The following is a 72089-nucleotide window of genomic DNA, read 5'->3' as shown; positions in this document are numbered from 1 at the left end:
ACCGGCCCAGGAGACCTCCAAGGGACCTCCATGCTCAGACCGTGTGGTGTACCCGCCGCGCCGCCACAGCATCTCCTACCTGGGGAGGTGCGCCGAGGCCCAGGGGGCGGGCAGTCGGGGGGCGGGCGGGGAACGGGCACCGCCCCAAGCTTCCTGGCGCCTTTAAGGAGGAGAAACCCGCGGAGGGAGGAGCCGGTCCGGGTGTGTGCAAGGAAGCGCCTCGCCAGCGGTCTTGGCGGCTTGAGGCCAACCCTGCGGAGAGGAACAGTCGCCGGCCACCCCGCCTGGCCCGCGCTGCAACCTCGCCGCCGTCGCCTTGCCTCGCCTCCTTGCCCTCCGCGCCTTCGGCGGCCCCGGCCACAGGGGCGTCGCCTAGGCGGCCCCCACCAGAGTGTCCCCACGCCTGCACTAACTGCTCTCGTTTCAGACCTTGGTGCCCGCAGCCTCCTCTGCGCTCAGGACCTCGACGGTTATCCTCAGATCAGCAGGAAGCCCAGAACTGATGCAGGCGCCCCAGCCCAGGACCAATTCCAGACCCCGTGACCTCCTGGCACCAGCGCGCAAAGGACCCTTCAGCCCGCGACAGGAGCCTCGTCCGGGTCCCAACGTCGCTGCTGGCGCCTGGCTTCGAGCTCCAGAACACGAGCAGAGCCGTCGGTGGGCGGGACACTCTTGAGCCTCTGTCCGCACTGAGCCAGCCCGGAAACTACGGGCGCCAAAGCTCCTGCGCGCCCCTGCCACGAAAGCTGTGCTCCCGGTGCCAGCTGCGAGGACACCCTGAGCTTTCTAAAGAGGGCCCCAGCGTCGGTTCCCGTTACCCTGCGTCCCGGGCCCCGCAGCTCCCAGCCCCTCGACAGCAGCGGGCAGCGGGGACGCCCCAGGGACGCGGGACGGCTGCGCCATGACGGCGGAGAGCGGGCCGCCGCCGCCGCCGCCGCCGCAGCCGGAGGCGCTGGCGGCCGTGAAGGAGGAGCGCGGTGAGGCGGGGGCCGGGGTCCCGGCAGAGGCCGCGGGTCGCGGCGCTGGCGGGCGGCGGCGGAAGCGTCCCCTGCAGCGTGGGAAGCCGCCCTACAGCTATATTGCGCTCATTGCCATGGCCATCGCGCACGCACCGGAGCGCCGCCTCACGCTGGGCGGCATCTACAAGTTCATCACCGAGCGTTTCCCCTTCTACCGCGACAACCCCAAAAAGTGGCAGAACAGCATCCGCCACAACCTCACACTCAACGACTGCTTCCTCAAGATCCCGCGCGAGGCCGGCCGCCCGGGCAAAGGCAACTACTGGGCACTCGACCCCAACGCCGAGGACATGTTCGAGAGCGGCAGCTTCCTGCGCCGCCGCAAGCGCTTCAAGCGCTCTGACCTCTCCACTTACCCGGCTTACATGCACGACGCGGCCGCCGCTGCTGCTGCTGCCGCCGCCGCCGCCGCTGCCGCCATCTTCCCGGGCGGGGTGCCCAATGCGCGCCCGCCTTACCCGGGCGCTGTCTATGCAGGCTATGCCCCGCCGTCGCTCGCCGCGCCGCCCCCGGTCTACTACCCGGCTGCGTCCCCAGGCCCATGCCGCGTCTTCGGCCTGGTGCCTGAGCGGCCGCTCAGCCCAGAACTGGGCCCCGCGCCGTCAGGGCCCTCCGGTTCCTGCGCCTTTGCCTCGGCCGGCGCCTCTGCCACTACCACCGCTTACCAGCCCTCCGGCTGCGCCGTCGCCCGACCTGCCAACACTTCCGCCTATGCGGCCGCCTATGCGGGCGCAGACGGCGCGTACTCGCAAGGGGCCGGTAGCGCCCTCTTCGCAGCGGCTGGCCGGTTGGCCGGGCCCGCTTCGCCCCCCGCGGGTGGCAGCAGTGGCGGCGTCGAGACTGCAGTGGACTTCTATGGGCGCACATCACCCGGCCAGTTCGGAGCACTGGGGCCCTGCTACAATCCTGGTGGGCAGCTCGGAGGGGGCAGTGGAGGCGCCTACCACGTTCGCCATGCGGCTGCCTATCCAGGCGGAGCGGATCGGTTTGTGTCCGCCATGTGAGCCGAGCATACAGGCGAAAATTCATAGATACCTCGACTGTCTTTACGAACTAAGTATTCACGAAACCTGAGGACAGGACTGGAGAGAGAATCGAGTTGAAAGCCACATGGGAGGGACCGAGCCGGAGGTTCAGGCGCATACTCCCTGTGCACCGTGTACACACCGGTTCGCTTTGAAAATGGGAGGAAGTGGGGAGAGGCATCCTCGGCCCACGGACTGAGACAATGGACCCTCACTGAGGCGAGGCTCCAAAGGTCGTGCCTTTCTGACATTCTGCCGGGGAGGGTCCTTGGCTCTAAAGGAGGCACAACGTAGTGTCTACACCAGAGTCTAAGGGAATTGTGGAGAATCACATGACTTCACTCTTCCCCGTACTTACCAAAACCCGGGTCTTTTTACACAGTTCCATCTCTTGTGCCTTTGACTACGTTATTACAAATAAAAGGCTCCGATAGTGTCTTCCTAGTTAAGGTGAGGACAAATTTGCAAAAGAGGTAACCATTTTTTTTAATGGGAAAGATCTCTGCTTCGCCTGACCAGGGGCTGCTTTTCCCTGCCTCTGAGAACTGCAGACCTGGCTCTGAGTCTGGACGGTGCCCCAGCGCCACAGTGTAACCCAGTTCCATCACGCACACCCCCAGTTTCCCCATCTATAATACAAGAGGGCTGCAGAATTCAACCGTCCCCCATATGATCTTTGAGGGCCCATCATGGTTGTTGCATATCTGGCAGCATGGGTGGGCCACCCAGGGCCTAACCCTATTCCAAGGAATGGAAACAGAGCTCATGGCAAGCATCTCTGGATTAGCTCCAGGCACCGGTTATATCATAATTTCTTGAATCTTTCGAGCATGATGTGCTGATCACTTGGCAGCTCTTACTGCTGGGTCCTAAGTGCGGTTTTCCATCGAGGCAGGTAGAAATACATTTGTGCATTGCCCACGCTTTCTTTTCATCAAGCAGCCTGGGACCCAATGGGTGAACTAAAATTCAAAGAGATGACAGGACTCGAGGGAGCCTGTTGATGACAGTTTTCATTTTGTTGGGCTGGCTCTTCCATCCCTGGTACCCTCTGCCGAAACTTGGCAGCCTCCTCATGCAAAAAGTAAAGAGAAAAATTAATTGGGGCCATCAGTTAAGTAAGCTTTAGAAAGAAACTGGTGTTTAACTTTGCTTTGTATCCTTTATTTGTTTCAAGCAACAAGCTGACCAAAATCAGAAAGAAAAAAAAAAAAATCCAACCATTTCCCCACCTTTCTCTTGAGAAATCTTGTAAGTTTCGATTCTGTAGCAAAAGTTTCTAGCATTAAATATTTCAGAGGCTCGGTGTGCAGCTTTCAGATAAACCTGAGTGTTCAGGTGAACTGTTTTAATAAAGATCTTTGAGCAAGTGAGTTCTGACAAGAGAAATGCAGCCTCTTTCTGCAGAGTTAATTTGCTAGGGAAGAGTGGGGGGGGTGAGAAAGAAGACTGAAAACCACTGGTAATTTTTATTTTTAATTCTGGGGATTGCACTATCCTGTTCACAAAGACATGTGAATGTGATTCAGTCCAGACGGGTATTTGTCTAAATAAGTGCTGCCCAATAGAAATATAATGTAAGCTCCCTGTGTAATTAAAATTTTTCTGGTAGCTGCATTAATTTTAAAAAACAGGTGAGATTAACTAATAATATGTTGTATTTAACCCAATTTAATGTCCAAACTATCATTTCAACATATAATCGATATAAAAATTGTTGAGATATTTTACTTTTTTCATACCAAGTCTTTAAAATCTAGAGTGTATTTTACACTTACAGGTCATCTGTTTGGACTAGCCACAGCCAAGTGCACAGTAGCAGTGTGTGGCTGATGGCTACTGTATTAGACAGTACAGGTCTAGATGTTGGTCCTTCCTGAATTTGATGGTGGTAAATGACCACCTGGAGGAGGGGGCAGCTGCAGCACTGACCCTATTGCCAGTGGGTCCAGATTTCAGACCCAGCCCTGTGACCTTGGAAAAATCTAGGTGTTAGGCCTCCCTTATCTCCGTATGGATCCTTGCAGGTTGAAATTCAAAGGTTCTCCGTGTGCAGCTAGACAGTGTGGCTCTCCCAGGCAGAAATCAAGATGCCTTGCCTCGTTGGCACTGGCCAGAAATTGAAAGCCCTCCACCCAGGGGTTTTGTCCTTGTCTTCCTAAAGCCCGGCAGGGGGATTGGGGCTGGAAAAGGGCAGTCTATGCGCCCAGTTAATGCAGCGGTTGAGCCTTTCTCCGTGTTTTAATTACCAAGTCCAATGCTTTGACAGCGCCATTAACGTTAATCCAGTCCTTTCCCTAGTGTCGTCATTTGTGAATGGGAATTTGTGACCCCTCCCTCAGAGTCCACCTAAAGTTAAACGAGTTAAGAGGGATAGAAACGCTTTGTAAACTGTAAAGCGCGGGGCACAGGAGGGAAGAAGGTTTTAACATTTAAGCGCCGCCTTATCCGGAAGTCTCCTGGAGCGTCGCGGTAAAGCCGGGGGAACAAGAAAGACAGGGAGGGAAAGCGCACGCGTCTTCGCCCCCAACTCTCCTTGTCAACTGGGACGACAGGTGAGATCGACCAGGGTCTGTGCCCTGAGAGAGAGGACGCTGCGAGGAGGGAACTGGGTATACAGCAGGAGCCAGGAGAGACAGCGAGACCCTCGAGGTGTTGAAGAGAGGCCCTTCTCGGCCTCCTGCCGGCCGGCGACACCCAAAGCTAGTGCGCCACCCGGCCGAGCCAGAAAGGACGCTGCGCAGGCGAGGGAGCGCCGCCCTTCATCCACCGCCGGGCCGGGCGGGCCCTCCAGTCCGCGGGGCTCTAGGACATTGAGAACATTCACTGCTGCGTCTTGGGACAATCCAACTCTCCGAGTCCCCAAACTGTGAAATAGAACCTCCCCGGCTCCCCGTCTAGGGGTTCAAAGACCGGAGGTGCGTTTCTCTTTTTTTTCTTCCTATCTTGAATCCAGAGAAATCGTTTGCCCCTCTCTGAGCCCTGCACGCCCACCCCCACCCCACCCCCGCCGCCCCAGGTCTGTGAGTAATTAGATGCGTTCCTCCCTAATTGCCCAAGGCTCGTTAGAATTCGCCCCAGAGCTGTAACATTTTCTTTCAAATTAACTTTGCTCGCAATTAAGCTTAGGAAACCAGCAACAAAAGCAGACTTGGCCCGAGGTCGTTTACTACGAAAACGGATTAGGGAAATTTCTTCCCCAGTTTAAGGGGAAAGATTCCTGCGGCCAGAGCTTTGGGGGAAGAGTTCCCACAGCTGAGGCCAAGTGGGAGTAGGAATCGGCTTGCGGCGGTTGGTGACGGCATTGGCCTTCCTCCTCATCGCGGTGATTCGTGCGCCAGAGGGTAACCTCGCTGAAAGGAATTCAGGAGGGTTTGGGCTGAATTACACACCCTTGACTTGAAGCTGCTGTACGTAGTTACAGTTCATCCAGCACGTTCATAAACATAATCTCATTTACTAAGAACTCTGTGAGAATTTTTTCAAAATTAATTTTTTTCTTATTAAAAAATTGGTACACGTTCATTGTAAAAACAAACAAAAAATACAACTTAGAAAGAAGAATCAAAGGAACCCATAGTTCGCCCAGAGAAAGCACAGCAAACACCTCAGTGAGTATCTTTTCTAGTTTTCGTTTTTGTTTTTCCTTTGCAAGAGGCCTGAGTCTCAACTCTGTCACTAAAATGCTGTGAGGTCTTGAACAAGCTTCTTCCTGCACTGCGTAGGCCTCAGTTTCACCATCTACAAAGCTGGGTGGCAGGTCCCTTTCACCCTCACAAACTCCCGTTTTTTTGGTCATTTAAATCCAGGATGCACTTCTCCAAGCGCCAGTAGAGAAGCTGAGAGCAGGAGGCTTGCCCTCCCTGCTGTTTTGCACAAAACATTAAGGCCCTGAGGCCTTGAAGCTCTAAGTGTGGGCCACAGACTAGCTGCATGGGCATCCCCTGAGAGCTTGCTAGAAATGCAGACTCTCAGGCTCTACCCAAATCTACTGAACCAGAACCTGCAATTCAACAAGACCTCAAGCGATTCATATACCCTGGGCAGAGAGGCAGAGCTTTAGAGAAGCGGGGTGGGGGTGGGGGATGTTATGTTGTTGAAATCAGAGACCCCAGAATAACTTCCAGAAGGCTCCTGTTTCTCAGCAAGAACCCCAACCAGAGATGGCTGCAGAGAGAAGAGATGGCTAGGGTGCAGCCCTTCACCTCCTTCCTTGGGTGTGCTTTACAGTCTTGGAATCCTAACCCTTGGAATGCATCTCACCTCATGTTCCCTGTCTGATAGGTGACCATGACAATGACATTCACTGAGAGTGTATCTGAAACCATCTTGAAAGCTGGACTGTCAGAGCCAGAGCAGGAACCCAAACTCCTGACTCCCTGCTGAGCCACTGTGGGGACCTTGGGTTCTGGTCTCTGTGCCCTCCATAAGCAGCAGTCATTTGCCCAAGTACGGATGAAACTTGGCAACTTCAACCCCAAGTCTGGGCTTGTTGGAGTTCAGGAGAAAAATAAAGCTCTCTTCTCAGCAGGAAGAGGCCCCCACCTGTGAGTCCATCTGGGCTGAAGGATCCTCCAGTAGAGCATTTAAGTACCCCTCGTATGATCCTGGGCATCCTAATGAATCCTCCCCCACCCCAAACGTCCACGCCTTCCTGGAGAATGTGGTCTCTGTGCTCACCCTGCTCCTGAGAAGTGCGGACTCCTGGGTGGGGGTTGGCATGACAGGACAACCGGGGGAAAAAAGGCCCTGATGATAAGGAGCATGTACCAGACTGGGCTCTCTTCCCAGGATCACACAGCCACTCAGTGGAAGAACCAGGACTCTCATCTCAGTGCTCACATGAGTTTTCAATAATAGGAATAAATAGGAATACCATGCGTGCGTATAGAGCTTCTATAGAGCTAAAGGGGCACAGGACTTACCCAACATCGCATAGTGTCCAAGCCTGGCTAGAACTTACGCCTCCCTAAGGGAGACTGCATTTGATTATCACCCTCATAAAAGGCAGTGTGGAAATGGAAGTAATCAGACGGGGGGGCGGGTGGTGAAGGTGGGGGTTGAGGGAGGGGGAAGGAGTGCAGCTGCGGGAGGGCCCTCCATTGTATGGATGGGTAAACTGAGCCTGGGATCAGCTAAACAAATAGCTTAGAACCACCCAAAGGGAAAGCAGTGTGACTAGTGCTTTTCAGCCCAAACTGAGCAGTGAATTAAAGGAAAAGCAGGGCCCACAGGTTGGGTGCAGTGAGGATAGGAGGTCTTTAACAAGTTTGGTGCCTGTCCCTACCCTCCTTCCAGCATCTTCTTTCCAGGCTGAGGCCAAAGCCAGCCTTTGCAGAGCTCCTGGGGTGGAAAGGATGACTGCTCCCTATGGAGCTCCCCATGCCCCTCTGCCAGCCTCACACCCCCTCTTCTGACAGCTGAGGCTCAAATTTCCAGCTCAGCCCAGAAGGGTTAACCTGGTGCAGAAGCATGTAGTCAGAGAGGCCCTGGGGATCAACTGTCAGCCCCTCCCAGGGTGAGGAAGGGATTGAGAGGCGGAATCAGGGTGGATCTCAGCCCTGGTGCAGAGCACCAGCTTATCTCACTATCTGAGAACCTGGAGCGGCTTCTCCCAGGAGTGTGGGCAGAGCAGAGCCCCAGCTATGATTTTTTCAGGCGTGGAGGCACTCAACAACCAGAGATAACGTGTGAGAAGCACAGCCTCATAGAGCCTAACTCTTGCCTCTGCTCTCAACCCCAAGCAGCTGGCCGAGCCCTCCCCATGGATGCTCCTGCCTCCTCCCTCCATTCTGCCCCCACTGCCAGCCTCACTTCCTGAAGCTGAGCTCCAGTCCTATGGGAGCAGGCTCCCTGCTGTCTGCAACAGAAAGCCCAAACTCCTCACCTGGCACTTGGGACCCTCCATTATCCTCATGCCAACCCTCTTCCCAGCCTCATCTCCCATAGTTGCCCTTCCTACACATCTAGGCTCCAGCCAACACCCCACTTGCTGTTCCCAGACACCCCTGTGTGTTCCTGTCACCATGAATTTGCTCTGACCATTACCTCTCTAGGAACCCCCTAACCCCATCTTGCACGTCTAAGGCCACCAACCCAGTAGGAGGCCCCATCATCTCTCTCCTGGATCACAGCATCAGCCTCCTAACGGGGCTCCCTGCTCCCTCCACTGCTCTCCTCAGTCATTCCCCACAGCAGCCAATGTGTGATTCAGCTCAAACATCAACAGATCATGTCACTCTCTCGCAGAGGTCCAGACCTCAGGACAGGGGAGTGAGATTAGGAGCATGGCATGTTCGTGAGCAGCCCCGTGAAGGGTTTCTTACACTATGAGAAAATTAGACTTAATATGAGCACTTTCAAAATGTCCCCCTCCCATGTAACACTTCCCTTTTATCCTAAATTTCATCAAAGCTTCATAATTAACCTTGTGTGAAGTGGGCTGTGCCCACATTTTTCCTGCACCCGTGCTCAAAAGAAAGAACAATGTCTTATCATGGGGACTGGGCACAGGGGTCTTGATGGTAGAGCTCAGATGGAGCATCTTGAGGACAGCCATATAGTGGACAACTCTGGACAGAAGTAAAGCAATACCCTCTCTGGCATATTCAAGAAGAAGTTGTGCCAGACTGCTAGCTGTCTACCCAGCCATTTCCCCCCCCTTCTTCTCTGCTCACAAGACCCTGATTTTGTTCAGGTTGCAGTTGGTCATGTGTTTTAGGGGAAGTCTTACCCCTTGGAGTATCCACCGGCTCAATCTGGACTTGTCTAAGGTAAACGTGGTGATGATTCCATCACTCTTGCCAGTGATTATTGAGAAACAGGCACAGGATACTTTCCAGGCCAATGAGATGTCCAGAAAAGCCTGCTCAGGGCTTCTGGGAAATAGTTCTTTGTTCTTAAAGAGACAGTGGGAGAGAAATAGCCATTTTCTTCCTCTTAATGTTGTTAGAGTGTGACTCCTGGAAGTGTGACAGACATGTTGGGCTCGGAGGGTACCAGCCTAAGAGAACAAGCCAACCTGCTGAGGATGGCAGAGCCAAAAGGTGGGAATAACCTGGGGGCCTGATGATATCAATGAGCTGCTGAAAGAACCAAACCTGGAACCATTCTTTATACCTGTGGGCGATAACAAATGTCCTCTAAGTTTAAGCCTCTTTTCTTTGGGCTCTGTGTTACTTGCAGCCAAATGCATCCTAACTAATAAAGGTGACCCTTATGGGGCAGGAAAAAATTGATTCTTGGTTTTCCCTTTGAGATTTCCTTTGCCATTCTTATTAAAAAAAAGAATACAGCTGAAAGGTTATCTAGTCCCACCCTTGTTTTATAGAAGGAAAAACCAAGGACCAGAGAAGGTAACGGTTGTACAGTGAGCTAACACCTTAGGCCCTTGTCCAGGGCTCTCACCACACCATTGCTCTTCCCCAGCTTCAAGTGGCTCAGCCGTGGCACAGCTGACTAAGGTAACCCTGACATTACCCAAGAGAGGCTGTGTTCAGGGTGTACCAAGCGCTTCCACATATGCTGTCCTTTGGATCTTCACAACTGCCCTGGGAAGTAGCAGGTTTCAGGTGTATTTTTTTTTTCAGATGAGAAAACTGAGGTCCAAGAAAAGAGGACAAGCTCAAGGTCACAGACCTTTGCCTGAGAGGGATTCAACCCAGGTGTAACAAAGTTCACAGCAAAATGAATCAAACGTGAGGATTTTTCCTTCCTGGATATGGGAATCAGGAGACTTGCGTGTTGGTTTTGACTGCAGCTCTGGGGAAATCCTGTCTCTTTGGGCCTCTAAGTAGGGTGGATCCTCCACACGCCCCTGACTTACCTCCACAGGGCGTGTGAGGCTTAAAGATAATGTCTGCAAAGTGTGTGGATCTGCTTGCGTCAGATCCTACCAAGTAGGATGGTTAGTGCCAAAGCTGAAGGGGACTGGCTGTTGCTTAAAACGAGCTCTACCATTGTGGGCCTCTTTTCACCCTCCTATCACCCCACCCTGACCCTCCCAGCTTCAGCCAGCATTGGTCCCACCAAGGCGAAAGCTGCAGGAGCAGGCCCGTAGTTTGCAGAACACCTGGGAGAGGCTGTGGGTAGCTGGGTAATTTCCAAATTAGTTGTAGGAGAAACCTAACAAAACAATCTGCAGGCTAAGCATCCCCAGAGCTCTCCATGAGACTGACAGCCTGGAATCCAGCAAGTACAATGCACCGACCACAGGCGGGAGGGCCCTTCCTCCTTGGCGGGAGGAGGGCTGACTTCCTTCCAGCAGGGGCCCGTCCAGGCCTGCAGCGGCCTGATAGGAGAGCGAAACCCCAGAACTGAAACAGGCTTTCCACCCAAATCCCAAACTATAATGAACATAAACGACTTTCCTGAAACGCTACTGCAAGGTTGGCTGGCCGGAGAGTTATGCGCCCTGGTAGACACCTCACTTCTCAGCAAGGGGCTTTCAGGTCTCATTTTGAAGATTCCCTCCTGAATCCATCCTCAGGAAACCTGGGCTGTGCCCCCACTACTCCCTGTAGGCTACACACAAATGCACAAAATGAACCTGGAGTCTGATATACTGTCAGTAATGGTCAAATCTGAACATTGTTTGGTACTTTCCTATTTTCTGAGAGGCTGCCTGCCTTCGTGAGAAAAGCACTGGTTCAAGTCCTGGGTCTGGTACCAGGGCAAGTCTCAGCCTAAACTTCCCCAGCAATAACATGGGTGCAACAGTGCCTTCCCTCTGTGATACCAGGCACAATGGCTAACATTCAGTGAGCTGGCAGGGCAGGCACTACCTAGTGCTTTTCAGTCTCCACAAAATCTCCTGGGAGATAGTGACCATGAAGTAAGTATAAGAAATGGTAGGAGCAGTTTGAAACCAGGCAGTTGGGCACCAGAGCTTCTAGGTGATAACACTTTGCATCATGAGGCTCCTGGTTCACAGAAGCACTAGGCTAGAAGTCAAAAGACTCAGGGCTGCTCTCTGATTGCACGGCCGGCCTTCAAGATGGTGCCGGAGAAAGACAAGAGGCCTAAGAAGTCAACCTGGAAGTTTAGTTTGGATCTTACTCATCCAGGAGAAGATGGAATTTTTGATTCTGGAAATTCTGAACAGTTTCTACGTTGAGAAAGTTAAAGTTTTTCCAGGAAAAACTGAAAATCTTGGGAATGTTGTTCACATTAAAGCCTTCAAGAATAAAATCATGGTTGTTTCTGAGGAACAATTCTCTAAAAGGTATTTGAAATATCTTACCAAGAAATACCTTAAAAAGAATAACCTTGGTGATCAGCTTCGGGGGTTGCATCTGATGAGGAGACTTACGAACTTCGTTACTTCCAGATTAGTCAAGATGAAGGTGGATCTGAGTCTGAGGGGCAGTGAAGCCATCCCTTATAGGCCTTTGCTTGCTGATAAAACAAATGAAGCATACAAGACAAAGAAACATCTAGAAATTGACCCTTAGATTATCAGTGAATGAAAAACACTGTACTCAGGTTAAGCGTTCATCTCTTTAGGTGTATGCTGTTTACATGGTTCTTTAATACTTTCTATAAGCAATATTTAAATAACTTATAGCTGGTAGAATTTTTTCCAGGATTTCTGAAATGTATTGCTTTTTAAAATGTCCTCAAGTTAAAGTGTATAGTGTAGTATAGGAAAAAATGAAGCACAATTTTGGGTATAACTTTAAATAATAAAATATTTAAAATTAAAAAAAAGAAGAAGATTCGGGGCCTCACCCCTCCACAGCCACCAACTTTGTGTGTGACCTTGAATGAGTCCCTTGCCTTTGGCAGTCCCATCTATACACTGGGTACATGTGTGTGCCTGGGGGTTTTCAAATGGACTCTGGTGTCCCTTTAGCATAACCTTTGGTGAATCTGAGTCCCCCTCCCCTGAACACAAACATGAGAATGGAATAGCATAATATGAAAGTTTCTGTAAACTGTAGTGTGATAGTTTATTTCCAAGCCCTTCCATGTCTTTATCTCATGAAGTTCTCAAAACAACCTCAAAGTGATTGGGGGTGAAGTGAAATGGGGGAAGTTTTACTGCAATAGTGTTTATAGCATGGGGAGCTATAGCATGGAGGTGGCCCAAAGAGGGGTCACCAGCAATTTCGATGGAGCCCACACTAGACTTGGGACACCAGGCTCTGACCCAGTGCTCTTGCAGTTACACTGTGTGAATTATTACAAATGAATGGATACCCACAGCACTTTAATGCTGTGCCTGGCATGGTGCCTTGCCTGCAGTAGTGGGTGCTCACAGCATGCAGACCTAGGAAAGTGGCTTGGTAGTATGAAGTATGAGAGCCAACCCCCACCTTGGTTACTCAGCCTGGGTCCAGGGGGGCTTAGGATTAGTACACACCCAGATCTGGGCCCAATCTTACAGGCTGCTCAGACCCAGAGTTCTCAGACATAGCCTGGGTCCCCAAGTCCCTGCCCTCCGTCCACAACCTATTAGGTTCACCTTCTAGACAGCTGACGGTTATCCCAGGCCTGATGTGCCTCACACCCCACCTGTCCCTCCCACCTGCCCCACAGGGTCTCACACTACAGCTTCCAGTGATCATCCCTCCCGGTATTCACAGCCTGTGTAAGCCCCTCCCACTGAGTCTAGTGACTTGCTGCTAATAAACAGGATATGGGAAAAGTTATAAGATGTCCCTTCCATGATTAGGTTACAAGACACTGTGACTTCCGTCTTGCTGGCACTCACTCTCTTATGTGCTCTAATGAAGCAGGCTGCCATGTTGTAAGATGCAGTACGGAGAGACCAAGATGGTAAGGAACCAAGGGACTCATGAGGAACTGAGATCTTAGTCCAACAGCCTATAAGAACTAAACCTGCCAGAAACTACGTGAATGAGCTAGGAAGCGAATCCTTCCCAATCACATTTTGAGATGACTGCAGGCTTGTGAGATACCCTGAAGCAGAGGACCAGAGAAACTGAGATCAGAAATGTTATGATTTTAAGCCCCTAAGCTTTGGGATAATTTGTTACGCAGCAGATAACTGGTACATGGGAAGCACTCTCACTTCCACTATAGTCTCCAGCCAGGCTGCCCCACCTCAACCAGAAGACACACACACACACACACATATATGAATGCCTCTTCCCCTTGGGGTGGAAGATTTGAATACTTCTGCTAGGTCAGCCTAGACTTGTTGAGGGGACTCTGAAGCCTGGGGATCCCCCCAGCCTCGTGCACTCCTTTTTTTTTTTTTTTTTTGGCTTCAACATGCGGCATGTGGGATTTTAGTTCCCCAACCAGGGATTAAACTCATGCCCCTTGCATTGGGAGCACGGAGTCTTAACCACTGGACTGCCAGGGAAGTCCGTTTTTTTTTCTTGTGCACTCCTGACATTCAGAGGAAGCAAAGAGACTGGGGAGCCCCCTTGAGATAACAAAGGGAAGGAGGGCCAGGAGAGCTGCCCCCAAGGAGCCTAGGCCTATCCTTAGGACCCCTGCTTGCCCAGCCAAGTTTCACAATATCCGAGTCCACCCTGCAGCCTTTGGAACAATGAATATGCGCAGTGTCAGTAAATGCAGATTCAACCTACTTTCTTTTGGCCTTTAAGTCTGACATTAAGATTAGAATTAATTGCTCCCAAAAGGAAATGAGTAACACATGTTACAACCTTAAGCGAGAGGCTTACCTTTGGAGACCTCAGCCAACCCCAGTCTGGGCTGGGCTTTTCTCAGAATTACATCCATGACTTCTGTTCCACGCTGCGTCTGGGTGCTGTTTGAGAGAAAGGCAGTGTTTCCTAACACTCCCTTCTTCTGGATTATTTAGATTCCAAGGGGAATCCAGAAACTACATGACGCCATGGCAAGATATTTCGGACTGTGCCATGGAAAACTTAGGCAAGATCGGCCATGTTTTTAAGCAGGGCTGTGAGTTAAAAACAAACCAACAGCACATGGGTCAGCCAGGAAATCCAGGATGGGTAGCAGCATGTGTGAAGACAGCTTAGCCAATACTATGCTCACTATGAGTCAGGAGTGTCATGAAGCTGCCAAAATAATGAACTTGGAGACTGTATTAAAAGAAGCAGAGCGCTCAGAGCAAGGAGGTGATGGCCCCGCCTGACTTTGCCCTGTTCAGGGTGTCTGGATTGGCCCTGAGCTTCACATTTTTTGAGGGACATTGATCAACTGGAATGTATCATGAGAAGACAATCAGGATGGGGAAGGGGCTGCAGCCTGTGTCCTGGGAGGACCACTTGGAAGAATTAGGCTTGTGTAGCCTGAAGAAAGTCAGACTGCAGCACAATGTCCTTTCTTCAAGTCCCTGAGTAGTCTCCAGGACAGAGATGCTGCAAGGGGGCACACTGATAGCATCAATGCCGTGTAGCAACAGACTTCAGTCAATAAAAGGAAGAAGCTTCAAAGAGTCAGAGGTAGACAAGGGTGATACTGGCTGGCTCAGGCAATAAAAAACTCCCCATTCTGGAGGGATGTCCAAACACAGTTGAAAAAACAGATGGAGAGGTTCACAGAACAGAAGGGAAAGCTGAGGAATCAGGTCTTAAAAAGGACAGAATTGGGGCTTCCCTGGTGGCGCCATGGTTGAGAATCTGCCTGCCGATGCAGGGGACACGGGTTCAAGCCCTGGTCTGGGAGGATCCCACATGCCGCGGAGCAACTGGGCCCGTGAGCCACAACTACTGAGCCTGCGTGTCTGGAGGCTGTGCTCCACAACAAGAGAGGCCGCGACAGTGAGAGGCCCGTGCACGGTGATGAAGAGTGGCCCCTGCTCGCCGCAACTAGAGAAAACCCTCGCACAGAAACGAAGACCCAACACAGCCCAAAATAAATAAATAAATAAATAAATTTATATATATATATAAAAAAAGGACAGAATTCAGGGCAGCAGCTAATAGATGAGCTTTTCTGAGTGTCACTGTCAGGATGAATCAGGTTGTCAGTAATTTGAACTCACACTCAAACTCCAGGGAGACTGCCTGACTGATCCCTCTGGTATCACACACCCCTCTTGGCTAGCAGGGGACAGGGTACATTGACCAACAGATAGTCCAATCATGACCATACCCATTGAAGGAGAGTGGGGATTTCCACAAAGCAAAATCAGGAAGATGTTATCAAAAGAAAGGGATGTTGTGCTAGCATAATAAAGGGATTTGTGTCTTGCTTTTGCCAGGATAAGTCGATAGGACTTGTCAAGGGGACTCTAAAATCTGTTCCTCCAATTATATGTTAATTATATCTCAATGAAGCTGGGGGGAAAATGAAATAAAATAAAAATCCGTTCCTCCAATCTTTTCCATTATAGTGAGAGTAATGATTTCCCTGACCCTATAAAAGGCCCACAAACTGTATCAAGATCAAGGTCCTGGGTAACATTGACACTTTGAGATGTGGGTACAGACATCTTGGTGGAAAAAACACTGGAACGTCTGTTTCCATCAGCAACGAGAACCAAACACCCTTAAAGAACTTTCCAATGGAAACAACTAAAATATCTGGATGAAATATCTTTTAAAATGCATTGCTGGGTCTTCCCTGGTAGTGCAGTGGTTAAGAATCTGCCTGTCAATGCAGGGGACTCCGGTTTGAGCCCTGGTCTGGGAAGATCCCACATGCTGCAGAGGAACTAAGCCCGTGCACCACAACTACTGAGCCCACGAGCCACAACTACTGAGCCTGCGCGCCTAGAGCCCATGCTCTGCAGCAAGAGAAGCCACCGCAATGAGAAGCCCGCACACCGCAACGAAAAGTAGCCCCGCTTGCTGCAACTAGAGAAAGCCCATGCGCAGCAACAAAGACCCAACGCAGCCAAAGAAAAAAAAAAATCTAGGGCCTATTTTAGGTTGAGAATGTACAAGGAGACTATACAAAAGTTGGAATTTCCAAAGGTATACATACTCAGGATAAGGGTGAATAAAATGCATTTTCTATTTCTTTTTTGTTTGTTTTTCGTTTCTTTTTGTTTGTTTCTTTTTTTTAACGCATTTTCTTTTTGCCTTATATCCCAGACTTGAAGCTGAAGAAACTGGCAACCTGAAAACACCAAAGGGCACAGACAAAAATGCCTCCCCAAAGCCTGCTCTCCTCAGCCAAACAAGCAGGAAAAGGGCAGCCCAGCAAGACAGAAAACTACTCCAGTCAAACACCACAGAAAAACCGTGACCCACCCACACCCACACCAACAATGGCCAAGTGGGGAGCATGGACCCAATTACATGCTGTTGTGGTAAAATGAATGACGGTCCACAAAGACACCCAAGTCCTAATCCCTGGAACCTGCAAATATTACCTTATGGCAAAAGGGTCTTTAATGTGATTAAGTTAAGAATCTTAAAATGGGGAGATTATCCTGGATTGTCCAGGTAGGTCCTAAATGTAATCACCAATGTCCTTATAAGAGAGGGGGAGAGGGAGATTTAACACAGAAATAGGAGATGTGACAACGAGAGCATGAGATCGGAATGACGTGGCCATGAGCCAAGGAATACTAGCAACCTCTAGAAGTTGGAAGAGACAAAGAACAGATTCTCTCCTGGAGCCTCAAGAAGGTGCTAGCCTTGCCAACACCTTGATTTTAGCCCAGCGAAACTGATTTTGGACTTCTGACCTCCAGAACTGTGAGAGAATAAATATGTGGTGTTTTAGGTCACCAAGTCTGTGGTAATTTGTTTTAGCAGCTATAGGAAGTTAACATAGCTATCTATCAGAAACTTACTTCTAATATAGCAATATAGGCAAGTTGAAAGTAAAAGGATCAAAAATATATATCATCAAATCATTAATCAAACAAAACAGGAGGGCTATATTAATATCAGGTAAAGTAGGCTTCAGAACAAAGAAAATTCCTAGGAACAGAGTAGGACTTTACCTAATGACAAAAGGGTAAACCCACCAACAACACTTAGCAATCCTAAATGTGTATGCACCAAACAACCGAGCTACAAAATATGTGAAGCAAAACTGATAGAACTGAAATGAGAAAGAAACAAATTCACGATTATAACTGGAGACTTCAACAACCCTCTCTCAATAATTGATAGAACAAGTAGACAGAAAATTGGCAAAGATATAGAACAACTCAGTGATACCATCATACAAGAGGATGTAGTCAACATTTGTAGAACACTCCACCCAATAACAGCAGAATACACCTGCTATTCAAATGCCTATGGAAGATGTGCCAGAACAGACCATCTCCTGGGCCATAAAAACAAACCTCAATAAATTTAAAAGAATTGATATCATACAGACTTAGCTCTCCAAAGTTCTCTGAGAGAGATAACAAGAAGATCTCCAAATACTTGGAAACTGCACAGCACATTTCTAAATAGTCCATGGGTAAAAGAGAAAGTCTCAGGGGAAAAAAAAAATTACCAATGGAAGTGAATGAAAATGAAAATACAACATGTCAAAACTTGTGGGAAATAGCAAAAGAACTGCTAAGAGGGAAATTTATATCACTAAAGGCATACATTAGAAAAAAGGAAAAATCTCAAATCTATGACCTAAGCTTCCACCTCAAGAAAACAGAAAAAAGATAATAGCGTCAATAATATTATAACTCTGTATGGTGACAGATGGTAACTAGTCTTATCATGGTCATCATTTTGTAATATATAGAAATATCGGGGCTTCCTTGGTGGTGCAGTGGTTGAGAGTCCATCTGCCGATGCAGGGGACACGGGTTCGTGCCCCGGTCCAAGAAGATCCCACATGCCACAGAGCAGCTGGGTCCATAAGCCATGGCTGCTGAGCCTGTGCGTCCGGAGCCTGTGCTCCGCAATGGGAGAGGCCACAACAGTGAGAGGCCCGCGTACTGCAAAAAAAAAAAAAGCAATCCAACAGAGGAAAGATACCCTTTTCAACAAATGGTGCTGGAGCAACTGGACATCCACAGTCAAAAAACAAAAAAAAAACCCTCAACCTAAATCTCATACTTTATGCAAAAATTAACTTTAAATGGATAATGGACTTAAACATAAAATGTAAAACTACAGAACTTTTAGAAAAAAACATGGGAGAAAATCTTTGGGATGTAGGACTAGGCAAGCAAAAAGTTCTTAGACTTGACATCAAAGCACAATGCATAAGAGAAAAAAAATTGCTAAATAGGACTTTGTTAAAGTTAAAAACATTTGTCTAGGAAAGATCCTGTTAAAAGGAAGAAAAGACAAGCCACAAACCAGAAGAAAATATTTTCAAATCACATATTTGACAAAAGATTCATATGTAGTACATATACAACTCTCAAACTCAACAGTAAGAAAACAATCCAACTAGAAAATGGACAAAAGAGATATTGCACCAAAGAGGATAGATACATAGGTGACAAATAAACACATGAAAAGATGTTCAACATCATTAGCCATTAGGGAAATGCAAATTAAAACCACAATGAAATATCACTGCATACCTATCACAACAGCTATAATAATAAAAAAAAAACAGCGACAACACCAAATGTTGGCAAGGAGTCAAAGAAACTGGATCATTCATAAAATGCTGACAGGAATGTAAAATAGTACTGCCACTCTAGAAAACAGTTTGGCGGTTTCTTATAAAGCTAAACATATAACAACAATGTGACTCAGCAATTGCACTCCTGGGCATTTATCCCAGAGAAATAAAGATTATGTTCACACTAAAACCTGTATATGAATATTTATAGCAGCTTATTCGTAATAGCGAAACTTCTGAAAAAAAAACAGATGTCTTTCAATGGGTAAATAGTTAAACTTTGGTACACCTGTATCATGGAATAATACTTAGTAATAAAAAGGAATAAACTACCAATACACACAACAACTTGGAATAACCTCCAGAGAATTATGCTGAGTGAAAAAAGCCAATTCCAATAGGTAACATGTTGTACGATTGCATTTATATAACATTATTGAAATGAAAAAAATATAGTAATGGAGAACAACAGCTCAGAGATTGCCAAGGGTTAAGGAGAGGGTGCAGTTGGGAGTGAAGTGGGTGTGAATATGAAAGGAAACAGGAGGGCTTCCCTGGTGGCACAGTGGTTGAGAGTCCGCCTGCCGATGCAGGGGACAAGGGTTTGTGCCCCGGTCTGGGAGGATCCCACATGCCGCAGAGCGGCTGGGCCCGTGAGCCATGGCCACTGGGCCTGCGCGTCCGGAGCCTGTGCTCTGCAATGGGAGAGGCCACAGCAGTGAGAGGCCCGCGTACCGCAAAAATAAATAAATAAATAAGGAAACAGGAGAGATCCTTGTGGTGATTGGCATGTTGTGTATCTTGAGTATATGAACGTTGCTATCCTAGTTGTGTTATTATACTATTGTTTTATAAGATGTTACTATTGGGGGAAATTGAGTAAAGGGTACATAGGATCTCTCTTATTTCTTTGTCTTTTTTTTTTTTTTTTTTTTGGCTGTGCCTCATGCCCTGTGGGATCTTAGTTCTCCAACCAGGGAATTCTGTATTTCTTAAAAGTGAATCTACAATTATTTTAAAGTATTAAGTTTTGACATAAAAATAAATCAGGTTAGGGAGTTCCCTGGTGGTCCAGTGGTTAGGACTCCACGCTTTCACTGCTGTGGCCCCAGGTTCAATCCCTGGTTGGGGAACTAAGATCCCATAAGCCACAGTGAGAGACAAAAAAAAAAAAATCAGGTTAATAAAATAAACCCTCTGTAGCTGTGATAATATCAGACAAAATCTTTTATGGCCCAAAACAAACAAACTAAACCTCACTAGAGATAATGTGGGTCACTTTATAATAATAACACTTTCAGTTCACCAAGAACATAATAACATTCTAAACTTGTCTGCACCTAACAACTTAGCTTTAAAATATACAGAGCAAGGAATCCAATTTGGAAAAGAAGAAGTAAAACTGTCACTGTTTGCAGATGACATGATACTATACATAGTAAATCCTAAAGATGTCACCAGAAAACTACTAGAGCTAATCAATGAATTTAGTAAAGTTGCAGTATACAAAATTAATACACAGAAATCTTTTGCATTCCTATATACTAGCAATGAAATATCAGAAAGGGAAATTAAGGAAACAACCCCATTTACCATTTCAACAAAAAGAGTAAAATACCTAGGAATAAACCCACCTACGGAGGCAAAAGAAAGTTTTCTGTATCCAGAAAACTATAAGATACTGACAAAAGAAATCAAAGATGACAGAAATCAAAGATGACACACAGAATTGGAGAGATATACCATGTTCTTGGATTGGAGGAATCAATACTGTGAAAATGACTATACTACCCAAAGCAATCCACAGATTGAATGCAATCCCTATCAAATTATCGATGGCATTTTTCACAGAATAAGAATAAAAAATTTTACAATTTGTATGGAAACACAAAAGACACCGAATAGGGGCTTCCCTGGTGGCGCAGTGGTTGAGAGTCCGCCTGCCGATGCAGGAGACAAGGGTTCATGCCCCGGTCTGGGAAGATCCCACATGCCGCAGAGCGGCTTGGCCCATGCGCCATGGCCACCAGGCCTGCGCGTCCGGAGCCTGTGCTCCACAACGGGAGAGGCCACAACAGTGAGAGGCCCACGCACCGTAAATAGCCAAAGCAATCTTGAGAAAGAAAAACGGAGTTGGAGGAATCAGGCTCCCTGACTTCAGACTATACTACAAAGCTACAGTAATCAAGACAGTATGGTACTGGACAAAAACAGAAATACAGATCAATGGAACAGCATAGAAAGCCCAGAGATAAACCCACGCACCTATGGTCAACTAATCTATGATAAAGGAGGCAAGGATATGCAATGGAGAAAAGACAGCCTCTTCAATAAATAGTGACGGGAAAACTGGACAGCTACATGTAAAAGAATGAAATTAGAACACTCCCTAACACCATACACAAAAATAAACTCAAAATGGATTAAAGACCTCAATATAAGGCCAGACACTATAAAACTCTTAGAGGAAAACATAGGCAGAACACTCTTTGACATAAATCGCAGCAAGATCTTTTTTGACCCACCTCCTAGAGTAATGAAAATAAAAACAAAAATAAACAAATGGGACCTAATGAAACTTAAAAGTTTTTGCACAGCAAAGGAAACCATAAACAAGATGAAAAGACAACCTTCAGAATGGGAGAAAATATTTGCAAATGAAGCAACTGACAAGGGATTAATCTCCAAAATATACAAACAGCTCATGCAGCTCAATGTCAAAAAAAAAAACAACCCAATCCAAAAATGGGCAGAAGACATAAATAGACACTTCTCCAAAGAAGACATACAGATGGCCAACAGGCACATGAAAAGATGCTCAACATCACTAATTATTAGAGAAATGCAAATCAAAACTACAATGAGGTATCACCTCATACCAGTCAGAATGGCCATCATCAAAAAATCTACAAACAATAAATGCTGGAGAGGGTGTGGAGAAAAGGGAACCCTCTTGCACTGTTGGTGGGAATGTAAATTGATACAGCCACTATGGAGAAGAGTATGGAGGTTCCTTAGAAAACTAAAAATAGTACTATCATATGACCCAGCAATTCCACTACTGGGCATTTACCCAGAGAAAACCATAATTTAAAAAGATATATGCACCCCAATGTTCATTGTAGCTCTATTTACAATAGCCAGGACATGGAAGCAACCTAGATATCCATCAACAGAGGAATGGATAAAGAAGATGTGGTACATATACACAATGGAATATTACTCAGCCATAAAAAGGAACGAATTTTTGTCATTTGCAGAGACGTAGATGGACCTAGAGACTGTCATACAGAGTGAAGTAAGTCAGAAAGAGAAAAACAAATATCATATATTAACGCATATATGTGGAATCTAGAAAAATGGTATAGATTATCTTATTTGCAAAGCAGAAATAGAGACACAGATGTTGAGAACAAACATATGGATACCAAGGGGGAAAGGGCAGGGGTGGGATGAATTGGGAGATTGTGATTGACATATATACACTAGTATGTATAAAATAGATAACTAATGACAACGTACTGTATAGCACAGGGAACTCTACTCGGTGCTCTGTGGTGACCTACATGGGAAGGAAATCCAAAAAAGAGGGGATATATGTATACATATGGCTGATTCACTTTGCTGTACAGCAGAAACTGACACAGCAGTGCAAAGCAACTATACTCCAATAAAAAATATATATATAGAACAAAAGTTGGCAGAATTAAAATACACCATCAGAACCCTCCTACACTGTTGGTGGGAATGTCAGTTGGTGCAGTCACTGTGGAAAACAGTATGGCGGTTCCTCAGAAAACTAAAAATAGAATTACCCTATGATCCAGCAATCCCACTCCTGGGTATATATCCAGACAAAACTATAATTTGAAAAGATACATGTACTCCAATGTTCATAGCAGCACTATTCACAATAGCCACGACATGAAAACAACCTAAATGTCCATCGACAGATGAATGGATGAAGAAGACGTAATATATATATACATACACACACACACACACACACACACACACACAACGGAACATTTCTCAGCCATAAAAAACAATGAAATGATGCTATTTGAATCAACACGGATGCAACCAGAGGTTATCATACTAAGCGAAGTAAGTCAGGAAGAGAAAGACAAATACCATATGATATCATGTATATGTGGAATCTAAAATATAACACAAATGAAACTATCTATGAAACAAACAGAATCAGGGACATAGAGAATAGACTGGTGATTGCCAAGGGGGAGGGGGTGGGAGAGGGTTGGATAGGGAGTTTGGAATTAGCAGATGCAAACTTGTTTATATAGAATGGAAAAACAACACTGTCCTATTGTATAGCACAGGGAACTATACTCAATATCCTGTGATAACCCATAATGGAAAAGAATATTAAAACAAATGTGTATATATATATATATATATATGTATAACTGAGTCGCTTTGCTGTACAGCAGTAATTAACACAGCATTGTAATTCAACTATACTTCAATAATAAATAAATAAATAATAAAATAAAATACACCATCACAGTAAACACATCTCTCTCAATAATAATAGATCAAACAAACAAAAATATCAATAAGCATAGGGAATATTTGAACAGCTCAATTAACAAGCCTAACGTCATTCAAGGAATAGGGAACCCAGCAATAGAAGAAAACATTTTTGTTGGCACACATGGAACATCTATAAGTATTGACCAGGTGCTAACCCATAAAACAAGCCTCAAAAGATTGATGTCAGACCGTAAACTCTGACCATGCACTTAAGTTAACAATAACAACAACAACAAAAATAACTAAAGATAAAAAAAAAGAAAACTAAAGAACCCTACATGTTTGGAAAATTTAAAACAATTCTAAACAGCTCAAAGAAGAAGTCTTAATAGAAATAGTAAGATATTTAAGATCAAACCATAAATAAAATATGGCATATCAAACCTGAGGGAGAGAGCTAAAGTGCTATTTAGAGGGAAAATTATAGCCTTAATATTTACCTTAAACAGAACATTTTCAAAATTAATTAGCTAAGCAATCTAACATAAGAAATTAGAAATCATAAAATAAGAAATCCAAAGAAAGGAGAAGATAATAAAGATAAGAGAAAGAATTAATAAAATATAAAAATACAATATAGAGATATCAACAAAGTAAAATCTGTATTTTTGAAAAGCTTAATAAAATAGACAAACTTCTGATGAGATTAATCAAAAGGGAAAGAGATTGAGAGAGAAGGCTCAAATAAATACAATTAATTATGGAAAAAGAGGACATAAACATAGATGCAGCACATCTTGCCATTGTGCACCAGAAGATATGTACAAGAATTTTCACAACAGTGTGTTCATCAATTGTAAATAACTGAAAAAAACCCCACAAATGTCTATCAACATCAGAGTGCATAAATAAATTGTGGTCTATTCATACAATGCAATACTACTTGTGAAATTTCACTGCAAGTGAAAATGAATGAACTACAGCTACAAACATCAACATGGGTGAATCTCAAAAACAAAATATTTAACATAAAAAAAGAAAAGTCACAGAGGAATATATGCCTTATTATTTCAGTCATAGAAAGTGCTAAATGGATGAAACTAAACAATACCTTTCTTGTTTAGGGATCTATACACATAGGAGTGATATTAGAAATATTTGCTGACTATTCAGCCAGGCACCAACTGATCAGGGTGGGTGCCCAGCCAACCAAAACAGACACCAGCTGTAAACAATGGGAAATACTGTACCGGAGCAAATGGCTGAATGTCAGTCCTCTATACCATCACGTTGTAACTAAAGAAATACATGGGGATGATTAGCACAAAATTATGTTAGTGATTATCCTGGGCAGGGAGGAATTAGGAAGCAAAAGGGGAGAGGAACCTAAGGGGTCTATGGCAATACTCTGATCTCTTAGGCTGGGTGGTGGCTTCAAGGATGCTCATTTGATGATGATGATGATGTGTAGTGCATCAATTCCTTCTTTTATATGGATGATATATTTCACCAAAAACAGTTTTTAAAGATGACTGGACTTGGATTCAGAAGTCTTAGATCCACATCTATATAAATTTCTTACTAACTGAAGCTCAGAGAGATTGTGATCTAACCACCTTCGGTAACAGCCTCAAAACTAGCCTCCTGACTTCTAGTCGAGTGCTCCTTCCTCTACACCCAGTTCCATGGCAGAGCTTCCTTTAAGTTCCATTCTCTTGAGCATTAATGGTTTGTTAAATGTTACATGTAAAAGTTGTTGAACCCAGGGCTGTCAGGATATGCAACTCCAGGGTCACCATGCACACAGTAAGATACTGTCAGCACACATCTTAGATGTCTGCTTTCACCCCCAGAACGTCCCCTTCACAGCACCCTGACATCCAGACCAACTAACCATGCCTCTGACATAGCCAAGAAGGAGCAGAGTAGGGAGACTCTCGTCTACAATGGGTTCTCGAGTCCGCATGTCCACCCCATTCCTTCCACCCTTTGCCATTAGACAAATGGCAGAACCAAGAAAGGAGGAAGGACCTACTCAAGATTACCCAACAGGTCAGGGGCAGTACAGGACTCTGAGCTGCCTGCATAGGCTGGTGGCTGTGGGGCCCATCCACCCACTTTCCATGGAAGCAACCCAGGTAATTAGTACTGATGCTAATGCCCCACTCTGGAGTTCCTGACACCTCGTCTTGGATCTAGGCCCTTTCAAAAGGAGCATTTCAAATAGGAGCCAGCAACACTTACAGAGGGTGGGTCTTAATCCATAGAGGATCACTAGCTTCACCCAAGTGATGGGACATCCATCAGCACCTCCCATTCTTCCACCAATTATCTATCTACTAATTATCTGGGATTAAGAATTGACACGGAGCGACATGGTCATTAACCACATATTTGCATGGCTCATTCATGTTAGTGGGGCTGCTCAGTCTCACCGAGTCTAATTGGACACGCCCACAACGCTGCACAACACATTTACATCTGCTCGGCTGTCAGCAGCCAATAAAGGACGGCAGGATGTGCTTACTTGCAAAGGGACTTGGCTCTTGGCAAAATATTTTTGCAGGCAAGCTGGATGTCTTGGCTTTCTGGCAGCGAGGCTTAACTCAGAGCACGCAGACTGAGGCTCTGAGGCTTAACTCAGAGCACGCATTCAATATTCGATAGCTCAAGCACTGTAGCAAGCACAGCACTGACTCCAGGAAATTTTACAAAGGTGAAGGAGACACTGTTCCTACTACCTCGGAGGTTTACCACCAGTCAAGGAAACACATGTAAGCAGAGAGAGCTAAGGGCCCTGAGAGAGGGAAAAGCAGCATGCCATGGGAATGCAAGCCCAGGAGAGATGTTTGGCCTGAGAAATCAAGGGAGGCCTCGCAGAGATGGCACTTGCAGCACAGGGACAGATAGAGAGAGGAATTCCAGGCTGAAGGAACTACAAAAGCAAGGGCACAGAGATGTGCAAGGAAAACGGGGCGTGGCCTAGTGTAGACGGCACACATGCCATAGACGGGAAGGAGATGCCCTGGGTCATACCACAGAGAACACTGAATGTACTGCCAGGGTTTGGAAATGTTTCTGCTGGTTATGAGGAACATGGAAGGAATTTTGTTTCGGCGTGTAGGTGGGTGGGAGGGTGTTAGTAAACTTTTTATTGAAGGATAGCATACATATAGAAAAGTGCAAACATTTTCACTAACTGACCACACCTATGTAAATAGCACCCAGCTAAAGAAAGAAATCATTACTAAAAACTCCAGAAATCCCTTTTGGCCCCCTTTCAGGAACTACCCAATCACAAGAGAAAGAACTATCCTGATTTTAACACCATAAATTATTTTCCCCTATTTTCTTGCATTTGGCTTCTTTCACTCAAAGCAATGTTTTCAAGACTCATCCATCTTGCTATACATAAAAGTAGTTTGTTAGTTATCTTTACGTTAATATCCCATTGTATGAAGGTATCACAATTATTAATGGGCAATATTTAGTTTCCAGTTTGGGGCTATAAACCTTCTTGCACATGACTCTGGTGCTTTTATGGGTGCTTTTATCCATCTGTTGTGTACCTATCTAGAAGTGGAATTGTTGGGTCACAGGGTATGCATATATCTACTTGAATAGACAGTGCTAGTTTTCTAAAGTTGTTTTGTCCATTTACAGACCCACCTAACATAGAGTGTGGTGCTTAGAAAAGAGGGAGCTGGGACAAAGGGACCAGCCACGAGGCCATGCAATAAAGCCCAGGAAAGAGATAATGAAATCAGTGGCAACAGAACTGGAATAAAAAAGGCTGATAAAAAGAGGCACTGTAGGGTGGAACACATAGGCTGTGGACACAAGGGAGAAGTGGACTTGAGAGGGAGGTGGAGGAAGGTTCCTGTATGGGGTGGCTGGCTCGGTGAGGGTTGTCAGGTTTGAAGGCAGGAGAAAACATCTTAGTTTGGGACACATCGAGTTTGAGATGTAGGACAGACAATATGAAGATGTCCAATAAATTGCTGGTTACGTGGGTCTGTTCGCTAAGGGATGAGGTCAAGGCTGGAGACACAGCATTAGGATTTATCATCACAGAGGCAGGGGTTGAAGCCAGGTGTGGCTGAGGTTTCCCAGGGGCGTTGTGTGGAATCAAGGAGAGGAGGGTTGAAGACCAGCCGCCCACCTTGACGGGATGAGCGGAGGAAGAGGAACGAGAAACATCGCTTCGGTCTGAAACGCTCACAGGGGCTGTGAGGCGTGAGTCAGGCCCTTGGAGCCCAAGCAGCAGCCTGGGGTCCATCTCACCAGCCACGTTTTCTACTCAATGAACTTGCATCACTAACCTCAAAGCTGCATTGCAAGATCTGCATCAGACTGCGTACCTCTGGCAGCACCCTAGGGACAATGGGCACCAGAGACTCATAGCATCTTGGGGGCTGGGAGTCCTCTTCCCCACCTCCACACATCTCTGCCAGGATGGTATCCAGCACCCCAGGCAGGGCATTCAAACTCCCCATGGCGGTCCATTCCACTGTTGAGTGAGTGAGGCTACAAGAAAACCTTTCCTTACAAATGCAGTCTCACGATGTTAGAAGTCAAAGGAAGAGAAAAAATCGACCCTCCAATGGTGATGACCCTGGATAGAGTAAGATGCTAGGCCTCTGCATTCTGGAAACTCTGATTCTACTAACGTAGCCACGAGCATCTTCCTGTTGGGGTCATGGCACTTGACCCCTCACAGGAAGCGGCAGTGATTTCACTACCGTTCGCACCCTGGCTGGGGACGTGCTCATCTGCTGCAGGCATTCCTCTGGCTTCATCAAGCAGTGAGTCCTGCCCTGGAATGTGGCCAGGCTCTCAGGACTGAGGCAGTGCATGCCACGGCACAGATCCACCAGGCTGGACACGCGGAAAGAACGAGCAGCGGCTGGCTGAGAGCGAGCCCACTGCTAGTAAGGCGGGCACGATGCCATGAGATTCAACGTCTTTTTCTAAATATTTACCTGCACCCGCCCTTTGTGGATCTCTGGAGAAGAAGAAGGAAGACAGATATGATTAAGAAATGGCTCGCCCCCACTTGCCGCCTTGGGGAGATTTGTGAAAGAAACAGGCATACAAGAAGGAAAGGTAGTAGCTGAAACTTCTTTTTTTTTTGGCTTTGTTTTTAGCAATTTCCAAAACACCCACCTACGTAGCCTCTGCATGATCTGAAATATGGAGGTTTGATATCTGGGAAAGGCATCACAGAGGAAAACTGCCCTTGAGCCTCAACAGAAAGGGTCTCATCAGCCACTATTAACAACTGACACAGCATGAAACTCCAAAGTGTTAACCCTTGGATACGTGTTTGCCAACTGAAAAGACATACATCACGTTCTCTGGACTACAAGCCATCCATTCCATTAGACCTCAGACTGAGGATTCTTAGGAATTTTCCAAAATTTGCAGACTTCGGAAGTAGTTAGCGTCTATCCAAGATGACAGAACAAGATTAGCTTTCTGGCTCTACAGAATCCTTTTTCTTTCCCTTTGCTTTACCACTCATCTTGCCTATTATTGTACACTGACACCCTCTATTTTCTCAAGACGATTCCCATTATCTTCATCCTATTACTTTTGACCCCCTATGGTCATGACACTTGCCCAATCCATAGGCATGGAATCCCACCAAGCACAGCATATGACCAGTAAACAAGGTATGGGAATAGCCCATGCTCGTGGGATGCACAGCTTGATATCACATAATGCACCTGGAGGCGGCCAGCCTCACAGAATGCTGAAATGCCCTTCTAAAGGCACAACCAATGTACTAGGCACTCTGTAAGAATAGAGTGCCATTCTTCAGGATGCAGTGCATTTGTTAAATCAGAGACCCCCTATAGGTGCATGTGCCCCAGCAGGAAGGACAGATGGCCTGGGAACCAAGGGGTGGAAGCAGCAGTGGGCCCACTAACCGTCAGTCCCAATGTCCACTGTGTAACTTTGTGCTTCCCATCTCTGCACCTCTGGCCTCTGCAGGGTCACACCTGCTCAATCTCATATGAATCCACCAGTATGGGAATATATACTATGGCTTATCAGTTGGACTTCTTGACTGGAACTTACTTGTTTTATAGAAAATTGGTTGATCTTCTCAACTTCTTGATTGTTGTGGTGGTTTCACTGGTATATTTATATGTTAAAACTCATCAAATTGTACATTTTAAACAACTGTACCTCAGTAAAGCTGTAAAAAAATGGAAAATTTGAGAAGTTACGTGAAATGCCTGATCTCAAATGAAAAAAAAAATACTGAGATTTCAATAGAGAGTTTGGTAGAAATATAAAAAGTAGATAGAAAAATCAAGAAATCCTTCACAGAAGAAGTAACCATAGGCATGATTCAAAATTAATAAAGTATATTTTCATATACAACTCCAACTGCTCTCTTTAAAAGCTGGAGCAGCTTAAAGAGAAGGCCTCTCCTACTCTTCAAACCAGGATGGGTTTGAATGTGCAGGTTGGGGCAGGGCTTTAGGAGAGGGGAATTGCTCTGTGTAATAAAGGAGAAGCATTACAATGCTGGGGAAAGGGGAAGCGCCTGGGAGAGAGGAGAGAGGAACCAGGACCAGCAGGGTGGGACACTGCAGGGGTGAATTAGGGTGAGTTGAGAGCCCTCAGGGGCAGAGCAACACAAAAGGGACTTCGAGAGAAAAGGAATTAATCAGAGAGGATTTTTAAGTTGTTTACTATGGTGTATGCCATGGACCTCTCTCCCTCGGGTCACTCCCACACTATCTTTTAAAAAGGCTGCATTGCTCACTAATTCTTTTATATGAAAATGGATTTTTCGGGAAATGTTGAAGGGGACAGGGATGAGTTGTATGTCTGTGTTGATGCAAGGCAAAAACAGATTATGCGGAGAAGTTGGAGCTAAAGACTTCAGCGTAAATCCCTGGAAATGAACAAAAAATTATAGGAGAACTTCAGAGTTTCAAAAGCTGTGGAACTGGTGAGATTCAAGTTGAGATCTCCCAGGGGTAAAGAAGGACCCAGATAATATCTAGGTTTTAGGCGGAAGAAACAGGAAATAGCATAAGATATATATGTGATATGATGAAAAGATGGAGTAGAAAATAAAAAAGGCCCAGAGAAGGGTAGAGGGATTTAGAAAGCATTGAGGGACCTGCTAGGCTGAGAGGCTATAGTTCACCTACACTCTTTGTCCCCCCAGCCCCCCAACCACCACCCTAGAGAAACTGAAGATGAGCCCCCAGCAGTAACTGAGTTTTATTTTTTTCCTGCCCCTCTTCCCAGTTTTCTAAATTAAGTTATGTTGGCCCAGAGAGACAACTGAGATGGGAACTCTGAGGAAAGAAGAGAATATCATCTTTGTGGGCAGGGGGGGCTAGAGTATAGCGTCTAGGAACTTTATCCAATACCCACAGACCATCTGTTTGGTGTTGTAGCGAGATCTGGGAAAAAAGAAACCCAATCACGCAATTCAGGAGCCATGGATTGGATTATTAAGAGAGTTCAGAAAAACTGACGAAGAATGGAGTCCTCAACACTGGTTCATCAGTCATTCCCCAGCCCCACCCCCCATCCAGGTGTCTTGGCCAAGCCTTTCCTCTGTGTTAGGGCTGATCTGAATAGCAATGCTGAGCTTCTGAAAGCTTCTAATCAGATGCTGGAGCCCCAGTGCTGTCCTCAGGGAGCAGAACCTCACCTTCTGGAGCAAATCCTATCTGAGATTTTGTCCCCTTCCTCAGAAGAGGTCAGTCTACTAACTGAAGAAATTCAACTGTGGATCCCACACAGAAGACCTTTCTGCAAGGTTTTCAAGAAAATAATATTTTTATCCACTTTATAAATGAATAAAAGAGAAGTAAATTAGAACTCTGTTAATGCAAAGTAGAAAGATTTAGTCGTGAATTATGATCTGCCTAAAGAGAGGAGAATAAGGATTGAGGCCAAGCCCCTCATTCCTTTTTTGTTTTGCAGCATCAGTGCAGGGAAGAAGAGGAGCAAAGAGGGAGCATTTTGTGGGTAAGGTTCTGCCTATTCAGTCCAGAGCTCTCAAGGGTTAACCTTAATCTCTCCTTTCCGTAAGACCCAGGTCCACATCCACAGTCTCTAAGGATGTCAGCTGCTAGAGCTCATCACTCTTAGAAAACAAAGTTCTCAGCAGGGAGAGTCATAGGAAGGAGTCAGAACCAAGAACACTTCTCCAGTTCCCTGCTAGGTCCATCCCTGGGAATGGAAGAATGGTGGAGCGGGCCTGTGGGTCTTGACCACTAGGTGGCAGTGTGAGACGCGGTGGAATGGATATCTGGAGGCAGACCTTTTGGGTCCTGTTTCGGGACAAATTGTTTAATTTTCCTAAGGTTCAGATTCCTCCTTGAGATACATTTGACCTTCATCCCTCACACTGTGGTTATGAGGATCAGATGGGATAAAGTATAAAATGCTATTCCATCCCTGAGCCTGTCTATTGTTGTCACTGACTGTTTGACCTTGTACAATAATGCTTGGGGCTTTTGAAGTCTAGTCTCCCAAAAGCCTCCCCCAGAGGACAGTTTTGCTCAGCCTCCTATAAGATCCTTTGCTCCTACCTTCACCGCATGTGACCAAGTCTCCTTCTTTCCCAGCTTGGAGAGTTTGCCAGAAAGGAGCACGCGTGACATGGGACCTGTTGACTGGTTGGAAAAATGGGTATTGATGAAGCTCTTCTCCTTCTTTCCTTCCCCCTCTTCCTAGCATATGGCTTCTGTGACTGCAGGGCCCCTGTGCAACCGAGGCTGACATGAGAGGGTAATCCTATAGGGAAGGGAAGTTGAAAGAAGCACCCTCCTTGAAGAAAAAAAGAAGCATCTTGAAGTCAGTGATGTAGGGAACGTGACTCCTGCCAGGCCTGCTGGGCCCTCCTATCCTCATTCTGCTCCCAGCTGCAGCATACATCCTGTCTTTTGCAGCCATCTGGACAAGCTTCTTGATGATAACAGTTTGCGGCAAGATCCCTGCTGGGAGGATCATGATAGAGTGACTGTAGAAGCTGATCTTCTGATGTCTGGGGAGGTTGGGAAGCTGCTGCTTCCTCTGTGTCCTTTTGCCTTCCACAGCTCCTCCGCCTGAGCGCTCCCCTCCCTCAGAGTCCTGTCTCTGGGGGACTTGGCAAGCAGGTGCACTGAGGACGTAGCTTCTCTTCCTCAGCCCTGATCTGCAGGAGCTCCAGGAGATACAAGTCACAAAAAGAGTGCATTTCCAAATTATGGAGCAGAGAGAAAAGGAGGAGGGACACTTCCTAAGCAACTGAGGCAGACTACCAATGAAATCTTCTAGAACTTCTTTTTTACTTTATTAAAATACTGAGTTTATTGCACATGTATATTTTTATCTCCCCACCATTTTCATTTGTCTGACCACCACTACTACTATGTCCTATCATAACATTCTAGACATACTTAAAACCAAGCAAAGGGTGGAGTTCCACCTTTAAAAACTAAACATGCATTTTGGACAACACATTCTTGGCAATGGAACCTGGACAATATTTATCAGACATGGTAGGGAAAGTTCTCACTCTTCATTATAAAAAGGACAGCCAGGTATCAACTATTTTCTATCTATCTATCTATCTATCTATCTATCTATTTATTATCATCTATTTTTGGCTGCATTGGGTCTTTGTTGCTGTGTGCGGGCTTTCTCTAGTTGTCGTGAGCGTGGGCTACTCTTCATTGCGGAGCATGGGTTTCTCATTGTGGTGGCTTCTCTTGTTGCAGAGCATGGGCTCTAGGTGCGTGGGCTTCAGTAGTCGAGGCACGCAGGCTCAGTAGTTGTGGCTCGTGGGCTCTAGAGCACGAGCTCAATAGTTGTGGCGCATGGGCTTAGGTGCTCCGCGGCATGTAGGATCTTCACGGACCAGGGCTTGAACCCGTGTCCCCTGCATTGGCAGGCGGATTCTTAACCACTGTATCACTAGGGAAGTCCCTAAACTATTTTCTTAAAGAGACTTCCTCCACTGCCAGAGATCTTGAATAGCCTTCCGGAAACAATTCCTCACTTAACTGATGAACTTGGCTTCCACTCTGGGAAGGGAACCACCTTTTTCTATACTTGCATTTTTACTTTAATGTCTTCTACAGAGCTAGGTCCTTTCTGTGTTTTAGCAGTCTTTTCCTGTTTTTTGAAGGATTCTTGACCTTTTGATCTTGGTGTTGATGGTTTTGAGTCTTTTCCATTCTGGTTTCATTTTTGTGCACTTTTGGCTGGAGTATCTTGTACAGATTACTGGAGCTTTTTCTTCAGCTTCCTCATCATCAAAGTCATCATCATCGTCATCTGCATCATCATCATCATCTTCATCAGCAGCAAGTTTTACTTTTTTCCGTGGAAACTTGCTACCACTTCCAGGGGCAGAACACTTTCCAGGTATACTTAGGAGTGTCACATCCTCCTCCTCTTCATCTTCTCACTCTGCATCTTCCTCCACAGCTACTAAATGCTGTCCACTAATAATGCACAGGCCCTGAACCACACTTCAACCATCAGACCACAGTTGGTGTTATTTCAAAGCCCCCAAGGGAAACCATTGGCTGTACAGACATCTTTGAAGTTGCCAGTGTTACCTGAATTGGACTGCCTTCATAATTCATCGCCTCTGCTCCAACAATGTGCAATTCATCCTTTGCACCAGCCCCTAAACTGAGGGTTCTTAAAGATAACTGGTGCTCATTTTCATCATTATCCACCTTAAAGTGATAATCTTTGTCGGCCTTTAGTTCACAACCGAAAAGATAGTTCTGGGACCTCAGGGGACTCATGTCCATGTCCATCGAATCTTCCATGGGTTGGTGGCATGCACTTAGGTGGGAGAGAAAGCGGACAGAGGTAAACGACTACTGTTCCGGAGAATAGCCGCGAAGGATGGAATCATACCAGGGCTGGGGCTACTTTAGTCTCTTGCAGACACACAGGACACCGCAGGCTCCCAAGCCTTGTGGAGCATCATAGACAAACCAAAGCAGCTGCAGTCCTCGGCAGTTCCCAAACCCCAAAACTTGAAGGGACTCTTTGTAGAAGTGGAGCCAGCTCTTCCAGGGTGTTCCCTCTCTGCATAGTGAGTCCCTGGGGCTACTGTCCTGGTCTTGGGTGGCTGACCCCCACTAGCGTCTCCCTTTGCCTTATTCAGTGGATTCCCTAATGGGCCCAGTCCATATTCAGGCTAAAATATCCCCATTGCAGCCCCAGCCCCAGCCCCCTCTGATCTTGAACCCTGCCCCAATCCCAGCCCCTAACTCAGGCCCACCTTCAACCTCTCTCCCATTCTGTTACCCCAGATAGGGCCTGTGGAGTGTCCTTCTCTGAACCCCAGGATGAAGTGCAGTCTCTCATCCCAAAAGAAATTCAACCCCGAAACTGGCACTTATTCTAGAAGCAGCTGGAACTCTTTCCGGTCCAAAGAGCTCAGGAAACCTTTCATCCTCTAGCTCCCAACGTTCCTCAGTGCAACATGGCCTCTCTGTCCTAAGTACCAGGCTCCATCCTTGCTAGAGAATTTCCTATTATCAATGAGATCTGGCGGCAGCTGGAGCACCACCTTTGAAAGAGCTTCGTCCAACACTGGGCCCACCTGGCACAGATAGAGCCTCAGGGCAAACTAGCAGGGAATTCTTGGCCAAAGGGCAAACATGAACCTTCACAGCCCTCTGTAGTAGGGGCCAAAGCAGCAAGGAAGAATCTAGGCCACATGACGTTGAGGCAATCAGGAAATTTCCATGTGAAGGGACAGGCAAGGTGACCCACAAAGAGTCTGGTGCATAGCCTGAGGAAGAGCCCCCAAATAACCCAGGTATTTAGAAAGCCATCCTGGGAGGAGTCTAGGGTCTGACTCTGAGGAGACAGAAAGTGACCTGGTATGTCACTCAGGGGGCTCAACAGAAAACCTAGACCAGAGGCAACTGGAAAACACCCTAAAGATTCATTTGGACAAGAACTTGGGTAGATGTCTCCAGCAGGAGCCCTGTAGGTGTGTGTAGTTCATGGCTTGTTGCCACCTATACACTGCCCCCTCCTGGGGAGTCTTATGGCCACTTGAAAACTGGAAATTCAGCACCTTCAATGAATCAGGAACACTGCCTGAATACCTCTTGGAAGCTTTCCTTCCTTGATCTAGGCATTAGACAAGCACTACAAGCCCAGATTATATGGTTTGGGGTACAGCAAAGGTAGAGCTTACCTCTCAAGCTCCCTGAATCCATAAAACCGTTTAGCTGATAGAGACTCAATAATGGCCCCTTCCTCAGTCCACCTTCCTCTCTCAGCCACCCATGTTTCAGGGATGGCTAAGCCGAGGTTGCTTAGCTCTTTGAAAGAAACCCTTAGGCAGGTCAGGAGAGAAGCTGATGACAAAAGTTCAGTCTCCATCTTGGATAGTCCTCTCCCGGTTCCTCAGCTGTAAACAAGGAAGGCCAGACAGCCCTGAGATGTTGGTTATTGTTCACACAAGACCTTCAGTCGGAGGAGAAGAACAAACTTTTTAGCTCCTCCCACCCATCATCATGGACAAACTGTGGCAGAGTGGGAATGTATGGGGGACAAAAGAGGCAGTCCAGAGTCACTCCAAGTCAAACAATGGCAGGACATGACCCAAGGGATGAGAGTGGAGTCATGTCCCAACAGACTCTAGTCACAGAGGAGCAGTACCCCAGAGGCAGAGAACAGGGAGGAGAGGGTCTGGAGGTAAGCATCTTCTTTCCACTTTAGGAAAAGGATGTTGGAGATTAATTTAGGGATTCCTTCAAAGGCCAAAAAGTCCAGGGAAGAAGTTCAAGATGACTGCAGCTCCTGAGCCACAACTGGAAGATGTTCTGAGAGCCTGTGAGCTGGAAGATGCACAGAAACTAAATGGCTGTCTGAGCGGTCAAGGGGTCCAGTGACCAAGGAATCTCCCTCCCCCCTTGAGGAGTGCTGGTTGCCTAAGATCTGCAAAGGCCAAGCCTTAAAGAGCAGCTTGCTTATGGACTGAGGCTCATACTGGAGGTAGAGATGCAGAGCCAGCCTCAGGATTTTCCCACTGAAGTGCTCCTTGCCTCAGAGAGTCTGCCTACTCCATTTCCTTAAATCTATAAATCAATTTGAGGAGAGTTGACATCTTACTAACACCATGCCCTTCAATTCACAACATTGTAGATCTCTCCATGTACTTAGACCTTCTTCAATTTCCCTTGGCAATGTTCTTTAATCTTCCTTGTACAGCTATATCTTGATAAATTTATCTTGATTTATCTTGATAAATTTATCTTGATAAACATATCTTGATAAATTTTATCCCTATTTCATATTTTTACATGAATGCTATTTTTAAGTTTCCAATTGTTCATTGCTAATATATAGAGATAAAATTAATTTTTGTTTTTTGACCTTATATTCCATAACTTTGTTAAAATTATTAGTTCGAGTGGCTTTTTCTGTTGACTCTTTAGGATTTTCTACATAGACATGTCATCTGTAAACAAGGAAAATTATATGTCTCCCTTTCCAATCCATGTGTTTTTTCTTTCTTTTTCTTGCCTTACTGCATTAGCTAGTACCTCCAGTACAATATTGAATAGAAATGGTACATGTAGACATCCTTGTGTTGTTCTTGATCTTAGGTTGCAAAGTATTCAGTCTTTCACCACTAAATATGACGCTGGCTGGTTTTTTTGTAGATGGCCTTTATCAGATTGAGGAAGTTCCCTTCTATTCCTGGTTTTGAGTTTGTTTGGTTTTTTTTTTTACAGGAATGGATATTATATTTGGTCAAATGCTTTCTCAGCATCTATTGAAATGAACATAGCGTTTTTCTTTTTCAGTTTGTAAATATGATGAATTATGTTGATTTATTTAATGTGAAACCAACTCCACATTCCTGGGATAAATCATACTTGGTCATGATATATTATCCTTTAATATGTTGTTGGATTAAACTTCCTATAATTTTCTTTAGAATTTTTGCAAATAAGAGATATTGGTTTGTAGTTTTCTTTCTTGTAATATTTTTGTCTGGTTTTGGTATCATGGTAATGTTGCGATCATAAAATGAGCTGGAAAGTATTCCCTCCTTTTCAATATTTTAAGAGTTTATTTAGAATTATTTTTTCTTCCTTGTTTGATAGAATTCACCAGGGAAGGCATCTGCACCTGAAGTTTTCTGTGAGAGAAGGTTTTTAACTACAATTCCAATTTCTTTAATAAAGGCTCTTCAAGTTATTTACTTCTTCTTTAGTGACTTCTGATAATTTGTATATTCATATTTTTTATTCATTTCATCTAAGTTTTTAAAATTTATTGACACAAAGTTGTTCATAATATTCCTTTTAAATATTAGTATAATTAATAGAGGTGTCACCTCTCTTCCCTGATACTATTAATTGGTTTTTTCTTTTTTTCTAATCAGTCTGAGCCAGAAGTTTATCAAGTTAATCTGAAACAACCAGCTTTTGGTTTTATTGATTTATTTAAAATTTTCTGTTTCATTGATTCCTGCTTTGGGTTTAATTTGCTCTTTTTGCTGCAATTTATTGGGATTTTAGCAAGTAACAGAAACAAATGCATGGGTTCACTCCACGTTTATCCAGAAATCAGAGATGTGATTTGAGGGGAACTCAGTTCCCCCTCAGTTCCCTGGTCAACTCAGTTTTAATTCCACTTCATGGCTCTTCCATTTGAATTTATGGAATAGCCATTTGTAGATTCTCCTAGGCTGGAAACCCTAGAGTTATTAGTGTTTAAGAATGTTGGTTCTGGGGGCTTCCCTGGTGGTGCAGTGGTTGAGAGTCCGCCTGCCGATGCAGGGGACACAGGTTCGTGCCCCGGTCTGGGAAGATCCCACATGCCGCGGAGAGGCTGGGCCCGTGAGCCACAGCCACTGAGCCTGCGCGTCCGGAGCCTGTGCTCCACAACGGGAGAGGCCACAACAGTGAGAGGGCCACGTACCGCAAAAAAAAAAAAAAGAATGTTGGTTCTGGGACTTCCCTGGTGGCGCAGTGGATAAGACTCCGTGCTCCCAATGCAGGGGGCCCGGGTTCAATCTCCGTCAGGGAACTAGATCCCACATGCATGACGCAACTAACAGTTCGCATGCCACAACTAAGGAGGCTGCGAGCCACAACTAAGGAGCCTGAGAGCTGCAACTAAGGAGCCCGCGAGCTGCAACTAAGGAGCCCACGTGCAGCAACGAAGACCCAATGCAACCAATAAATAATTTTTTTTTAAGTTTCAAAATCAATATAAAAAAAATGTTGGTTCTGCAGTTTGACAGACTCAGGATTTACATCCTAAGTCTTCCCCTTTCTAACCATGAGACCTTGTAGAGTAATTTAATGTCCTTGATCCTCAGCTTCTCAACTGTATAATGGAAATAACAGTATCTTTCCTCATAATGAGATAATCCATGTTAATTAAAACTCTTAGCTCTGTACCTAACCTGAAGTGCTTAATAAATGTTAGCTATTATTTATTACTATTTTTTCATGACTTTCATCACAAAAATCCATCCTGCCTTAAAAACCCCTTTATCATTTAAGGATTTTGTCATGTTAACCCCTCCTGTTAAATAAACTCACTTTCCAGTGCTCAAGAGTGTGGTAGCTAAATGTACAAGCTAGCTTTTGTTTTATAGCAAATCATCCCAAAATTAGTGGCTTAAAATAAACATGTTTTTCCCCTCATGATTCTTTGTGCTGGCTGGCCATCTAGGCCAACTCAGATATAGCTGGATGATACAGGATGGCTTCACTTATACGTCTGGTGACTGGTTCAGTATCAGCTGAGACTCAGCCATGATCCCAAGCAGGCTAACTCAGGCTTGTTTGTGTGGTGGTAGGAGTCCCAAGAGGAAGAGAGGGCAAGCTCTGATGACCAAGCTCCTCCCACCTGAGGACCCAGCGGATATTCTGTGCATGGCTTCACTAATCAATCCATTTTATGTCACTTGATTTCTCCTTGCCTTGTTTGCAAGCACTTCTTACTCATGTTGTCCTCCTAGATTGAAGGTATCTTTGAATGTGACCATTTATCTTGGCAAAGACAGGATACTGGGCAAAGAACTAAGGAAGAGAAATCTCCAGCTCCGATATGAGGGGGTCCCTGACTTGAAGTCCCTGAGGTCCCTGGATAACCAGCCTAACCCCTCTGGGACTCGGTCCTGCCTTGGCTCTGCCAGTTCTCTGACCTCGACTCCTCCCCAACCCAGGCAGAGCCTGAGCCTCCAATCTGTTGACAGCCCTACTCCACCGCCAACGCAAGCTCAGCTCTGCCACCTGTGACCGTGCCAGCCTGCCCTTCTTCCTAGTCTGCCCCACCTCCATCTCAGCACAGTCCCCTGACCCAGTGGGAATAGTTGATCCCCAGCTCTGAGCCTCTCCTTTCCTGCTGACTGAGCTCAGAGCTCCCATTGTGACAGTGGGTGAGGACCAGCCCTGGGGATCCAGGGAGAGCAATCCCCAGCAGTCAAATGGCCTGTGAGCTCACTAAATGCAAGCAGACAGAGACCCAGTGGGAGGAGCTGACGAGTGAAATGATCCTGCAAGCAGAGACCCATCCCTTTGTCTAGCCGACGAACTGCACAGGTTTGGCAAGTACGGAGCTAAGGTGCTCTCAGCAGCTCAGCCCTCTACCAGCAACACCATCCCGCACAGGCGCCTGTCTTCTGCCTGGAGGCCCAATGCCTTATCCAAAACCCTGTCTGGGAAGAAGAGAAAAAGTCAGTGCATCCTTGGGGACAAGCTGCCCAGGCCCAGCCAGTTTACCTGCTCCAAACTGGCTCAGCTCCACAGCTGATGTGTGACCTGGGTGATTCTGTTTTTGTGATCCACATGTGATGCTCCAGGAAAATATATCTCTAACTATATTTACCAGATTGGGAGGGGGGGGGCGTGAGGACAAAGTTACATATTTATATAAATCGAACTTATTCAAGTTAGGACATTTAACTCTCCTTATGTTCCACCTATAAAAATAACATGTGCTCATGATTAGAAAAAAAATCCACAGCATACTGAAGAGAATAAAGTGAAAAGTTCCCTTCCCCAATAAGCCCCCAGAGAACATGCCCCCACCCCCAAGCAACCATCGTTAGCATACTTGTATTTATCCTTCTAGAAGTCTTCTACATATGTATAAACATGGATTTGTATAACTTCATTTGACATGTATGAATAGAACATTATAACACATACTTTACTATTTATGTTGTATTGGTGAGCTTTCTCACATGGCTACATGACTAAATCCTTTCAAAAGGATTTAGAGAGTCCATGACTTAAAAGCATGCAATAACCCAAAAACCTATTTTATAAATAAGCTTTCTGGAACTCACAACACCTTTTCAGAGAAATAATGTTCTAAATCAGGGTCCATAAACGTCTTCTGTAAAGGGCCAGATGGTAAATTCTTCAGCTTTGCATGCCATATTCTGTCACTGGTTCAGCTCTGGGGGCTGTTTGCTTTTGTTTACAATCTTTTAAAAATATAAAGACCAATCTTAGCTCCTAGGTGACACAAAAACAGGCTGTGGGCCAAACTTGGCCTTCAGACTATAGTCTGCTGAGCCGTGTTCTAAATAGCGGTTAGGTTCCCAGCTTAGTGCCCAGAAGCAAAATCCACCCAAAATGTTGCTAAGATACCAAATGAGTCAACATATTTTAAATGGCTTTGTAAACTATAACGTCTATACCACTGTGAAGAATTATTAGACTTCTTCAGTGTTTAGCATGTGGTGATTTTTAAAAATAAAATTAGTTAACACTGAATAAAAAAGTTTTACACATCTTGAACTGCATGAAGCATTAGTGAAGAATCTGAATAGACTTCTCAAGTTATCTACAAAGTAGAAAAAGTAGGAAACCCTGCATTACATCCAACCCTACCGTTTTTGTCAGCACAACATAAACATACATTGACTCAAAGTTGATTGGTCTGTGTGGCTTGAGTTCGTAGGCCAAGTAGCACCCTCCATCAGAAAACAGAGAGGGTACCGCTGAGTTTTTGCCCCCCACCCCCTGCCGTCACTGTGGGTACTGGAAAGGCTTTTCTTGTGCTTGTCACTCACAGTCACATGCACTGACCTAAACCTTGAGCCCTCTGTGAGTCCCACTTCCTGGAACCCACAGAGGCAGAGAGGGGGCAGAGAGCAGATCAGAGAGGATGCTAGAGAGTCATTTGGTGGCTACCCAGATGAGGAACCTTATTTTTAGCAATAACCAAAAATCCCTATTATATTTCATTGAGCTTTTTTAATCCTTACAACTTGTCTCTTCTCTGTCACAGAGGTAGAACTTAACTTAATAATTTCACATCATGATTAATTCTATTTTCTTATAAAAGAAATGTAAAAAAAAAAAAGCTAAATAAATAAAAGAAATGCAGACTTACCCTGAAATATCTGGGCTGGAATCAGGAAAGAAGGTGAGAGAGAAAGGGTCCTAAAGAGGATCGTGCGTGAGAAAGGGACTGAGCTGGGGACTGTGTGCATGGGCAGTGAAGGCGGTTCCTGGTACATGTGCAACCTCAGGAGGGAAAGCCGGGGGGGGGGGGCAGGTGGCAAAATGTCAACTGGGTCCTTAAGGTGGGGCACTTTGTGACAGCTCCCTTAGTAAAACGTCCTATAACTTGCTAGAAGAAGTTCTTTTTTAAAAAAAATTCTGTAATGATAATAAAACAAGACCTTCCATACACTGGATTTTAGGGACCCCTTGATTCTCCTGAGTCTGCTTGTCCAGCCAGGTAAGCCAGAGCAGAGTGACAGAGAAAGGGTGTTGATGACGACAGGCACAATTAAAAAATGACCTAAGTTACAGACCATGGAAGAGTTTAGAAAATACTTTCCCAGGCATTATCCTTGTAACAACAACTCTGTAAGGTCACGGAGGTGGAGATGGGCTCAGTGACTCGCCCACGGGCACACAGCAAGCACAGGGCAGAGCAGAAAGAGTGCTTGAACTTTCTGAGGCCAGCCTCAGTGCTCTCTACATCTCCCATGCTGCTTCCCAGGAGGTTCCAAGCAGATCTAGTGGGAATGGACATCTCTGCCCTTATTCCTCTCCCTGTTCTTCGTTTAGTGATTAGATTTCCATCAGCATCACTCTAAGTGAAGCATCCTGTGCTTATGAAGCATATGGAGTTGCTTCAAATAAAGCAGCATGGCTGGCTGAGCGTCTGCACCTGCACTGGGGGAGGCAGGAGCGCCAAGCTAAGAAGGGAGCCAACTCTGGGACCAGGCGGGTGGGCTGAAATCCTCGATGCTTGGCTGACCAGCTCTGTGAGCCTGAACACGTCACTTAACCTCTGGTCAATGTAGGGAGAGCATGTAGCCCAGTGCCCAGGATGTGCTAAAAGTTCAGTAACTGATGCACATTTCATTATTACTGAGTCCTCATCTGCCTCCTTTGGGACTGTATCATAAAAAGAAAACTACCAACAAGAGCTCATGGGTTTAGCTAATGAGTCTACCCGGTTGTGCACAGCCTCCGCATGCTGGAATAATCCATCCCCCTCCTTAAGCCAGGATACAATTTTAAAATGTAATAAATGGCACTCATCCTTCTAATCTCTTCCTATATGTGACTGACAAGTATCAGCGTTTCTTGTGGAAGTGACTGTTCTGGAAAGCTGGGGCAGGTGGGCCGAAAGCCAGAATTACCTAAACAGCTTGAACTCCTGGAGTTTATCTCCAAGCTAGTGAAAATAATCAGCTATCAGGGCTCCCCAAACAGGCACCAAAAAGCAAAGGCTAAACTCTAAGGTGGATGTCATTTGTGTCCCTTTCTTTTGAAAAAGTTTCCAAGATGAAAAGGAATAGTAGATTTACTTCAAATGATTAATCTTGCTGAGGGATGGAAGTTCGTAACCCAGAGATACAAATTTCCTCACAATATGACACTTGCCTAGAGACAAAAGCTCACATGGGGGACTCAAGGACTGAGGGTGGGGTGAGGCTCAAGAACACGTTATATGAGAAACAGCTGAAGAAAACATGGAAGCCTGATCAGCTTTACCCTATGTGGCCTGGCCAGAGGGTGGAGTTATCAGAGAACAGATCTGATCTCATATAAAGGAAGAACACTTTAATAATGAGCTACACAGGGCAGGCATGAAGGGTCATCACCGAGGGGTTTAAGCAGGGGGAGAGGGCCAAACACTGAGTATAATGAAAAGACTGGTGAGCTGGCAGAGAACTAAGCTGGATTATATTTAGGATTTTAGTTTTAAAATCCTGAGAATGTATATCAAAACCCCAAACAACAGAACAGTCCTCTTGTTAGAAGGCCAGTTGGTGTGGTCCTAAGAGTTATTTTTTCCATATTAAATATCAACATTTTGTGCTTCAAGACCTGACTCAGTCTCAAAGTAATTTTAAGAGAAAAGAATTCAAAATCCAAAAGGGTGGATTGTACCAATGTCAACTTCCTTACCATAGTTATGTAAGATGTTACCATGGGAAGAAGCTATGTAAAGGGTACACGGGACCTTTGCCCTATTTTTTGCAACTTCCTATGAATCTGTAATTATCTAGAAATAAAAAGCTTTTAAAAGTCAAATTAAATATACCTCCCCAAGAGGTTCTAAGTAAACTCAAATAAAACCCAGTTTGTTTCAGGAGTGCAGTGTCATCAGCCACAAATGACTCTGTGCAAGTATCCACAGGCAGCAGGGCTCATTTCAAAACCATGATCAAGCAGCTATTAAGATCTACAGTTGCGATTAGGAAAGCCTACGTCATGTTGACAGGTGCCTAACTTGGTTACACTGATCATAAACCTTCAGTTATCTGGGATCACATCTTTAAAGTCACCTATAGGCAATACATTCTTACAACTGCTTCCCGTGTGGTGCTTACACAGGAATCATGTATGGACTTAATTACTCTATCTAACTGTAATACAACAATGTGTTTGTGTCTTCTTCCTCCACAACTATGACCTGCAACAAGAATTGCATCCTGTTCATTTCATTCTATCACCAAAACCTAACTCACGATAGTTCTCAGTAAACAGTCATAGAATAAACAAGAAATAAACCAGTAATTAAGTTATTTTCTTGGACTTCTCAGAATGACTTTCTTTTCTGATACAAAGGCATCCAAAGAAAACTTAGCCTCTCTAATTTTGGAATCAGGATTAAATATTACACATACGTGTGTGTGCATGTGTGCATGCGTGAGTGTATGGCAAAGTCTCTGAAACACAGGGGTTTAATCTCTAAAGATCTTTATAACTACTTGGTTTTTGATTTGTTAAGTTTCTTAAGATATCATAACTCAGTTTGATTTAGAATAAAACAGAGAGGTCAGGCTTTTTCAGACAAAAAAACCAACATGAATTGTTCAACACATCCACCCAGCTTCTGCCCAGTTAGTTTTATCAAGTGCCAAGAAGAATTGACTTCTTTCAGAAAACAGTGATAAAGCATCACCTTTGGATTCTTCAATATTAACTGATCAAAAACGATCATGATATGGCGATTTCTCCAAATTCTTTATCTCTTAGTTTATTAAAATACATGTTTTTCAAATAAATATTCTGAACAACCCAAATCAAGCAAAGCAGTGAGATCACAAAGTGTTGCTTCTTTCTGCAAAGAAGGCACATCATTAGCTTGTACAGAAAATCCAACAGCCACACCGAGGTCAATTAGGCTGCCTTAAAGACTCGACGGAGGCTACTCACGATCCCAGAGGCACCAAGGACTCCGCAGGGTCACTCATCTGAACAGGCTCAGAAGCCGGCTTGATCCTTAAGACCTCTGCAAAGCCATCACCAAACCAGCACGTGACATGTGCTGTGTCTACTGTAAAGTAGAAAAGACGATCCTGGCAGAGTTTCCGTCGATATACAGACCGAGGGTCGGCTGACAGCACAGCCTCGATGGCACACCTTGCTTCCTCCGCTGACTGAAAATAGTTAAATGAAGCCTGACCAATACCTGCAATAAGAAGAACACAACTTGGGGATTCCCCTGGCGGTCCAGTGGCGACGACTTTACGCTTTCACTGCTGAGGGCGAGGGTTCAATCCCTGGGCGGTGAACCAAGATCCCACAAGCCGTGTGGGACGCACCCCACTCCCCACAAAAAAAAAAAGCTGACCTTCCTCTTCCCATGAACGGTACACAGTGATGAAACAACTTTGATAAACAAAACTTTGAAAATAAAGAGATTGATTTAAAAATCAAATGTTCTGTTTAAACATAAAGCCTTAGGAAAGAATGAGTAGAACCACCATCCAGGGGCAGGTGAAATCTGACATCTCCTTGGCAACTAACTGGCTACTTCTTACAGGAATCACCGCACCCACTTTTTAATGGGCCTCTCCTTCACTCTGGACAGCTGCTTGGAATCTGCTTGTGGGCTGGAAAAACCAGATAACAATGTTTTTTAACAACCATGTATTAGAGTAAACAGTCTCCAAGTTAAAAGCCCTGTGGCCTCTCTCTTCTGCAGTGAAGTGCGTGCCTCTAGTGCTGGGACTTTATAGGGACAATTTCTGTGCTAAGACACTCTTTCCTTCTTAGTCCTGGGCTCTGTGACAGAGGTCGAGCTATCCATCACCCAATAGGTGAAACAAGATGAGACATTTCTCTACTCAGATAGTGAAACAGATGAAAAAGCTCGATCTACACAGGTACAGAGCAAGCACAATTTAGCTTCCAAACGCTGTTTGAGAACTCCAAGAGCTACTGCCACACGCAAACAAGAGGCCCAATTCCTGGGCAGCAGCCGTTCTCAGCGAACACTTGACTGAGTGCCTGGTACTCACTGTGCTGAACAAACAGTTGTTGATTGAAAGCCATCAGATGATGACGTTGCCCAAGTATGATTTTATACGTCTACATTTCTTTACAAGTCATAATCACAAATACTCTATATAAAACTGCCCTCAGGGCTTCCCTGGTGGCGCAGTGGTTGAGAGTCCGCCTGCTGATGCAGGGGACCCGGGTTCGTGCCCCGGTCTGGGAAGATCCCACATGCCGCGGAGCGGCTAGGCCCGTGAGCCATGGCCGCTGAGCCTGCGCGTCCGGAGCCTGTGCTCCGCAACGGGAGAGGCCTCAACAGTGAGAGGCCCGCGTACCGCAAAAAAAAAAAACAAAAAACAAAAAACAAAAAACTGCCCTCAGAAATAGCAAGTTTGCCTAAACCTCCAAGTAAAAGCTCATCTCTCATTCAGAAACAAGAAATGGAAAGTACCTGGTTCACCTGAGCTGAGGTGCTCAAGGTCCATCTCCGCGTGAGGAGTAAACCGGACTCCCAAGGTGGCCACGGGAGCCTCTCTCACCCAGGTGGGGACCGCACTGCGGTGGGCTGCACCAGCTGCCCTGGAAGGGCAGAGAAGAGCCTCGGGCGGCATCTCCGTGCTGTGTCCTTGTGCGACCACCGCTGCTTCCCCTCTCCTCAGCCTGCTGTCTGCTTGTTCCTCTGAAACGCTCTTCTCCAGGCAACATGGGCCACTTTGCTCTTCTGCTACCCTAGGACTCGGACCACTTCCTGATTCTTCACCCAAATCTGCTGCTCTCTCCCTGGGCTCAGGTGAGCTTTGCTGGATTTTTGCTGAGTTGTCGTGTTTTGTGTTGTTTTCTCCCGAAGTTCTATCTTCAGGACATTTAGGTTTCTCCTTAGTACAACTGTAGAGCTGTGGTTCCTCGTACCCTGAGAGCTGTTGCTGGTCACAGCTATCAGTCTTGCCGTCACACTGGGACACGGTTTTTGGTTTACATTGGTTATTCTGTAAATTAACGTCCCCTAAAGGCTCAATCAAATTTTGTGGCGAGTCATAATCAGCTATGTAGGGCTTTATGTCTAGTACAGGTGTGCCATGAATCATGTCAATTCCAGAAAGGTATATGGCTCCACCTGTAATGTGAAAAACATCCTCTTAGAAATATTAACAATGAAGAACAGTGCAAACAACAGGAGAATCAACAACATCTGCTTAAAGCCCACCAAGCTTACTCACAATTCTCTTACGCACCAGGCCCTCTTATACCTGGTGCCAACATACAGTTTTCTTTCTACCTAGAAACCCATTCTCTTCTTTATCTGTCAAACTCCTACTTGCTCTTCAAGGCTCTCACGAAACACCTCCTTTACAGAGCCTTTCTGGCTCTTCCAGACATAAGCATTCTTTCCTCTGGGTTCCACAGAGGTACCTGTGCCCAAACCTCTCCTGAAGCCCTCGTCACATGGTCTAGCAATGACCTGCTTAGAATCTCTCCCCCTAGACAGTAAGTAGGTCCTCGAGCACTAGGTGGGGCCATCTCACCTTTGCATCACTGGGGGCTTCTAACTCTGTTCCAGACACATCAGAGTCCTCAATATAGCTCTGTGGGACTGATGATGGCTTCCAATGTGTCAAACAGAGTCTAAGGTGGCCCCATGATGTCACCTCCTGGTGTATAATCCCCTCTTCTTGAGTATGACTTGATATCACTTCAGTGACTATGCTATGTTATCTAAGACTCCTGTGTTTGCTGGCAGGTTCACTTGAGAGACTCTCCCTGTGGGCTTGAAGAAGCAAGCTGCCTTGCTGGGAAAGCCTGTGTGGCAAGGCACTGCGAGAGGTCTCTAGGCACTGGGGGCCACCTCTAGGAGCTGGGAGCAGCCACCAGCCAACAACCAGCAAGAGGCCAGGACCCTCAGAACCACAGCTGCAAGGAAGTGAATTCTGCCTATGACCAGAGAGGGCTTGGAAATGGATTCTTCTACAGTCAAACCTCCAGAAAAGAACTCATTCCACTTCACTGCAGCTTGGTGAGACTCTTAAGTGAGGACCCAGCTAAGCTGTGCCCATACTCCTAACCTATAGAAACATTGTAATGTTTTAAACACATAATAAATGTGTGCTGTTTAAACTGATAGTGCATGGTAATTTGTTACACAGCAATAGGAATCTAATACTCCACTGAATAATTGAACAGGGCACTTCCCTGTGGCGCAGTGGTTAAGAACCCGCCTGCCAATGCAGGGAACATGGGTTTGATCCCTGGTCCGGGAAGATCCCACGTGCTGCTAAGCAACCAAGTCTGTGTGCCACAACTACTGAGCCTATACTCTAGAACCCACAAGCCATAACTACTGAGCCCATGCGCCACAACTACTGAAGCCCATGTGCCCTAGAGCCCATATGCCACAACTACTGAGCCCACATGCCACAACTACTGAAGCCCACATGCTCTAGAGCCCACGTGCCGCAACTACTGAGCCCATGTGCTGCAACTACTGAAACCAGCGTGCCTAGGGCCCATGCCCCACAACACGAGAGGCAATGAGAAACCCCACTCATCGCAACTACAGAAAGCCCGCGCACAGCAACAAAGACCCAATGCAGCCAAAAAAAAAAAAAAAATTAAACAGAACATAAGTCACCATTACCAAATATTAAGGAAAGGTCCCCTGTTGTCCCACTTATACAGCTGCTGTTCAGTTCCTTCTACTGGGGCAAAGTCTACTTACTTGATCCTTGGAAAACTGGCCCAGTGAGAATCAAAAACTGCATGTGATCACATTTGATCCTATCTCCATTTGAGAAAAACATGACTAACAAAGGAATCTGATTTCTAAAACATGCTTATTGTGAATGAACCTGGAACTTTGGAAAGAAGATTTTGGACTTTCTAAGTGATGGATTATGCCTAATAATGTCTGCAAAAGAAAGAAAAGCACTGGGGCACAGGTGAGAGTTCATGGGATTTGAAGTCAGACAACCCCCTGGCTGGATGCTATTCGGTAAATTATCAAACATCAAAGAGCCTAGTGCCCTCATCCATAACATGGAGACTGCAACCTTATCAAGCCCACGAGCCACTGTGAGATACCATACATGAACACTCTTTATAAACTGCAAAGCACCACACAAACACTGGTCATCCTCATAACGCTTATTTATAAGAATGTCTACAGCGCTACTGTGTTTGCCTTTCACCTTTCTGATTTGATCTTCCCCATTAGAATGCTAAGATCCTCTGCCGGGCTGGGATTTTTATCTAATCTGCTTGCCACTATATCCCCAGCACCTAGAACAATCGTTGGCACATATTCGGTGCTCAGAAAATACGTGTGGGTTGCACAAACGATCATAAAACGTTCCAGTACTGTTACCCAAGTTGTGTGTTACCCAGCACACCCAAATGTGCTGATCAGGTCCAAGGGATTCAAGAATGGGAGGCTTTCAGAAATTAACGGCTCAGTAACGCGTTTATATATGAACACGTAGTTAAATTTGGTATTCTACACAGGTTCTCCCACAATCTGACAAATGTTCAACCTATGGTGTATTCATCCCAGACCCTCTGCCTCACATCACAGTGGACAGCGGCACTGCAGCCACGATGCATGTTCATTTCCTCAGGGCTGCAAGGAAGAAATGATCCACCACACTGTGGTCAGATGTGCTGACCATATATGCATGTGCAACCAGTTACGGTGCGTTAAATTTTGAGAGTGTCCAGTTATTTTTAGATCATTTTATATTTACTGCATTCCAAGTCAGAAAAAATTTGGTTACTAATTTAATGATTATAAAATCTTAAGAGTTACTTTTAAATAATTTAATAACTTCTGATAAATATAATGATATAAACTAACTCTGAGCATCCTATGAGAGCTTATTCCAAAGTGTTTCAATGCTGACATTCTTTTAATCGTTTCATTTTCCTCAATGTCTGGTGGTTCACAGGGGCTAACACCATTGGTACTTGTCTCAATAACAGCCAGTGCTGAATACTATGTTGATTTTATAAGACTTCTTTTGGTTAAGGAAAAAGTGGTAAAAGTACAAATTACCTTCTACCTTTTCCAGTTTGGCTAGGGTCAGTCCTATCGCATTGGGACGATGTGGGCTCCTTGTAGAGAAAACGCCAGTCTTCACACCATTCAGCCTAGGAGGCTGCACTTTTGCCTTACAGCTCAAATGACCATTTTTGTGAAAAACAAACAAAATCCTATTGAAAATAAACCAAACCACTGAGTAAGAAAAGAACACAGTCAATCTATCATAATGATTTGAGGGAGAAAAAAAACTTTAATTCCCCACAAATTAAAACAGAAAGAATGCTTCTAATGGTACTAAAATATAATCAGTGGGGGAAAAAAGAGTAATATCATTCCCGTTTTTTGAAAGAAGACAGTCTTATCTCTATATCCACTGCCCATAACACAATGACTGGCACATGCTAGGACCTTAACAGGCTTCTGTCAAGTACCTGAATAAACAATATTTCATGGGTCTAGAGCAGGGTCCACAAACCTTTTCTGTAAAGGACCAGGCGGTAAATATTTTAGGGTTTGCAGGTCAACGAGTCTCTGCTATAAATAATTCAACTCTGCTGTTGTAACACAAAAGCAGCCACGGCCAACACATAAATGAATGCACGTGGTTATGTTCCCATAAACTTACAAAAACAGAAGATGCGATGGGTTTGGTCCACAGGCCATAGCTTGCTGACCCGTGGTCTAGAGGACAGAATAATGACCCACGGACAGAATCAAGAAGGTCTACAGATTTCAGCTCAACAGAAGTCATTCAACAAAACTGGAACCAACTGCAGATGGAATGTGCCCCTCAGTGGATCCCAAGCTTCCCCGAGGGTGTCCAAGTTATGCAGACAATCACATGCATGAATATAGTACAAAAATCCCATGCAATAGACATAGGTGGTCTGGATGGCAGTCTCCAGGGTTGCCTCCAACTGGAGTACTTTACTCAAGGGCAAGTTATGGTCCAAAGTACCATTTCTAACTATAAAACCACTTACCAAACATGAGAAAACTGTTCTAAGCCCATCAAGGAGTGTTCAGGATTATTAAAGATGCTTTTTCTAATCCTCAAACAAGCCCGTGAATGGCTACAAATGGATGGCTGCCTTGGAGTACCATTCTTGGCCGAGAAACAGGATTCCAAGTAACCAATTGGCTCCGTTAAAAGATTCCCTACAGAAGAAAATTAGATAAGAAATCATTAATGAAAAGGTCAAGCAAAGATGTAGGAAGACATGTTTTCTTTAATGCATTGATTTCATAGTTTTAAAATCTATTAGATGTTATACAACTATAAAATAAGATTCTTATAGCATTCAAAAATACATATAAATATCCTTATCATTACATATATCATTGTTATCAATACATCCCTTTAGATAATAAACTGGAAAGAGTATTGGTCTAAGAAAGAAAGAATGAAAGGAAAAATTCATTTTTAGAAGAACTACTATGACTATAATTCAAATTCTATGCAACCATTACTACATTATGTGACCTTGGTTAGGGCTAAGAGGGTATTTCAAACAGAGGGAATAAGCTGCACAAAGTTAAATGAGAAATTTTATAGCATAAGCAGGGAACAAGCCATTTTGATTGGCTGGAGTATGAAAATACAAGGCAAAGAATAATGAAAGATAAGGAGACAGAGACTGTATATAGGTTAAAATGCTTTCAATTGAAAACAACAGAACACACGAAAAAAACTAGTTTAATTAAGCAATAAAGGGAGTGTATGGGATCACAGTACTAAAATATCTAGAGGCAGTATAGATTTCAGGTTAGGCTTGCTCCAGCAGCTCTCTGCCCCACTAGAATGTAAACTCCATGTGGGCAGGAGTTTTTCTGTCTTACTGATTGCTACGTTCTCATTGTCTAGTACTTGCCTACAAGAAGATAGGTACTTTAAAAATTCATGCTACATGGAGAAAAGGATTATGTGAGTCTAAACTGATTAAAATGGAAAGTGAAAAAGTGAAAGAAGAATGTGTGTAACATAATCCTATTTATGAAAATTTTACGTATTTACCTAACTAAACATGTACATATGTATGTTTAGAAAGCTATCTAGAAGGATATTCACCAAAATTTTAACATTGGTTAAAACTGGTGGAGACTTTAAACTGTGTCCTTTTCTGTTTAGGCTGGTTGTAATCCCTCTCATATTGGTATCACTGCACCATACAGGCAACAGTAAAAAGTCATCAATAATTTATTGGCACATTCTTCTATTGGGATGGTCGAAGTTAATACAGTAGACAAATACCAAGGAAGAGACAAAAGTATCATCCTAGTATCTTTTGTTAGAAGTAATAAAGATGGAACTCTAGTTAAAAAAAAACTGGTGGAGGGATTGTTGGATTATTTTTATATTCAACTCTGTAATTTCTATAATATTTGAAAATTTTACAATAATCACAAATCATTTTTAAAATGTTTTAAACCAGTAACTCAAAAGAAGAAAAAACTGGCCAGGCAACATCAATATAGGTTTAAAGTAGGTATCTGCAACTAGCATTTTGAATTTATAGATAACTTTTTTTTTCACATTTCATGAAGGCTGTATTAGCTTCTTTTAAGAGATGATATAAAGACATTCTAGAACCTTATTTTATTTCCAGTTTCCATTAATCTATCCTATCAGCACAGGTGGGCAGTGAGACTATAGGCCTGTCCTTCATAGCACCTTTCGTGACTTTTCACTTATAAAAACTAAATTACGTGATACATATAAAATATTACATGCAACATATATATAATAAAGCATAATGTTCAAATGAAATCCTGTGTACCACCACCCAGCCCAAAAACTAGTGCTTTACCAACAACTTGCATCTTTTTATGTTGCCTCTCTCCCTACCTTTCCCCTGAATGTGCCTGAACAAGAGCCTGAATGTGGTCTTTATCATTCATTTCTTTTCTTAAATATGATTTTATCACATGCATATGCATGCTTAAACAACGTTTCATTTATTTTGTCTTTGAGTTCTATAAAAACTGGTATCTTCTCAGACTTGCTTTCTCTCTCTCAATATTCTGATTCTAAGATCCATCGACACTGCGTACGTTTTTGATGACTTTACATTTTTTTCCAACTACATTTACAGGCACTCTTTTTTTTAAACCTTCACCTATGCTCTGTGGAATTGATATAGTAAACATCTTAAAGATGAAGGAACTGAAGTCAAACAATTCTCTGGTGTTCATAAAAATATCATGAAGAAAAATGGCCAAAAAGGGCTCCTACCCTAGTCAGTTATGTTCTGTTTTATTTAACAAACACTTTCCAAGTGTCTACAATTGCCAGACATTGTGCTAAGTTTGGGGGAAAAAATACAAAACAAGAACTCTTTTCACAGTGGAGTTAACAGTTGATTGAGAGAAACTCACAATATGCTTCAATATCATGGGAAATGTCTTATCTGTAGTAATGATCAAAGACTTTTGCCTTTGACTATCTGATTGGGGGTCTACAAGTTTATAACTAACTTGAGCTATCACTTCATTGAATCAGTCTATACCTGTTTTTCACAGGCTATACATATGCTATGATAAATATAAGTTGTAACCAATTAGATTTATTCCAACCCTGTTTGTTCACCTCTATAAGAACATAAGCAAAATAATACTGGGTAAGCAATGAACTGAACGAGCTACATTGGAAGGAGTCCCTCAGCTATGTCACTCTCAAATGTTTGGGACCACTCTCAACATATCAACTATCCATCTAATAAACGTCAGAACTTAACCATATTCTAATACGTCTGGAACTTATTTATTCTCTGTGCCCCGGTTCTTGGGATATTAAATGCTATGAAATATAAATGCTCAATAATTTCCAAATATAAATTCTGCTTGAATGCTCTCCTTGAAGTGGAGGCCTGAGAACGTCCACCCAAGGGAATTCTGATCTTCTTCCTCTTGCCTCATATCTCAAAAAACAAACAAAAAAAAAACATTAAGCACCTACCATTTGGTAAGCACTGTGCTGAGTGCCTGGGAACAGGCATAAACAAGAACCAGTTCTCACCATCAATGTGTGCAGTACATTGACAGAGTGGACAAGTAAATCAACAATTAAATCAAACTGCCTTACATACATGCAGAATAGGGAGAGCACAGGTATGCCAGAGTAGTATTGGCATGAGAACCACATGGAAAGAGGGAGAAGTTTCCCTGGGGCCTATGGCTGGTATGAAAAGAGAAAAAGGACAAAAACAACACAGGGCCGTAACACTAGCTGTGTGACCTTGGGCAAAACTGCCTACCTCTCTAAATCCAGTTTTCTCAGCTATAAAACAAGGATAATCATCCTATCTTGGAAAGATGACTAAAATATGTAAAGTACCTAGTACAACAGAAGGTGCTCAGCAAGGAGAGATTTTTAAAGCCCTTACACAGGCTTTTCCCTCAATTTAACAGTATTACAACTGTACTAACCATATAATTTTTAAAAACCCACAAGTTATTAACGCAGAGGCTTTCTGTACACAAGTCTTATCAACAAGTCTTGTGTAGACAGAAATGTCCAGGTCCTTTTCACCTCTTGCCCAGACTATTAAATTACCCTTGTTATAATTTGTCTTCCCTCTGCCAGTCCCTCCCCTCCTGAAAACACACTACACCAGTCCTCCGGATTTTGAGTTCCTTATGTCTCGCTACTCTCTAAACTTTTTGTTTCCCACTATTAACAGATGTCATATTTCTTTTTTTTAATTTTTATTATTTATTTATTTAAATTTATTTATTTATTTTTGGCTGGGTTGGGTCTTCGTTGCTGCGCACAGGCTTTTCTCTAGCTGCGGCGAGCGGGGGCTACTCTTCCTTGTGTTTGTTTGTTTATTTATTTATTATTTGGCTGTGCCGTGTCTTAGTTGTGGCATGTGGGAGCTTTGTTGCCACATGCAGGATCTTTGTTGCCAGGTGCAGGATTTTAGTCGCGGCATGCATGCGGGATCTAGTCCCTGGCCAGGGATCGAACCCTGGCCCCCTGCACTGGGACCACAGAGTCTTAACCAATGGGCCACCAGGGAAGTCCCCCATCCAACACTTCTGACTTACTCCCGGACCCGATGCTCTGTAGACCTCTGAGCCCTGCTCTTTCCTGCCTGTCAAAATATCAGACCTGGGGCTTCCGTGGTGGCTCAGTGATTAAGAATCTGCCTGCCAATGCAGGGGCACGGGCTCCAGTCCTGGTCCGGGAAGATCCCACATGCCACAGAGCAACTAAGCCCATGTGCCACACCTACTGAGCCTGCATGACACAACTACTGAAGTCCACGTGCCTAGAGCCTGTGCTCTGCAACAAGAGAAGCCATCGCAATGAGAAGTCCACACACTGCAACAAAGAGTAGCCCACTCGCCACAACCAGAGAAAGCCCACGTGCAACAACAAAGACCCAAAGCAGCCCAAAATATAAATAATTAATTAATTTAAAAAAAACTATCAGACCTATAATCTGGCAGTATGCAACAATTTTTTTTAACAGGCACAACCGTTGACCACATAACAATACCTTTTAGAAATTCAAGTTAAACATTTAGAACATACACAAAGATTTTAGTTTCAAAACTTTCATTTAGAACAATGAAAACCAGCAATAACCTAAACGCCCAACAATAGGGAACTGGTTAAACAAGAGCACATCTATAAAACAAAATAGTGTGCAACTTCTCAAAAGTAACATTATTAATTGCCATGGAAAGATTTTCATGAACCTTAAGTTTTGTTTTGTTTTTAATAAATGTAGAGCTGGGATTCAAATCAAAGTTTTGTTTCATTCTTTTAAAGTTATTTATTTAATTTTGGCTGCATTGGGTCTTCGCTGCTGTGAGCGGGGGCAACTCTTCATTGCGGTGTACAGGCTTCTCATTGCGGTGGCTTCTCTTGCTGCGGAGCATGGGCTCTAGGCGCGAGGGCTTCAGTAGTTGTGGCTCGCAGGCTCTAGAGCGCAGGCTCAGTAGTTGCGGTGCACGGGCTTAGCTGCTCTGCAACATGTAGGAATCTTCCAGGACCAGGGCTCGAACCCGTGTCCCCTGCACTGGCAGGTGGATTCTTAACCACTGCGCCACCAGGGAAGTCCTCAAGTTTTTTTTTGAAGTTATAAAACAATGGTGTCGCATATCACCTCATGTTTCTAATATGTAGGCACTGAAACTATTATGGAAAGTAGACACCAAGATGTTAACAGTGGTTTTCTCTGGGTAATGGCCAACTACTTTCATCTTTTTTCCATTTGCTTCCTCGGATTTCTAAAGTTAATATATTCTGCCCTAAAAACAGGGGTGAAAATAAAGAGAAACAAACGCATGCCATCTTTCAATGCCCAGTTTAAAACTATTTCCTACACTTCTGCAGCACAGGTTGCTTCTCTCTTGTGGCATTAATCCCGAATCGGCAGAACACCTGCTGTATATATCCTATCTCTCATTTATGGGTGAGAACTCCCCAAGACAAAGGCTGCTACACTGCACGTGGCTGTTCTGCCAAGACCAGGCCACCTTAGCTACCAAGAACAGAACAGGAGAGATGATGTCATCCCGCTCGCCTAAGACACATCACGTGGTCTCCTAAGCACATGACCTGTGCCGTCCAATAACCAGGAAAAACGACCCACGTCCATTCTAGGTCTCGCATTTGCCGTCCCTCCCTGCAGTGAAGTCGGCTCCCTGCACTTAGGGCTCTTGGGAGTGCGGAACCTTCAGCCTCTTATAAGTTACCTGTCTCCAGAGCCGGCTTCACGCACCCGCACAAGGTCGCTGTGGGTCGAGGGCCGGGCTCCTCCAAGTCGCGCATGGCTAGTGGTCTCACAGGTGCCCACCCAACGCGTTCAAGCCTTCCGCTTCCGGTCTCCATGCATGGCGCCTGCGCAGTGCGGGAGAAGTGCGGTGCGCGGCGGGCGGAGCCGGAGGCCACCGCTAGGTGGCGATTAGGGCCTGGATCCCTTGTTCCGCTTCTGAACGTGTGTCTGCTGTATCGCGCGGACCCCTTGCAGTTGCCCGCCTTTTCAGGGCAGTCAGAAGCTCCAAGTTACCACCCTTTCCAAGGGGGGCACGTCGATGAAAATTTACGCATAAAGATGTCTCTCTCGAAATAACAAGCAACCTACATATCCAGTGCATGACGCTAATTTTTAAATAAAAAGAATATGTATATGCAATTAGCACATAGCAAGATGATCAGATGTTATTAAACGTTAATTCTTCTTGAATGTGGGAATACACAGATGGTCATTTATACTTCTCTGTATGCTCCCATTTTTCCACAAGAAAAACGATGTTTTGTCAGAAAGGAACCCCAAGTAAACCTTATTTCAAATCTAATGGATGGGTAGCCCCACACCAAATTAACGGGTAAGAAGTGGGGACTGTTCCTTGTGCTCCATACCTCACGAGAAATGAAGCGAGAATGAAACTGAGTCAACATGCCATACACATTGAGGGGATTGTAGTCGTTGTTTCTGGGCAGCTCTAAAAAGTTGAGGGCCAACAAGAGTCAGTTTTCATCCCATGCGATGACCAATTATCCCTGCACCGCTAGCCTGGCCTTTTACCCACTTACTTGTAACGTCATCTCTCACCTGTGTATTTATCAAGTTCCTCTGTATATATAATTCTACTTCTGAGCATTTTATCCTGTTGCTTCATGGGGAGAGGGGGGACATACTGCCTGCAAAATAAATTATTCAAAACCGTAAAACTCCACAGATTGAAAAGATTCAACAACCATGAAAAGCTGTTCCTAAACCTGTTCATTTGTCATGAACTAACAGACCACTAGCAGAAAGTAACCATCATAAGGAGCCAAAGATTTAAAGAGAAGATTATGGGTTTTTGTTTTTTGTTTTGACATTTTGCGAAATTCAGCAAACATTTTAATTTATACATGAGAAAAGGAAGTGTTCAAAAGGGTATGCATTTCAAGTTATTTCAGGTTATTTGTGAGAGAATTTCTGCAGGTAAAACATGTTTAAATTTAACCAACAGTAGCGTGTCAGTGTATTTAAAAATCATGAGAAAAATAGAGAAGATTGTAGGTTTTAAAACAAAAACTTTAAAAATTGATAAAATTCATACACTTACGTGTTCTCTGATAGTTTCTTTCCACGTGAAAATTTGGAAAAGAATACCATTATTCTTTTTCGAGGAGGGAACAATTCTGGGCAGCTGATGAAACAAGAACAAATTTGAGAAACACTGAGCTACTATACACGTTGTAAAACTGAGGCCGTAATAGCTGCAAATTGCCACTAGATGGGGGTGTTGCTAAAAGTGATAGTCTTGCTTAATTTGTGGACAGACTCCTGTAGAAAATGAGGTATTTTCCCTCCTGGCTTAAGATAACATATATAATGATAATCACACCAAAAATATATTACCAAGTGTGACAAGTTCTGAAATGCAAAGCAGAATTGGAGACACTGATGAAGTAGGTTGCTACTTCATTTAAAGGAAAAATTTCTCTTTATGGAAAACAGGAACTTAAATATGTAGCCCTTTCATTATATGATTTGAAATTTCTATTATCCTGTCTAGAGTATATATGATTGTATAAATAACCATTATACACGATTATTTTTAGTTTATGAGACAACCCTTTCTCTGGAGCTAGGACCTAGGAATCTGCCTTAAAAAAAACCCGAATGATTCAAGGCAGGTGGTCATCTGTCTACACTTTGAGAAACACTTCTCAGTGTAATGATTCTTAATCTTTCATTTGAGTGAAGGATCCCTTTGAATATCAATTAAAGCTTTGGATCTTCTCACACATCATATTAGATTTAATATCATAAGATTCATGGATTTTAAAGAACAACTATTCTACCCACGAGTGGAGGGTAGCACAAAGTAGGGCTAGATGGATTCTTGCAAAACTTTAATTCTATGACATCAAGGCTCTAAGCCAAGAAGAAAACTGGAACATTTTAGATACACACTCGTGTTTGAATGAGAATAGTTAGAAAGCAGAGTTTGTATGTCTATATAGGGAGTGGGATAAGAAGGCAAGCAGAAAGGGTCCTAAAAGGTAGAAAGAGAAGACCCCTCTTCCTCTAATGTACTATATTTCTTCATATCATCTACTTCCTTATCTCTTTCACCTTTGTGCCCCTGTACATTGTACATATGCAAATCTCGTAAGATTCATCTTAATGAAACACTTTTAGAACTTGAGGTTTCAGTTTACTCTTTTTTTCTCTAATCTTGACCCACCCTGGCAGGTAAAATTGAGACAAGATTTCCAAAGATTGAAAACCATCACAAAGAACACTGAGGAAGTTAGATGAGACTTTGGGTGAGTAAACCCATCCTCTCTGCAGTTATTCCCTCATCTGTAAAATGGGAATGATAATCACTGCCCAGCCTATTTCAAAGATTCTTGTGCAGATCAAATTTTAAAAAGTGTATTTGAAAGTACAAGTTCTGAAGTGCCATCCAGATGTAAGGGATTATCATATGGTGTGCTGTCCTCAATATCTACTGTTACTTGAGTAATACAATGGGATATGAGTAATCATTGTTCAATTAATATATGCTGAGGGGGGAAATTTTATTGTGGGAGAGGGTGTGGCAAACAGGAGGGAAATAGCATTGTAACCTCCCACCATACCAGTGGTCCTCGACCCCTAGCTGCACATTAGAATCATCTGGAGAGCCATTAAAATACTCTAAATCAACCCCAACCCCCAGGCCATGGATCGGTACTGGTCCTCAGCCTGTTGGGAACCAGGCCGCACAGCAGGAGGTGAGCAGTGGGCAGGTGAGCCAGTGAAGCTTCATCTGCAGCTCCCCATCACTCACCATTGCTCCCATTACCTCCTGAACCATCCCCCACCCTCCGTGGAAAAATTGTCTTCCATAAAACCCATCCCTGGGGCCAAAAAGGTTGGGGACCACTGCTCTAAATGCAATGTTGTAGCCTAGATTGGATCCAGAAGCAGAAAAAAGACATTAGCAGAAAAACTAACGAAATCCCAATAATATCTGTAGTTTACTTAATGGTAATGTAACAATCTTAGTTTAAGTTTTGATAAATGGACCGTGGTTATATGAGATCTTAACATTAGGGTAAACTGGGTGAGAGCTATATAGGAACTTCTGTACTACCTTTACAACTTTTATATAATTCTAAAATTATTCCTCAAAAATTATTTAGAGCAAAAAACAATGTAAAATATAAATATGTCTTGATGTCACCCTAGATAGGTGAATCAGAATCCCTGGGGAGGTGCCTGGGCAACTGTGATTTTGAAATTTTCCCCAGTGGTTCTAATATATGGTGAGGGTTAAGAACCACTGTTCTACACCATGAATGCTTGAGAGACTGGGATCCTGTCGTGTTCTTCACTCTAGCCTAGTACCTAGCACAGTGCCTATATGGAGAGCTTGCATACTTGTGCCCTTGCTGAACCATTTGCAGAAATCTCCTTTATTTTGAGTCCTCTGTAATAACAGAAGGAAAACTGAAAACAAACCTCTTCCCCTCAAAAATATTGGGCTGGCCAAAAAGTTCGTTCGGGCTTTTCCGTGACATCTTACCAGGGAAGATTTTCAGACATGTTCCTGCCCAGAATAGTTTCTACTCCTGCCCCCAGTCTCTCGTCATTTTCAGTTAATCCTGACCATTATCACCAGATAAATATTCCTGAAATACTAAAACTGCCATCTCTTTGTTCAAAAGTCTTATTTAGTTCCCCATTACCTAAGTAAATAATATACTTCTTAGTTAGGCAAGCAAAATTCCATACAACTCCAATAATACAATAATTTTCAGCCTGCTATTCCACATGGATCCTGCATTAACTGTAGATTGCATGCAGTTCTCTTGAACATGTCTTTAATTCACCCTTCTCTCTGTCACATACAATAATGCTGCTATCCTCACCTATATTACAAATCCTCTCCATCTTTCAAGGCTCCACTCATGTGTAATTTTTTCGGGTCACTCCAGCAAAAAAGTGAGCATTCCCTCTGTTGTATCTTCTAATTCAAATGGCACTGGCATTACTATTTTCTTTTGTAATTATTTGTTTTCTGTTTTATTCCCCCACGAGACTAGATTAAACTCCTAGTGGGCAAGGACTATGTGTTATAGGTCTTCTAACCCTCACAGTGCTTACCATGATGCTGTCCACACAAACACGTGATAATGATTTAATATACATTTTGCACAATTACAGTGTATAAAAAGTAAAAATAGAAAATCAAAATTCAAATACACAACTACATTCATCACTCCAAAATATCTTTGAAGGAATCCCAGAATAAGAATTGTTAAAATTGTTAAAAGCCATCTGAAGCCTGAATAAGATTTTGATGCTGTGCTTCCCTGGTGGTGCAGTGGTTGAGAGTCCGCCTGCCGATGCAGGGGACACGGGTCCGTGCCCCGGTGCGGGAGGATCCCACGCGGCTGAACCCGTGAGCCATGGCCGTTGGGCCTGCGCGTCCGGAGCCTGTGCTCCGCAACGGGAGAGGCCACAGCAGTGAGAGGCCCGTGTACCACACACACAAAAAGATTTTGATGCTATTGTTACATTAGTAATTGAACAAAGTTTATAAGAACACTATATACTTCCTCAAATTTTAATTGTTCAGACTTAAAAATGGGAAAAGGGAGGGCTCAGTAATTTTCCCCTGAAAACAAACATTTATTTGACTAATTCTTAAGGGCAGGAAAATTGTTAAGTCTGTTCCCACCACTGTCCTCTCCCTAATATACCTACACATACACACGCATGCGCACGCGTGGGCGTGCACACAGACACACACACACTAGCAGGATGTTGTCTATGTGGTAGAGCCTGAAAAATCACATTAGTTCTCTTATGGTCTATATATGGGGGAAAAACCACTGTTAAAATATTAATGAATATTGTAGAGATTTCTACCATATTTTGAGGAAAATTACACATATAATGTACTAAGATGTGAATTTTGTTGGACAACTATGATGGTTGCACATTGTTAAAACAAAACAACTATAAATTTTATTTTCTGGTTGAATCTCTTGAGGAACGTTTGGAATTGCTGGTATCTCTGGTTCCTCTGCTTTGGGTTTTTCCTTCATTTCTGTAAAATAAAATAAGATACGAAAATACATTTAATAAATGGTATTGGGATGATTGGCTATCCACTTGGAGAAAAAAACTCTACCTAACACTTTGCACAAAAACAAATCTCAGATGAATTAAAGATTTAAATATTAAGATACAGTAAATGTTGTAGAAACAATAGAATATTCCTTTAATCTTAAGATTATAAAGGCCTTTCTAAGCAGACCACAGACCAGAAGCCATAAGGGAAAAGACTGACACGTTTGAATCATTAAGAATTAAAATCGTGACAGGTTTGAATAACTAAAAACTAACATTAAAATTTTGTCATATAGAATGCCAAACTACTATAAACAAAGTTAAACCACAAACAACAACTAGAAAAATATTTACAACTTATATGTAGGTAAAGATTTAATAACTATTATTTAAAGAGATTTTTTAAATCAATCAAAAAGGTAGATATCCCAAATATAAAATGGAACAAGGATTCAAACAGGCAATTCTCAAAAGAAAAAAACTGAATTCATAATAATCATAAAAATATGCCTAGCAGCATTAGTCATAAAAAAGTGGGAATTAAAACAATTAGGTTTTTTTTTAACCTAGCATAATAGGCGTAGATTATTAAAACAATCATGTGCAGTGTTGTCAAGGGCATGGGCAACAGGCACTTACATAAATTCTTGGTTTCTGTGTATTGCTACAACATTTTTGGAGGCTAGTCTGACAGAATGTATCCAGACTTTAAATGCTGGTACCCTTTGGCCCAGCAATTCAACTTCTAGGGATTTGTCCAAAGGAAGTAATCAGACCAACTTAAGCTTCCAGTGCCTTAGTTTCCTTATCTATAAAATAAGGATAATATTATTCATCCACTAGGGTTTTTAACACTGAATAAAGTGATTCACATGAAATGTTTAATACAGTGTCTGGCAGATAGAAAGTACCAAATAAATGTTATTTAAATAAATGTTACTTCCAATGATTTCATTGAACGTTGCTGTAATAGTAAAACTTGGCAGTAATCTAAGTGTTCATCATTATAGGGATTGGTTGAATAAATTATTGTACGTATAATACTGTACAATTGTTACAAAAGATGTCATTAAGATGGCCACAATATATATTGTATGTGAAAAAAAAGCAGGTTATAAAATGGAATGTATTGTATTGATACCATCTCATTTGTTAAAGCAAAACAAAAACTTGACCTTGGGGATCAGAGATAGGAGATGGTATTATAGGGGACTTTTACTCTACAGTCACTTATATATTGCTTTAATTTATTATAATAAACATTATAATTTATTATTATGACAATTTTATAATCAGCAAAAAGGTAGATATTTCCACTTGTTTGGTAAGACAAAGCCCAAAACAAAATAAGCATTAATTAATTGCCCATCTTAACCTTGCTGGGTTTAAAATGAAACTCTTAGAATCAGGCACTGTGTTGATTAGAGCTGCTTCTCCATCAGGGGACTCCTGTCAGTACAAGTAGTGCTTCATATGTCTGCTTTTACTGTAATTTTTTAAAAGGTATTTCCTCAAAACCTGTATTACTTGGAATACAATAACCCCAGGTTTTTGTTGCACTCATACTTTAGGAGAAAGAGAAAATAAGCTACCAAAAGGATTTCTTTAGAACACAATTCCCTGGGGATAGCTATGGTCCGCTAGCCAGCCCATTTCTTATACTGTGTACAATAGTGCACAAAGAGAATCAAGGCTCTCAGTTATGTCCCCGAGACAAGTCAAACTGAAGAAAGGTCACATTATTTCTTAAATGCTATGCAGAGGAGAAAGCTTTTCAGGAGCAAATATTTAAATAGAAAGGGTTTGGGGTAAGCCTGGTAAGTCCTACAAGAACGAGTTCCCTATTACCAGGATCATATTTTATGTCTTTGTATCTCCCTCAGTAGCTTGTACCATGAATTTACTTACCTTTAGTTTTCCAGGAAATTTTAATTTTCTAGAAAAAAACTTTATTCACCAAGTTTTCTTGTTAATCTAAATGTAATTGTCCTTTAAAATATTTTGCACATAATTCACTCTATATGGGGTTCATTTTTCTTCACTGGCTAAAGCTTCCCTAAATGGATAGTATGTACAAGTACCCACTATACACACTTATAGTTTCAATGATTTTCTTTTAATTATATGGTAATATACCAACAGATATTGGTTGAATGAAAAACATTTTTCACTTGAAACTAGCCAAAGACATTGATGATACCCACTGAGATAACGGGGATAACCCAGGATTGTCAAAGAAGGCAATAAATCACCGCTCCAAGGGAGATAAACCTATCTGGTACTCTGATTATGAACAGGGAACACAAATAAGGGACATGTCACTAGCTTGACCCCAATAAAAAAAAACAAACCTACCTCAAGGAGAAATATAAACATCCTTAGCATCTTCCTGGTGTGCTTTAGGATCCTGGTCTTGGGTCCCACCTCTTTCTTGGTACAGCTCTGGAAAGCATTCTTCAGGCACATCCTTATCTTTATATGTCTTAGTAGAGAGGTCTTCAGGCCCAGGTATTTCTTGGTATATTTCAGGTGCATAGTCTTCAGGCCCAGCTGTTTCTTGGTATATTTCAGGTGAATATTCTTCAGACCCAGGTGTTTCTTGGTATATTTCAGGTGAATATTTTTCAGGAGCAGGTGTTTCTTGGATTGTTTTATGAGAGGGGGCTTTAGACACAGCAATTTCTTTATATGTTTTATGAGAAAAGTGTTCAGGTTCAACTGTTTCTTGGTATGTTTTTATAGAAAGCTCTTTAGGCACAGCTATTTCTTGTGCTTTAGGAACAAAATTTTCAGTCTCAGCTATTCCTTGACCTAGTTCAGAATTGTGTTCCTCAGGTTCAGCTCTTTTTTGGTATGTTTCAAGAGCGTAGCCTTTAGGCACATCTGGTTTGGGGTATGCTTCAAGAGGGCATCCTTCCAGGTCAGCTACATCTTCAGATGTTTTAGAAGAAAGGGTTTTGGCTGCAGCGGTTTCTTGGCACATTTTAAGAGAGAGGTCTTCAGGTTGAGCCATATCATGGCGCATTTGGGAAGGATGGTCTTGAAATACAGCTATTTCTTGGTACATTTTAGGAAAGAGGTCTCCAGATTCAGCCATATCTTGGAGTACTTCAGAAGGGTGGTTTTGTACTGCTGTTTCTTGGTATTCAGAAGAATTTTCCTGATGGATAATGCTTTCTTGACCTATTTCAGAAAAATGTTTCTTGGGCACAACTCTTTGCGTGGAGGCTACCGGAAGGAGAGCTTCGGTCACACTCCTGGGTGGTTCAGTTTCTTTCTCTGTAGATGCTGGTGCTTTCTCCATCATTTCCTTTTCTAATTGTGACAGAGGCTCCACCTTCGTTTCTGTATTTTGTTGTCTCTTTCTGCCTCTTTCACTTCTTTTTCCTGTTCTCTGCCGCTTATGTTTTTTCTCTCTATAGAGAAATCAGAATTAGTGTCAGCAACAGGCCTCCAGAATTCAAATAAACATTTGGCAATAACAGTCCCAGGACTCCCACTGCCTTGTTACACGACCTTGAACAAGGCATTTAATCTCTCTCTGGGCCTCAGTCTCCTTGTTTGTAAAATGAAGAAGCAGTTCTAGATGCTCTCAATTGTCGGGAGAGGAAATGACCCTCAGGACTTTTTGTCTTTGATGCCTTGCTCTACAGGAATCTTCTTGGTGAGTGTAGCGTGTGTGTGTGTGTGTGTGTGTGTGTGTGTGTGTGTGTGTGCATGCGTTTGAGAGCATATACTTAAAGTTTGGTTATGGAAAATGTATTGTTGATGTTATACATTAATAGAATGGCATTCTTGTTTATCTGCTAGTCTCTCTGGGTTTAGTCTATGTGAGTTCATTTCTCTATACCCTGGGTAAACTGATATGATTGTGTTCCTAGATCTGCAGTGCAGGTCTGCTCCTCATCTGCGCAGCCTGCAGGTGAATGATGTATGTGGCTTGCTTATCTAATACAGTGTCTTGTGTAAAGCAGGCTGAGTGGCCAAAGCTGGGTCCACAGCTCCAAAGCCGCAAAAACACTTCCTTGAGGTAAAGCAGCTTGGTGGAAAGGCATGAGTGGTCATATTATACCTACTCTGAACCAATCGCTAAAGATCTAGAAGATGAAAGGATATGCATGGGTATTGCAACCAATGACAAATTGTTAGGTACTGCAAATATAACCAAATACAGATGGCTAATATAGATGGACTTGGGGGAAGAAAAAGATACTATAAAAAAGCATTTCATCATTTTTCTAAACCTATTGAAATTCTGTTTCATGTTACCTGCCCCGTGGAGCCTTCTCCAACAGACCACAGGGCTGAAATGCTCTCCCTGCTTACCACTCCTATAGGATTTATTATGAGGATTATACTTAAGGTAAAGAACATAGGCTGCCTCATCCTGTAGTTATTTCTGGAGAAACCCTATTTCTTTTAGTAAACAAGACAGTCTTTGGAGATAAAACCAGTGTTTTTTACACCTATGCAATGCTTGCAGTTCCTTGTACACTTAAAAAATGTATACCCTATTCTACTTTTGCGTGTTTGAAAATTTCCATAATTAAATTTTTTTAAAGGTTGTCTCATCAAAACCCGTTTGAAGTCAATATTAAAAAGGTACATATTGTAATAGTACAGTTTAAAATAAATATTAAAAATAATATAGAAGGTAAAAATGATATGGTACCTCAGCATTTGGAAGTTTAATTCCAAGTAACCAAGGTAACAAGATAAATTATAAAGTCCTTATTGTCAGATTTTAAAAAGATGATGTATGTGAATTCTTCAGGCAACATTATTATCCTAGAAATTAAATCCTAAATAATTTATTATGTAGATCTCTATATGACGGAAATGTGAGTAATGTTCCATGTTCTTCCTGGTAGTTTCTCAAAAGATACAAATATATCTGTGTGGCCTAAAATTTAATCTGTACTCTGTCACTTATAAGCTATGTGATCATGGGCAAGTCACTTAAACTCTCTATTCTATGCCTTGATTTCTTCACAGGTAAAATGGAGTAAATAGTATCTGCCCAACCTCATATGGTTGTCCTAAGAATTGCATGTAATAACTTATATGAATGAATCATCCAGATAGAAACTAGTACTCTTATATAAATATCAGAAATATATATATATATATATATATATATATATGGTGCTTCCTATGTGCCAGGCACTGTTTTAAGTAATTTACTTATTCTGTTATCTCATATAGTCTTCACATCAACTTATGTGGTAGATACTATTATTATCTCCATTTTGCAGATGAAAAAACTAAAGCACAGAGAGGTTGAATAACTTGTCCAAGGTGAAATGGCTAAGAAGTAAGGGAGCCACTCTTCAAATCTAGTCATTTAGCCATCTGGCTTTAGCAGCCAGGCTCTTAACTATTACACTCTACCGCTTCTCTCTGGAGCTAAGGTTTCACTGTGTAGAATGTTGTAGTGAGGACAGCCCTCAGTAGTATAGATATATGTCACAACAGCAAGGCCGGCCAGCTGCCGAGAGGCTCACCAAGGTTCCACCTACTCCAGTGACTTCTTCAGCCTTGCCCCACCCCAAACCAATGAGCACAGAAGCCCAATTCTATGAGCATACTGAAACCAGCTCCATTTCTAGGGTCAGAGCTCATCAACCAGCTCAAAGAGATTGATATGTAAACCTAAAGACCAATTTTTAAATGAACAGTGAGGAATGCAAAGACTTGGGAAGGCAAGGAATGATCAGAAGGTTGCTTGGTGAGTTAAGGAATTAGGGGAACTAATTGTGTGTTCTTCAACAGAGTCACCTGTCAGAGGACTTGAGTACAGAAGTTTCTGCTATAACATATATAAAAACCTCACTTTCTGCAAAATCATGCACTAAATGTGACAGTGTTTATGGGGAAAAAATAAAGTTAGGGCAAATAACTCAAATCCTATGCAACTTTTTAACACTAGCATAAACAGTAATTGGGACAAGGGTGAGATAACTTGGATAGTCCAGACAGGCAGCTTACTATGGCTGGAGGCTGCCTCGAGGGTGGTAAAAATGCACAAAAGCAACAGTGTAAATGCAGGCTTTCAGTGCTGAGATCATGCAAATAAGGGTGCTCTGAGACAGCAGGGCTGCCGCTAAGTTGAGCACAGGAAGAAGTGCAACCTGCTATATGTGGAGATCTTTGCAAGGCTACCAATGTCCTTCTCTGGGGAAGAAGCCCCGGATGAAGGCTGAAAAGGACCCTGTCTATACATCAGCCAAGCTGAAGGCTTTTTCCTTTCCTGTGAAGGTTTTAACTCTATTCCCACTATTCTGGCTTCTTTTGAGTAGGAAAAATTATGAACTAACACAACTTCCACATTATGCTGACATCATTCTCATATTTACCAATCATATGTGAGCTAACTGGTGTTGTAGAAACATGTGTTGTTGCAGAACAGACGATACTCAGTCCACAGTGGGAATAGGTACTTAAAACATCTGCACTGTATGTTTTTTAAAAAAATGATGCCTAGAAAAATGTTTACCTATGGTTTTTTGGGTTTTTTTCACAAAGCAGAGCCCGGCCCTGTGAAAAATGTATACCTATGTTATTTTTGCCATTGAAGGAAACATTTTTACAGTAAAAACGAAATGCACATCTAAATCTTAATCAAAAAAATTTTAAAGAAGAGTGCCTAGATCAGTGGTTCTCAACTGGGAGCATTTTACCTCCTGTCCCCTGACCCCAGGAGACATTTAACAAGGTCTGGAGACACTTTTGGTTGTCACGATGGGGAGGGGAGAGTCCTGTGGGTTTCCAGAGGCCAGTGGTGCTGCGAAACATCTTCAATACACAGGACAGCCTCCCACACAAAGAAGTCGCCTATCCACAGCACTAATAACACCAGCGTTGAGAAACCCTGGCTCAGATGGATGCTGTACTTTGGCTCCTTGGGCTCCCCTTTTCTATTTCCAAGCAGGCAATACCTCTGTTTTCACAGTTATATTCTAAATGGTGCAGTTAGATGCTGCCTAATTTATAGTCATGTTCATGTACTCCCTTCCTGAGATTACATACAGCTGACTTTGGACACTTAGGAACTCTCAAACTCTTCCATCACTCATTTACAGACAGTGCTTTGGTTTACTCCATGGAGAGTTAACTACACTCATTCAAGAAGAATTTCACTAATAGAAAGCTTGGAGAACAAGTTTGGGGGTCTTCTCAATGGTGTCTCCCACTCCCAACAGATACTTCTATGGTTATATTACTAGGGTGGTTGAACACCAGTCCTCTCTACAATATACATAATTTGATCACCTGGTACTGTAATTAAAAGAGACCATAAATAAGATTCTGTTCCCATCACTTTACTAGATGGGTGACTTTAGGCAAGAGATTTAACCTTCAAAGACTTGGTTTCTTTTTTTGTAAAATGAGGATAACAGCTCCCAATTTATGGGATTTTTGGAAAGATGAAATATAGTGTGTAAAAGTGCTCAGCACCACTTGACAAGTAGCATACGCTAGATAAACATCAGTTCCTTTCCCCTTGCAGCAATACCATACCCAAATTGCCATTGTGAAGTTTGTTTTTCTCGTGCTTCAGCTTTTCTTTTTCTGAGTTGCTCTCTGTTTCTTAAACTCCAAGTTCCAATGACTTCTGTAGGATCAAAATGAAAGTTATGGGAGATGGTGATGAGTTGTGGCATTAACAGGAAAAGAGTCCTATAGAAAAAATGGTAGAATCCCTTTACTGGGTGTGTAAGTTTTTCTCTTAGCCTTTTGAGGACAAGAACTATATCTTATTTATTCTTGTACCTCTGAAGAATGCCTGGGAGCAAACATTCAGTCGACATTTTTTAAATGAAAAGGTCAGTATTTGTACATAAGTGTGCTACCAACCTATTAATTTTTTCAAAATAGTGTACATATTGTACAAACATAAAAGAAAAAAATCAGCCATGTTCTGCCATCCTATAACCTGTTTTCATTTTATTCCTCGTATTCATCTAGTCCCTATATTAAACAAAGTTGTAATGATGGCATACCACAGTTTTATCATTTATTAACCTGATACATCAAAAATATATTCCATCATCTCGTCCTCATAATTATAACTTTAGCAGCTACATGATACTTAATCGAGTTGATGTATTCTCATTTATCCACTCATTCCACTCATATTGAACATTTAGGTTGTTGCCAGTTATTTTTTCTTGCCATTGTAGATCAAATTATAATAAATATTTCATGTACACAACAGCTTTTTTTCTTTTGTACATTTTTCCTTTGGATGACGTTTCTCCAAGTTCTTTGGAATATTAAAGTTATTATCAAGAAAGGTTCTATTGCCATCCAAGTTTGTGAAAAGTTAACGTTGGGTCTTTGATGTAGAACTTCTTAGAGACTATAGAATGATTTCAAATTTGCACGGGGACCCCCAAAAGAGAAAATGTCCCTTGGACCATGACACCTTTTGTTTTTAGGACAGAAGTCCTTAATGGTGAACATGGATGGAGGAAAATTATACTTTTATTTTTACCAATCTTTAATTTAAATGACCATTTCCTTCAATTATGAATGTAGGTAGCAAACCACAGTAGTTTTAGCAGTGTGTGATTTTGTCACAAAAAGAAATTACAGATTTTCTTCATATAACATGACAGTTATTGCAGATACCTTAAAATATCATTTATTTGAGATGATATATTTGATTTGATACAGTGGTAATTAGATCCACCACTGGACCTTGTTATTTAATGCATCTGTAAATAAGCACATATATTATTATATCATAGTTTTTTATTTTGATAACTTATCTTAATATAATTGCTTCCTTTATAATCCTATGTATTTAATTTTATGTATTCAGACTTCTTAGTCTAAGAAGGGGTCTAGAGGTTCATCAGAATGCCAAAGGGATCCATGGCATTAAAAAGTTTTAAATCACTGCCTCAAGGCCTAGGGTTCTGCAAAAGCAGCAGAAATGTTGCTTTAGGATAGATCCAAAGACTAAGATTAGTGAGTCAAAAGAATAAACACTATTATAGTTCTTATTATAGTTCTTATTATCTGGCTACTTATTGCCAGATCCCTTTCCAAAAGTTTCACTATATTTATGTTACCAAAGAAGTATATGGTTGTATTTGTTTTACCACAACTATCTGATATTGGGTATTTTCGTTATCTTTCATTTATATATATTATTAATAATTTATTTATTATTTCCTTGTGTTTCTCTGGCTTATTAGAATCTTAGTGCTAGAAGGCACCTCAGAAAGTTATATAGCCCCAATTCTTCCATTCTAATATATGAACGTATCCAATTATGCCCCTTTTTTGCCAGAGCCATAAAAAGAGGAAAATAATCATAGTCCAATCCTTCCCAACAGTCACTACCTCTTAAGGACTCTTTCATTACCTGGAACATGGTTCTCTTCTTGATGAGGATCAGGTATCTGATGGATCATCAAGTGAGACTGGTCCTTTCCCAAATCCATCTTGCTGCAATACCTTCCTGCTGTTTGGTCTGACTTCCACAAGAACCCTTTTTTAAAATGTCAAAAGTAACTAACAGTTAAAAACACACACATACCCGAGTTCACTTGTCACTTGACTTCCTGCCTAAAAGTTTTATCTAGTTGGACCACAGCTGCTGGCTACTTCTACTTTCTTTATCATACTGCACAGGTGTGAGCAGGGGGCACAGCTGGTGCTATGTCCTCCGCCACCATAGTGGCTAGTTATACAGGCAGCCCTGCAGCCACAGGCTGGTATGTCACAGCCTCCAGTATGGCAGTCATTTGGGTCTGCTAAGAAGTACCTGAGTCCGATGTTACTTTTTACATACAGAGGTGGCATAGTATAGGAAGAACACCAAGTCTAGCACCTAACCAGCTCGATGTCCTTGAACAAATCACTTCCCCTTTTCGTGACTATCCTTCCTCATTTGCAAAGTGGGTGAATAATTCCTGACTTGCCCACCTCACACAGTTCTTGTGAAAGTGAATATTATGAATGTGAAAATTAGGAAGATATGAAATTAATCTTATATTGTTTTCCTGCATGTGGCATTTTTTCATCTTAACCTGATGCAAAGTAATGGAAAGTCTTGCTGTTAGATAATAGACATAAAGAACTAAATTAGGAATTCAAAGCAAATTTGAACCCTCTTCTGCTCACCTGATCATTCACAATTGACTCAAGATAGCTAGTGAAATCCACTGTGACTCATCCAGGGAAGGTCAAAAAGCATTTCTTTTTTTTTTTTTTTTTTGTGGTACGCGGGCCCCTCACCGCTGCGGCCT

General features: G+C 43.3%; 3 protein-coding genes and 2 pseudogenes across 5 annotated transcripts; 2 read left to right on the top strand and 3 right to left on the bottom strand.

The window, feature by feature from the left end:
• Nucleotides 1-901: 901 nt before the first annotated feature.
• On the top strand, nt 902-2023 carry FOXE1 (forkhead box E1; the record flags this gene model as incomplete). The annotated part of the gene is made up of 1 exon (XM_082842077.1): nt 902-2023. One exon carries the CDS (start codon nt 902-904, stop codon nt 2021-2023), a length of 1122 nt encoding a protein of 373 aa, XP_082698203.1.
• Nucleotides 2024-11027: 9004 nt separating this feature from the next.
• LOC309964568 (ribosomal protein eL22-like 1) lies at nt 11028-11414 on the top strand (annotated as a pseudogene). Its single transcript has one exon. The product of its transcript is annotated as a ribosomal protein eL22-like 1 (transcript).
• Nucleotides 11415-32951: 21537 nt separating this feature from the next.
• On the bottom strand, nt 32952-33866 carry LOC309964034 (nucleophosmin-like; annotated as a pseudogene). The gene is made up of 2 exons: nt 33240-33866; nt 32952-33160 (listed from the first exon to the last, which is right to left on the bottom strand). The product of its transcript is annotated as a nucleophosmin-like (transcript).
• A 10529-nt stretch (nt 33867-44395) lies between these two features.
• On the bottom strand, nt 44396-56553 carry TRMO (tRNA methyltransferase O). Its single transcript, XM_082842240.1, has 5 exons — nt 56459-56553; nt 50737-50911; nt 49766-49923; nt 46175-46837; nt 44396-44914 (listed from the first exon to the last, which is right to left on the bottom strand). The coding sequence occupies exons 1-5, from the start codon at nt 56532-56534 to the stop codon at nt 44655-44657; spliced, it is 1332 nt and encodes a 443-aa protein (XP_082698366.1). The 5' UTR covers nt 56535-56553; the 3' UTR covers nt 44396-44654.
• A 7630-nt stretch (nt 56554-64183) lies between these two features.
• On the bottom strand, nt 64184-71283 carry HEMGN (hemogen; the record flags this gene model as incomplete). The annotated part of the gene is made up of 3 exons (XM_082842256.1): nt 71204-71283; nt 69344-69442; nt 64184-65241 (listed from the first exon to the last, which is right to left on the bottom strand). Exons 1-3 carry the CDS (start codon nt 71280-71282, stop codon nt 64184-64186), a joined length of 1236 nt encoding a protein of 411 aa, XP_082698382.1. The 5' UTR covers nt 71283.
• Between the last annotated feature and the right edge of the window lie 806 nt (nt 71284-72089).

The sequence above is a fragment of the Leucopleurus acutus genome, assembly GCF_964270905.1.
Source record: "Leucopleurus acutus genome assembly, chromosome: 7".
NCBI classification, from domain to species: Eukaryota; Metazoa; Chordata; class Mammalia; order Artiodactyla; family Delphinidae; genus Leucopleurus; species Leucopleurus acutus.
This window is presented reverse-complemented; position numbering and strand designations above follow the sequence as displayed.

Coding starts and splice junctions, on each gene's coding strand:
- TRMO (XM_082842240.1), bottom strand. CDS start 56,534: ATGCGCGACTTGGAGGAGCCCGGCCCTCGACCCACAGCGACCTTGTGC. Junction 50,912..56,458: donor GAAGCCGGCTCTGGAGACAG/GTAACTTATAAG, acceptor TTTCTTCTGTAG/GGAATCTTTTAACGGAGCCA. Junction 44,915..46,174: donor CCTCAGCTCAGGTGAACCAG/GTACTTTCCATT, acceptor TTCTTATTGCAG/GTATTGGTCAGGCTTCATTT.